The sequence below is a fragment of the Balearica regulorum genome, chromosome 4, assembly GCF_011004875.1.
Source record: "Balearica regulorum gibbericeps isolate bBalReg1 chromosome 4, bBalReg1.pri, whole genome shotgun sequence".
Taxonomy (NCBI): domain Eukaryota; kingdom Metazoa; phylum Chordata; class Aves; order Gruiformes; family Gruidae; genus Balearica; species Balearica regulorum.
Window position 1 is genome coordinate 81,928,341 of NC_046187.1, and position 67,557 is coordinate 81,995,897.

Below are 67,557 nucleotides of genomic sequence, written 5' to 3' on the forward strand. Positions count from 1 at the left end.
AAACCTTTTCATAAAATCATTTATTTTAAATATTTCCCTGCAAAATCCCGGGAGCATGCAGGCGGGCGGCTGTGTCCCCCTGAGGGACTGGTCCCTAGAGAGCAGCAGCCTGGGCGGGGGGCTGCAGCCCACGCAGCGATGCTCAGCCCGGGCCAGGCTGGGGGGTTGCTCAGTGGTCGTTATTGTTATTATACACCAAAGCACAGCGGGGGGGTGCGGGGGGTGCGGGGGACGAGCCCCAGGGTAGCTCCTGGGTGCTGGGAGGGGGCTGGGGGCATCACCCCGCTCCTGCCACAGCCGTGTCCCTGCAGCGGCTGTGTCACCAGAGCGTCCTGCCACGGCGATGCCGCCGCAGCGTCCCCTGCCACGGCGATGCTCGCACCACAGAAGGGCCAGACTCTGCCCAGCGTAGCCCCCCCCTCAGCAGATGCCGGGGGGCCGTGCTGTCCCCCTCACGCAATTCCCCTCTCGTTTTTTGCCACCGGCAGGGCTCCGAGCCCACCATCAACCCTACGGAGCTCATTGCCCCCCCCCAACATCCCCAAGCCATGCCCTGCCTGAGAACAGCCCCCAGCACCGCACACCTGAGGCCGAATCCTGCCCCGCGGGAAGCCATCGGCACCCTCTGGGATCGGGGTGTCAAGGGCGGGGGCAGCAGCTGAGGCTGCCCCAGAGTCAGGGCAGAGCCCCTGCCTTCGCAGGCAGTGGGGGCTCAGCACCCCCCAGGGCTAGACCAGGCGCTGGGAGCAAGGCAGGGGGTGCTCAGGATGGGGCTCACTGCAGGACAGGGCTGGGGGTGCTTTGGGGTACCACAAAGAGCCGCCGCGGCCTGACCCGACCCAGAGGGGCAGACCCCAGTGTCACGACTGCCCACGTGTCCGCATCCCCCTCGGAGGGGTTTCCGTGCCGGGGGCAGGACAGTGGCCTGGCTGCATCCCACCACAGCCCCCCCAGGGCGGTCGGAGGCTCCTCCAGCAGCCCCGGGGGTGCGTCGGGGTGGGACAGCACCAAAACAGGCTCTGGGGCGGTGGTTTGGCTCTACACGAGCAGGCACGGAGGAGCCTGGCGATGTCCCGTGAGTCAGGGCAGCCGCTTGCTCCTGCGCGCAGGGACCACTGGTGTGGGGGGGCTGGAGACATCGCCGGCACCATCGGTCCCCCCAGAGTTCCCCCCTCCCCGGCCCCGGGCGGGGGCTCCGGCAGGACAAACATCCCATGGGGGCAGTGCTCCCCACCGGCGGAGGGGACCTGGACCCCACAGCCACCGGGATGCAGCGAGACCACCTCAGCCAGAACACAAAGCTCTTGGCAGGTGGGGAAACTGAGGCCCGACGCTTGCCCAAGGACACCACGGCCGGGCAGAGACCGAGCCCGGCGCTGTCCTGCGCTCTCCCTTTCGGGGTGCCCTCCCAACTCCCCGAGGCCTCGGCGGTGACCCCAGTGCCACGGGCCCCAGGGTGACAGTCCCGAGGGACCGGTGCTCTGCGGTTTCACCCACCAAAGGTGGTAAAAGACCAGGGGGCATCAGCAACCCCCCCAGAGCCGCTCCTCTCCCAATCCACCCAGCACAGACCACAGCATCGTCTTCCAAACCCTGAACGGGCGATACCTGGGGGGGGGACCCGGCCCCGGGCAGATCCAGCGGCATCAGCGAGGGACAGGACAGCGCCGGTGACACGGGACCCCCAGGGACCCCCTCCAAGGTGTGACCGGGTTCAGCGTCAGCCCTGGGGTGAGGATCTGCGGGGTGTCATCCACGGCTGTGTCGGTGTGTCTGGGGCGGGGGCCAGGCGTGCACGCTCACACACGTGTGCACACACTCGCACACACACCCGGGTGGGTGGTAAACGGTTTTCCACATCCCACCTGCCAAATCAAACCCCGGTGCGGGGCATGGAGGGCGTGGGGGCCGCGGGGATGGGGCGGGGGGAGACCTTTTGACACTCATTTTGATTTAAGGGCTTGGTTTCTTGCTGGGTATAGAATTGTCTTTCCTTTCCAGGCGCGTGTAAGGCTCAAAAGCAGAAGTGCCCAGTCCGTAAGTGCCCGGGAGGTCGTGCAGGCTGCCCAGGAGCGGCCCCCCAAAGCACAGCGGGGCGGCCGGCAGCCTGGGCGAGGAGGAGGAAGAGGAGGAGGCGAGAGAAGGGACCTGCAGGCTGAAGGCTCCCGGCCCCGGGGGGCTGCTCCCGCCGCCGATCCCGGGGGACGTGGTTCCCGGGGTGGCCAAGCTGGATCCGTTGCCCGTCGGACTGCTGATGGGGTTGGAGGTGGGAGAGAGGAGGCTGGGGGGGGCCGGGACGGAGAGGAGCCGGCCTTGCTCCAGCAGCCGGAGGATGTTGCAGGTGGCGAAGGACTCGGAGGTGGCGGTGGAGCGTTTCTCAGAGTCCCTGCTCTGGTCCTTCTTCTGCTTCGTGCGTCGGTTCTGGAACCAGACCTTGACCTGGGGGGGGGGGACGGGGGGGACGGGGCAGGGGGACAGAAAGGCACAGACGGAAAGAGAGCGCGGGGGGGGCCGGGGAAAGAGAGGCGAGAACCAGGAGAGAGTGAGAGATACGAGAGAGAGAGAGAGACGTATTAAAATAAACGCCCAAGTGAGATCCATCCCCCGCCACAGGGACTGCGGAGAAGTTGCTCCTGCCTGCCGCTGCCAGGGAAATGGCAGGTTCTGCAGGTGCCAGGAGGGAGCGGGACGGGAGCCCGGGATGGGAGCCCTGGGACAGGAGCCCTGGGACGGGAGCCCGGGCATGGGAGCCCTGGGATGGGAGCCCTGGGATGGGAGCCCTGGGATGGGAGCCCTGGGACGGAGCCCTGGCATGGGAGCCCTGGGATGGGAGCCCTGGGATGGGAGCCTGGGCATGGGAGCCCTGGGATGGAGCCCTGGGATGGAGCCCAGAGCCAGAAGCCCGGGGCTGAGCCACCCTGCCGCTGTGCTGGCTCTCCCGGGGGAGCTGAGCTACGGGGTGTGCTGGGTTCTCCTCTGCAATGGTCATCAAACCCAAGTTTGTGTCCCCACCTGCAAACCCTTCCCTCGCCGACCAAGACGCGAGGCAGTGCGGAGGGTCCCTGGCTTGGCTGCAGTGCAGGGGAACGCGTTAGGGGACAGGATGGCTTCTGGTGGCCGTGGATCTCTGGGCACAGACCCGCTTCTGTGCCCAAACCCAGCAGGGGACATCCCCATCCTCTGGCCAAAGTCAGGAGTGGGTCAGGCTGAGGCCCCATGGGACCCCCCTGCCCCGGACTTGCCCGGTGGGACGTGGTCCCCGGTCCCCAGCCCGCAGCTGCCGTCCCCCTGCGGCCGCCCCCGCACCCCCTAACCTCTCCCCTGGGAGGGCAGCCCCCTGTTTCCGTCCCTCCCTGGCAGAGCAGAGGGGTAGGAGAGGCAGAGAGAGAGACAGAGAGAGGCGTGAGGGACAGACAGATGGATGGAGATGGAGGTGAGGGAAGGAGACGGATGGGAAGACACTCGGATTAGAGCGTGGCGGACGGGAGTGGACGAGTCGGGCGCTGGCCAGGACCCCGGGGATAAACCCCCGCACATCAGCACAGGCTTCGTCCCGGTCCGCTCTGGGGCCAGCGGGTCTCAAACTCATCCGAGTCATCGGAAACTCATCGGGGCAGGACAGTCGCTCACTGACACGGCCCTCCCGGCACAATAGACCCACAGTACAGAGCTAATGGAGCGTGGGGGTGGAGGACGTCTCAGCCCCCCCGGCCCCTTTCCGGGGACATAATAGCGGAGACGACGTCTGGGCGAAGCTGGCCGGAGGCTGGGGATGCTCAGGGAGGAGCGGTGGGAGGACACCAGGACCATGGGGCCGAGCTAAGATCCCACAGCCAAAACCTCCTGGGACCACGGGCCGCTGCCAGCCCACGTCCTGCCCCCCCTTACCCGCGGGGTCCCATGTGGAAGTTCTCGAGGACGTTCCCTGCCCGTGCACACCTCGGTCTCGCACAGGGACCCTCATGGCCACCGGGACCGCTGGGCCCAGGTCACAGCCCAGCCGCGTGCTCTGGGCTGACGTCCCCTCCCCTTGTCCCCATCGGTCCCTCCGTGCCAGCGAGCAGGACGGGTTTGGGCAGGGCTGCGTGCTCCCACAGTCCTGCGTCCCGGGGTACGGCAACCTGACGCAGAATTAGCAGCCCACCAGCTTTTCTGGTGGGGACCTCCCAGAGCTGCAAACTCTGGGGAGCACCGAGCCCCCCGGCACAGGCGGCGGGGCCCAGTGGGACTCCTGCAGCCCCCCAGTCCCGCGTCATTACTGACACCTTAACGAAGGTCTGCTGTAAGTCCATACAGAAACACAGACCCCCAGCGCTCTCCGCTCGAAGTATCCCCCAGCCAGCCAACTCTGCGGGAGCAAGAGCTCCAGAACCCCCGTCAGCAGGATTACATCCCTGAGGATGGGCACCAAGTGCGCAGGAGCTGCCCGCGTTTTCCCAGCCCAGCCGGGTGCGCAGCGGGAGGCGGCAGCGGGCTGCTCGTCTCCTGGGCAGGGAGGGCGCACCAGCACCCACCAGCACCCACCAGCACCCACCAGCACCCACCCAGCACCCGACACCACCGCCCGCAGACCGTGCTCAGCATCTCCTGACCTGCTGTGCCACAGAGGATGGAGACCGAGGGATGTGCCGGAGCTCATCCTCTCGGCTGAGGACCATCCTCCATCCCTGAGCCCCAAACCTGGGTGCTCCAGAGCCCCGCAGCCGCAAGCCCAACCCGAACCCTGATTCCTTCAGCCCAGCGTCCACCTGAGCCCGCTGCGGAGGCTCCAGGGCTGGGAACCCACCAGCAGCTGCCCCCCCCCGCACCCTCCTGGTTTGAGTGCATCCCCTCCAGGCACCCCGAGGTGCTGATGGGTCTCAGAGACCCTCCCCAGCTGCACACGGATTGCAGTGCAAAGGGAAACTGAGGCACGGACAGCCCCTGCAAAGCGCTCTGCACTGCAAAGCACTCTGAATCGGGGCTCCTAACATGGCAGGAAGAGGCTGCAGGACACAGAATCACAGAATCACAGAATCACAGAATAGTTTGGGTTGGAAGGGACCTTTAAAGGTCATCTAGTCCACCCCCCTGCCATGGGCAGGGACACCCTCCACTAGCCCAGGTTGCCCAAAGCCCCATCCAACCTGGCCTTGACCACTGCCAGGGAGCCAGGGGCAGCCACAGCTTCTCTGGGCACCCTGGGCCAGGGCCTCAGCACCCTCACAGGGAAGGATTGCTGCCTCAGATCTACTCCGATATCAGGCTGAGCAGCCCAGGCAGGGTGTCGCTCCGTCGGTTACCATTCCTACTGACTTTGGAGCAAGCGACCTGAGCAGAGCACAGGCTCATCACCGCACGTCAGAGGAGGACAAGCACAGGCACGGGAGCAAGGACCGAGCCCCCGGGGATGAGGCAGGTGCAGCAGGCTCCCGCTCCGCAGCGTGGCAGCTGGTGCAGCCAAGGGGACCGGCCATCGGGAGTCAGGGCTTCTCCTAACACAAGGAGCAGGAGGTATCAGGTGCCGTCACCCGGTAGCGGCTGGAAACCTGAGCAGACGGTGTTAGTCCCTGCCACAGGGCGCCCTGGATGCCAAAACGCAAGTGGGCTGACAAGGAGACTCAAAGAAACTGTGGGGGAACAGAGCCATCGAGATTTAACATGACCATCTGGGTACCTCCTCGTGATGAGCGCTTCCTATGATGCTGGAAAGACATGGCAAGGACGGGACCACTTTTCACCCCACATACTGCCTTCTCTACTCTTCCACCCCTGGCCACCAGTAGAGACAGGCTCCGCAGGCCTGCTGTCCCCTCAGGCCAGCTCTTATCTTCTGGCTGTGGTCTACAGGTTGTGAAAAACAAGCACAGCTCAGCAACAGCAAAGGGCCCTTGGCCCTTCCAGGGAAGCTCCTTTCTCCTGGGCGTTTTGGCTTTTGGTCTGTGCTGGGTCTGCGCTGCTGCTTCTCCTGGGAGCTCCTGGTCAGCCGGGAAGGAACTCTCCAGGGGCAGCAGTCATCTGTTCGGGTACGCAATTAATAGCAATCTGGATGGGCAAGTCCAATAAAGAGATGGATATAAAGTGATGGGCATGAATTTCTGGTGCTGACCCCCAGTTCCACACCCCTGGGGACGTGAGGGGAAATGCTGAAGGACAGGAGGGAGAAAGGGTAGAGGTGACACCGGTCTCAAATGTCCTGACACGGGGTTCAGCTGGGGAAGGGTGACAATATGATCCTCAAACCCCATTGGGTACCTCCTCCCCAGCGCTGCTCCCCACCGAGCCCCTTCCCAGCCGGAATATCCTCCGCTCTCGCTCCTCCTTTGCTAGGGCAGGCTGATGCCATCAGTGATGATTGCACCTCCATTACAGCTATAGAGAGAAACTTTCTGTAGCCCGCCCTGCCTTCATCCTAGGTCGGATCCTCCTGCAGAACGTTCTCCCATCCTCGACCCACCTCTGTGGTTCCTCTCTGCACCCATCACCCTTGAACACCGTGACCCAAGCTGAACGTGCTATGCTAAATACGGTTTCCTCGTGCCTCGTAGACTGACACGAGCTCTTCCCCATCTGCACTGGTGACATATCAGATGAGCAGGATCACATTTGCCTTTGTGGCTAAAGCTCATACACAGCTTGTCATTAATTAGTAGATCCATGTCCTTTTCATCCTCCATTATGATCAAGCCCTGAGTTCCTATCACTGGAGATGTAAATAAGCTCAGCCAGACACAGTCCTTGACAAGTCCATGAGTAATTTCCCTCCAGCCTTGATCCTTCGTCTTTCCGCAGCATCCTCCACCATCTCCCCTCGATTACAGTTTCTCCTCCGCACTGCAAGTTCTCCAGTCAGCTTTTGCTCCGGCTCCATTCATCGCTCCCCATCAGCCACCACAGTGCTTAGCCAAAGTCCGCTTTGATGAGATCGGCTTCGTTTCCTTCTCTAAAAGAGCAGCTTTCTTCCTCATCCAAGTGACTGGGTGAACTGGTGCGTGCTTGTGATGTGGCGATGGCACCCCTCCTGGTCTGGCCTGGAGGAAGGGCAGGGAGGACCAGGCTGGCACATCCCTGGTGGGCACCACATCTCCAGCACCTATGGAGGAGGCAACGTAGCCCCGTCTGCAACGGTTTGTTCCTCGGTCACCGACCAGCGAGCTACGGTACTAACTGAAGGGCTGTGGGAGGAAACTCGTCACCTCCAGCTCTCCTGCCAGGCTGGGGGGGCGAAGAAAGTGAGACCAAGGACACCCTTTCCCTAGGAATGGAGAGAGCGGCCAGTCTGCAGGTGTGCCACTCCGGGGGACGGCCAGGACAGCCGGCTGGGGAGGGCACGGGAAGGGGGGAGAAGCCCCAGGAAGAGCCCACGGCTCCTGCGGCTGGCAGTGCCCTGCCTGGGGCTGCGGGGTCCAGGACCACACGTGGTGGGCTGGTCAGGTCAAGCCTGGATGCAGACAAATAGATGACAGCAGGCACTGGGATGGGACTGAAGAGCAGGACGTGAGAGGTCACACGTGCACCAGGAAAGGAAGGTGACTCTCAGACGACGGGGAGGAGGGAGGCCGCGGAGAGGAGATGGCTCTGAAAGCCCTAGGAGACACGGCAGGCAAGAAACCTGGCAAGAGCTCGCAGTACGGTGCTGAAGGTATGATGATAAGCATGATCTGCAGATCTATCAGTCTATACGAGTGTTTGGAGGAGTCCTGGTGCTGGATATTCAATTCCTGTGACCAGGTCTAGTGTCCATGTTTCCATGAGGGCAGTGACTGGCTGGAGGGATCTCAGGATAAAGCCCCTCGTGTTTCTGGATGTGGAAATTCTGCTTTGCTCAGTCTCTGCAGCAGGAGAGAGACTGGTAAGAGCAGGGAACATCTTGTCAGAGTGGGCAGAGGTAGGATGTGATCCCTGGGCTGAAGCAAAGCAGAGATACTACGGGTGGACCCTGCGGAGAACTGCCCACGGAGCACCGTTCCCGGGGGAACGTGCCTGAGCTGTCCGGTTAGCGCAGGAGGTTTTCCTAACAGAGATGTCCTGGATTGACTAGAGTGAGGAGGAAAATCCTACGAGCTGATCAGAAAGGACCATCTGCCTTTCGAGTCCATTTGAGCTTGGAAGCTTATGACTTCTCCAGGTCCTGCAGCAGGAAAATCTGTTCTGTCCTGGGCTGGATGTTTCCATCAAAAATTCAGGGCAGAGATCTCAGTCTATCCACCAGAACAGCCACACGTGCGCTCACCAGGGAGGGACAAGGGCCCCGTAGCTCTCTCACCAGCATCACGTTGACTCGCAGGCTTTGGGTCACGCGTGACAGACGTGGTCACGCCGTCATGCATTCCCCGCTCTGATAACACCACGAACGTATCGAGCCCTGGCCAGCACGGGATGGCTTGATGCTAACACAGCAACGTGGTGGTTCTGGAGGAGCAGAGACCCTAACCAGAGGGGAAAAAAGCATGTTCCTTCCTAGCAGACTTATCCAGGTCTAAGCCTGCCATGTTGTAGATACAAGACAAGGTCCGAAGGTACCCAGCTGGGGCACGGGCAGGTCGTTCCCACCACTGACATCAACCAGATGGGACGCTGGCACCTCTCAGCCCTCTGTTTTCTGCCCAGCCCTGCATGGAAACGTGCTGCCTAGGGATGTTTCGGTGTCTGAGTACTGAGGATGATGGGTCCCCACCTCCCCTGAGTTCTGTACGTGCTACCAGAGCACGAACTGCAAAACAACCAGCAGAAGGGGAAGGAGACCACCCCAGTACCCTAAGAGGTCTGTCCCAGACTGCCAGAGCCACCCAAAGCCTTCAGGACGCCCTACAACAGTCCTCAGCACACCATAAACCACCACCACCATCTCGCTGGTGGTCCCAGGTACACTTTTCCTGCCCCCTACGCAAGATTTTCTTTTCTCCACATCAGAGGCTGAAACTACCTACTCCTCGGAGCAAGGTCAATCCTTTTCTTGCCGGCGGAGAGGTTGGACGTGGTGTCCAACTCCCAGTGACGAGGAGTATGAAGGCTCAGTTGCATATTGGGTGGAAAAGCAGTTTGGAAGGTCTGCTGCCTGATCATTTCAGGAGATGCTTCCTAGGGCGCGGTGTGAAAACCGGCTTGGTAGCCCTCCCCACGGCACCTCGGAGACTCTCACCCCGTCGCCCTCTCCCCGTCTCTTGCGAGTCCTGCTGTCACCCAGCAGCACAGGAGAGGGCTCGACCCCCCGAGGACCTCGGGTTGCGAGTTCATCCATCACAGGCTACGTGACTCCCATCACGTTCCCACTTACAGGGAGTAAGACGAAAAGAAATCGCAACAGACAAACCCCAAACTGCCGGGAGAAGGGTCTCGGGGGGGCTGGCAGCACACTGCAGCAGCTCTGGGGCAGGGACGCAAAGGCTGAATATTTTTTTTTTTCCCTTCTTTCCCCCCAAAAAAGCTCCCCCCTGCTCACACCAAAGCTTATGCTGCCCAAACACCGAGCGAGCCCTCCAAGGAGAAAGGCAAGAAAAGTGCAGGATCGCCGCCGGGAAAGCAATATTGCAATTCCCTCCGCTCCCGAACAGCTTTCACTGCAGTGAGAGTGTCCGCGGGGCCACCGGCCGGCTCGGAAACTGCACGCCTGGGAGCGGGAAGCGGAGCCCTCAGCGAGCCTGGCAGGAGGTCCCCGCATCCCCCTGGCTGCGCTGCCTCCGGGTCCTGAGTCTGTCTGAGCCACGTTTGGTTTGGTTTGGTTTGGTTTGGTTTGGTTTGGTTTATTCTATTCTATTCTATTCTATTCTATTCTATTCTATTCTATTCTATTCTATTCTATTCTATTCTATTCTATTCTATTCTATTCTGCTTTGATTGATTTCATTTTATTTTGCTTTGTTTTGGTTTATTCTATTACTTTTTTTTTTTATTTTATATTGTCTTATTTCATTTTAAATGCACACAGCCTCCTAGTGCCTGCTCCGCAACTCAATGAGCTGCCGAGGGTCACAGAGACGTACCCACAGACATCTCCACCCGACGGGTTTTTCTCTGCATGTGGTTTCCCTCCCACGAGGAAGGATCCATCCCCCAGGAACTGGCCCCAGGAGCCCCCCGGACCCCCCGTGCTGCAGCGCGGCCTCTCCCCATCCCTCCCCAGGGGCAGGAGAGCTGCGTCTTCAGTGTCACCTGCTGTCCTCGCAAAGGGGAAGCAATTCAAAATGTCACCGAGCATCTGAACTTCTCGGGGCGCCGCTGCGGGGGCGTTCTGCAAAGGCACCGTCTGTCCATCCGTCCGTCTGTCCGCAGCGCGACGGACACGCAGGCGGCTGAGCCGCCCTCTCCCTCCGCTCCAGACCCCCGCCAGCGCGCCCCGTCCTGCGCCCAGGGGTCTACGCCGTTTAGTGCAAAGGCCGCACGCCTGCGTGCACACGCACACCCCGCTCCACGCGCACTCCTGCACACACGCGTGTGCTCACACACGCGTGCCCGTACATGCACACAGACCCCCCAAAATCGGAATATCTGCACAGGGTCACGTCTCCCTGCAGCTCCCCGGGCGCCCCGTTCCCTGGGCAGGGGCAGGGTGAGGGCAGCAGCGCAGGCAGAGCTCCGGGGAAGGGAATAAACCCGGGCAGCGGGGATGCGGCATCTCCCTGCCCGCCGGAGCACGGCGCAGCCGGTGGCATACGGCACCCGTGCCATGGCACGGTGGGAGCAGGCAGCTCCGCTCCTGGCCCCGGCAGCAGCAGGAGCAGCCGTGGGGCACCGTGTGCCGTGAGCACGGCTTTCCACGGCTACCGGCAGCGCGGTGGCACTGGGATTGAGCACACGAGGGGTTTGGTCCCTGCTGTCCTGTGCCACAAACTTTGCCTCCACCAGCCCCTTCTCGGGTGGCTGTGCCTGCCCTGCCGATGCTGGGATGCTGCTCCGATCCCTGCCCTCCATCCACCACCTCCGAGCTCCAAAACAAATTATTTCCAAGCGGTTAATCCCGACGGAGACCCCCTGCCGGCAGGCCGAGCTCCCCGTGCGCTCCGGGGCTGGAGAGGCGCAGGGTGGGAGCCCGTCACCCCACGGTGATCCAGGGATCTGCCGAGGGTTTCAGTCCCGGGCCTGCCCCGCACTGCCCCTGCTCCGCTCGTCCATCCCAGCACGCTCCCCTCCCTGCTCCGGTCCCTGCAGAGCAGGATGCGGCCACGCTGGTCAGCCCGGGACCAGACAGTGCCCTCTCCTCTCTTCGGCTCGTTTTTTATATCATCCGGCACCTAACCAATGCCGGCTTGTGGCTGAGTAGCGGTGAGACGTGGCTCCTGAGCGATCCCGGTTTGCCGGTGGGAGCCCCAAGCCCCCGCCGGTCCCAGGCAGCAGGCACGTCACGCCTGCTCATTAAACCCTGCTCACACCAGCGCACACGCACACCAGCATCCCCCACCGCCCCCGAGCCCCTGAGCCCCTCGGCCTCCCCGTGCTCAGCAGCCAAGCGGGACGGGACGGTCCTCGTTCTGCCCCGGGACACCCCTGAGCGTCGCCCCGGGCCCCGGCAGCCACGCGGGCAGGGCTGGGCGAGATATTACTGGGGTTTAGTGGGGTTTATTATTTGGCAGCCCTGCCCCGGGGCTGACCCCGGCGCCGTCACGCGTCCCACGCCGTGCGCACCTCCGGCACACCGGCCACCCGGGACTATTCATGGCCGCCGGATGAGGCCATTTTCCTCACCGGGATTAGCTCCCCGCCGCCATCAGCTGACGCCCGCCACGGTACGGGGGAAGGTGGGACCCAGCCTGCCGCACCGCCATCTCCCCACGGCACCCCGGCCGCCCTTCCTCCTACTCTTCCTCCTCCTCCCTCGGTCCCGAGCAGGACCATGGGCTCGCGGAGCCATCGAGGCCGTGGCAGGCGGAGGCTCGGAGCAGGCTCGGGCCCCCGGCGTTGCGTAAGCCGGTGGGCTCGCTGCCCAAAGCCGCCTCGGCCAGAGGTTTCATAACAGCACGGCGGCTGCACGACCCATCTGCCTCGCCACAGCCACGGCGGGAACAGGGAGCCGGCACCGAGCAGGGATGGATTCATCCCACAGCTTCCCTCTGTGCCCTGACAGCGCCTGGGGCCACCCCGGCTGCGCCACACACCCCGAACCCGCTGCCACGGCCCAGGGCAGACGTGCCTGGGGCCATGCCTCCAGCCGCACCGAGCCCCAGCCCGCGGCCAGGCAGCGTGCCGGGGATGGCCAAGGTGGGAACCGTCCCCGACCCGCTGGGACCTGGCTGTGCCCTCAGCCGCAGAGCAGCCCGGTGCTTCACCCCTGATCCCAAACTCCAGCCAGACGCACGCCCTCGGCCTGCTTTTGCTCCGTAACTCAGGGTGGTTCCTGCTCTGCAGCAGCGGAACCTCCCCGGTGCTCCCGCGCCCTTTGCGGATGGAACGGGATGAAGGAAAGAGGGGCTGGGCTCTGCGGGCAGGTCTGCCGGGGGCGAAGGGTCCCACCACCCATCCTGCTGGCCCCAGGGCGAGGTGTCCCGGGGGGAGCATCCTCCAACACCCCAAAATCGGGCAGAGACAGCCCCCATCTCCTCGGAGGTGCCGGCGAAGGCTGACGGCTGTTTTCCTCCGTTCAGCGGGGATTCAAAAAGTGCAGCCTGGGACGGATGGGACACATTGCCCGGCACCAGCCGTGTCTGTCCCGTCCCCCCCGGCAGGGACATTCCCCCTATAGCCCCGGGGCTCTGGCACCCAGTGGGATTTGCCCAGGACGGGCTGCGGCGTGGGTGTGCGGGGCGGTGTCACCCAGGGCAGAGCCTCCCCGGCCTCCCGGCCACTGGCACCCCGTTTGGGTGCTGCTCCCTCCCATTTTCCAGGCACTGGGCAAACCGGTGTGGTTTTCTCCCAGTGGAAAACAAACTGTAACTGGGGAGGTGGGAGCACCCGGCCGGAGGGTGCGGGCGGGCGGTGGGGCCGGGGTTCTGGCTCTCGTGTTCGGGGCTCCTGCCCCAGTATGGAAGCCAGATCCAAAACCATCACGGAAACCGATTTCCATCAGGAACTGTCATTCTTAGGAAACAATCTCCCTTAAGGAGGGTGCTGAGAGAGCCTTGGAGGTCGCTCTGGAAACGCCCAGCCCTCTCGTGACATTTAGGACTGAAACTTTCAATCACAAATTTCGAAATTTTTTTTTTTTTTTTTAAACCATGCAGGCATTTTCAATTGAAAATGCTTAATGATAAAAATCGCAATTAATTATTGCACATTTACTTACATTAGCCATTTTGCCTCATGCCAGCTGAGCCTGGGGAACTCTAGAGGTACCGGGATATTTGGGGTTACCTAATTTATCACAGGAGAAGGTGTCCTGCAGAAGAGGGTCCCCTTGTTCCCCTTGAGGAGAGCTCCCTGATGTGCTCTGGGAAACAAAATGCCAAAAAGGTGACATTTTGAGGAACTCGAGGGGCCGGCGGGGCTGGGGCCGGGCAGGCGGAGGGAGGCAGCGGGCTGTGCCAGCCCGGTCCTGCCGCTACGTGGTACCTGGTTATGACACAGATTTAATGCCACCAGCCCAGGACCTTGCGGGCTGCAGGGTAAACCCCACCACGTGCCCCCGTCGCGAGGAGGGGACGGGATTAGCTCATCCACGTGAGCAGGTTTACTCCACAAGCGTGTTCTGACACGGGCTGGCGTGTGGAAAGGGGACCCAGAAGCTACTGGAGATGCCCAGCTCCTTCCAGGCTGACCCTGGGCATCTCCGGCGGCCGCCTCCTGCAACGGGACCCAGGACCCCCGTCCCTTCCAGGTCAGTGGGAGCCAGATGCCCTCAGCATCGGGATCCGACCTGGGGAGCATTCAACAGAGGGTCACTCGGGCTGGCATCCCCCATGGCCACCCAGAACAGACTCGGTACCCGAGTTTTTCGGGGCAGGAACTGGCTGCAGGCTACTGCGGTTGGATGTGATGCTTTCCCCGGCTACCTCCCCCGCTGTCCCCACGTCCCCTGGGCCAGCCCTGAGCACCTCGAGGAGGTGGGACAGACCCCGTCTGGCAGAGCACACAGCACCCTTCTGCTGGGTCGGTTAGTTCAGCTCGTCCAGAAGAAAGCTCCAGGCCCAGGGGGACGGACGGGAGCACCCAGCTGGGAACGGCACTTGGGGGGTGGGAGCAGCACCCCTCAAACCGGGCTGCATTAGGATGGGGGACCCCGACCCGCAGCACAGCGCAGCTTCCCCAAGCAGAGGGGAGAAACCATTCCCCGCTGGGCAGTTACCCACGGGAGAGCGGGGAGCCTAACACCCACGGCGCGAAACAGCGACGCTACAAAAGCAGCTGGGGGGAGGCGAGACGAACCGCGGAAGATGTTAGAGACTATTTTCTGTGCACGGCGGAGTGTGAGGAGGGAGGGAGGGACGGAGGGGCAGATGGATGGATGTCTCCTCAGAAAAGAACGCACTTGGCTATGACACGTATATTTTCTCATGGTCTAGAAAAGGGATTTCCAACAAAGCTTTGGAAATTCAGCTTCCCCGTACCCCGAGGACTGCAGAGACTCCAAGGCTGAGGAGCGCGGCGGCAAGCAGACCAGCGTCACGGTCCCACCTGCCTCTCGTGCCTTGGGGAAGCCCCAGCCCACAGCTCCCATCGCCAGGCTCTGGGTGACCCTCACCCCTCCAGCCCCCAGCTCTCCTGCAGTTCTCCCCAGGAGAAGACCACTTGTGCTGGCACCGACCGTTGTTTCATTGTTCTCTCGCTGCAGGGACCGATAGTTGTTAATGACTTGAGGTGCGATTAATTTTTAACGGCATCATCTTAATTGCCAGGCTATAAATAGACCTGCCCACCCCTTCTCTGGCTCAGCTGCTTTCTCACATGTTCTGCTCCACGTCGGGGGGATCGCAGGCCCGAAAGCCCTGTGCTGCGAGCACCCTCCCCGTGCTGCGCCGGGGGATCGGGGGGATCAGGCCACCGGCGGTGACGGAGCTGTAGGACCCTCCTCTGCCAAGGCGGCCCAGGGGTTTGTCCCAAGGAAGATCTGCCAGACTGGCTGTGATGGAGCCCGTCGCAGCGAGGGGAACACCAAGGGGTCCATGGGGGTCCCACGGACCTTCCACCAGCCAGGCAGGCAAGAAGCGCAATGCTCTCCACTCTGTGCCCCACCATCCCTTTTCAAAGGGTCTTCAGATGCTACAAGGAGCCCAAGAGCTCACCAGTGCCTTCCAGGAGGTGCGTGGGTCCAAGAGCTGGCAGCAGCGCTCCTGGGCATGGCCTCCTCGACTGAGGACATCCCTGTCCCCAAAGCTCCGGCCGTTGGGAGGGGATGAGCTACCTCTCGGCAGAGGGACAAGGCTCGGAGCTGGGTGCTGCATGAACATCCCATACACCCAGCCCTGTCCTGACCTCCTGGGTGCCCGGAGGGAACCCTTGTTCGAGCGATGCCACTCCTCCGTCCTCGCTCTAACGAGGGCAGGAAGAGCCGGCAAATACGCCGGGTCACTTGAACCTGAGCCTGGCATTGAACTCCTGACCCAGAAAGCAAATCCCCCCGGCCAGCACATCCCGCCTCTCCTCCCGCCGGGGGATTTGTGGGAATTATCCTCCCGCCGCCGTCCCCCCGTGGTCCTTCTGCCTCACAGCCTCCTCTCCGCCTTGCATTTTCTATCCCTTAACGACACTAAGAAGGGGCACTTTTCCCCTAATGCCTTGGGATGTGCTGCCTGGAGAAAGCCCAACGCACGGATACCAGCTACTCTCCACTCGGAGCATGGCGACGGATTCTGGATGGGTCGTGCCGGGGTGGGCTCGGGCAGCCCCTTCACAGCTCCCCGCACCAGGGATGTGGGAGCTCGCCTGGGACGCACGTCCGCACCTCCAGGCTGCTGCTTGACAAGTTAATGAAAATATTCTACTGGCTAATTAAACTTGTTTAACACTGACTATGTCCCCGGGTTAATTAGAAAAAGCATAAATGGCATTGGGCTGGAGCCCAAGCTGCTCCCGGCGAGGCAGAACAGATACACGGCTCCCTGGAGGGAGGAGGGCAATTCCCTGGGCTGGGGAGAGCTGGGGTAGATGGAAGCACCCTCCTCATCCTCACCTGAGCGCGGGTGGCTCCAAAACTGCCCCCCCCCCCTTCCGCCGTATCCTTCGGCTTGGCTGAGCCCCTGCAGCGGGCGGGCACGGGGACAAGGTGCGGGGCAAGGCGGCGGGCAGCTCTGCGAGGAGAGGACAGGCTCATCCATGGGCACCGGCCTCTGCGGCTGCGGCTGCTCCGGGCCGGGCAGCACCGGTGGGGGCATGCGTGGCTCTGAGCATCCCCCGGCACTGCTGCTGCTGCTGCCTGCCTCGGCCTGGGCGAGCCCCCCCTGCCCTGGGTGAGCCCCCCCCTGCCCTGGGTCGGGGGCCAGAGACAAGAAAGCAGGGAGATCCCTGCTCCCCAACACGGAGGTGAGCCGTTCTGGCTGCCCTGCAAGGGACAGCGATAGCCTGCTGCCTCAAAATCTGCCAAAAAGCAGAACCAGATGCCAGGAAAGTAAAATAAGACCCTAAAAGAGGCTTTTTTTTTTTTTTTTTTTCTCCGGCAGGATTTCTCAGGGGCGCAGCCTGATCAGCGGACCCACTTACAGGGACGCTTGGCTGCAGCTCTCCAGCTGCGATGACATCGTGTCTCTTCCTATCTCATCACGCTGTTTGCACCACTCTCTCTTCGCAGAGGAGCGGAGCTGAATCATTCTTCCTCCCCCGAACATTCGCAGGCACAAAAACCCCTCCTCGGCGGCCCCTTCCCTCGTGCCCCCCGCTTTGCTCTCCCCTCCCGTGGTGCGACGCGGTGGGTTCCCATCGCACCCAGGGGTCCCTGCAGAGAGCAAAGTCCTCATCCTGAAACCAGGATATCATTCAACGAGAGGATGGAAAGGATCTGTCCCAACGTCCCAACCACCAGCACAACACAAACGGCAACCAAGAGCGAGCCACAAGATGCTGCTGGTTGGGAATCCCCCAGCAAAACTTTAGATGGAGCAATTAGACCATGAATTGCCCTAAATCCTGGGAGCTGCTCCCGGGTAACGCTGGGAGGAAAATCACCAAAAGTTCCCAAAATACCCTGGTTGTTGCAAATGCTGGATTTGTCCCTGTCTGGGCTGAGGGCCACAGAGGAGCCCCGTGGGACGGGAGTGGTGCTGGTGGCTATCCCGTCTCCAGGTCGCATCCGGAGCGGACCGGCACGCTGCGTGGAGCCGTGCAATACCCCCCAGATCCAAGGGGTCCTGTAAAACCCTGCCGTCACCCAGCTCTTGCGGCGACCCAGGAAACCTCCCAGCCATGAACGGCCAGGGACCGGGGCGAGGGGCGATGCCTGAGTGTGCAGAGAGCCTGAAACCATGACCCAAGGGGACCTGCACCCCGATAACGAGAGGAGGAAGCCGGGCACCGAGCCTGGCACTGCCATTCCCGGGCACAGCGGTGCCTGCGGAGGAAAGGGCGGCAGGGGGGAAGCCGGGAAGGTCCAAGTGGGAGTTTGCTGCAGGGAAGGAAACGCTGTGAAAAGCACAGAAAGGGATTAAAAAAGACAGAGATGAAGGAGAGAGATGGGAAAAAGAGGATGTGGGAAGGAGAAGAGAAGAGGAGAAGAGACAGCCGTGGCCTACAGGGTGTGAATTTTCTCGCTGGGCGATGAAGGCAGCAATGACGCACCAAGCAAGCACTACACAAGTGGACATTAGTCCCTACGGAGAGGCTGCGCCCTCCCGGCCCCGGGCTGCGGCAGCCGGCACCCCGCTCGGCACAGCCCTCTGCCCTGCACTGCTGCCGGCCGCACCGGCTGCCCGTCCCTTCCCGCGCCTCCCGGGGAGCCGCAGCTCTTCCCCCAGCACGGCCAAGCCCGGCCGGGTCCCTCCAGGCTCCGTGGAGGTGACGCTGGGACCGGGGCTTCAGCTGGGACCCTGGGAAGAGGGACCCCCCCGCACAGTGCCCAGCTCAGCGGGGTGCTTCGCTCCTAACCACGGCACAGCCGCACCAGCCGCCAGCGCCTCCTGGTACGTATCCCACAGACAGAAACCTCCTCCTTACCAAAAAGACCCGCTCTGCCACCAAAAGAGGCAAGAGCTGCTAATTTTAACGTGCCGAGGCTCTGCTCCCCCTGGCAGGACCGTGCAGCAGCCACAAAGCAAGTGCCAAAGCACCTTGTTCCTCAAGGGGTTTGAAAAAACTGAAATTATTTCCTGAAATTATTATTATTATTTTACAGAAACCATGTAGCTGTCTCCAAACACACCTTCCTGGCCAGAGAAGGGGCGGACTGGGCTGACGGGGTTTCTCTGTACCTCCCAGCTGTGCTGTTTTGCACTGCGATCTTCATTAATTTTATTATTATTGCTATTTCCATATAAATTTTCAAGCCGAAACCATCGCAACCCCAGCAGATGCACTTTTTGCTTAGCAGACATCCACACCAACTCCCGAGCGACGCGCAGCCTCTCCTGCCTCTGCTCGCCCAGGCTGCCCCAGCTCTCTCCGCACCGGGCAAACCTCGGCGGAGGAGAACCGGGAAAATCCCTCCCCGCCAACAAAGCTCCGGGGTGATGAGGAAGAGATGCCCAGGCCATGCCGCAGCTCGGGGGACGGTCCCCAGCGGCATCCCCACCCTGCTGGGAGCGGGACAGCAAAGCCCCGGAGGCAGCAGAGGGGGGAGCGGTGGGCTGCAGGATCCACGCAGGATCCGTCCAGCTCGTACACAGCCAAATGCCTGATCCCGACTGCACCCACGACGGCACCCGCCCCTGCTCGCCCGCCCTGCGCTGTGGGTGCTGCCGGAAGGACCTCGGGTCCCCACTGATGCCCTCCTGCTCTTCTCCCCGCTTTGCCAGACCCCCCCAGGGAAGCCGGGGGATGCTGCCCACGGGGGAGTAGCAGGGCGGCCTGGGGGGGTCCCTGCGGACCCCGCTCAGGGCTGCCCCTCGCCCCCCCCTTACCCTAAACCAACCGCTCCTTCGGCTGAAGAGGGGGGATGGAGAGCCACTGCCCGCAGCACCACGCACGCTCCCCCCCGGCTGCGCGCAGCCCAGCTCCCAACCGAAACACCGGCCAGCGCCCCTCCACCCCGGCAAGCACCGGGCCCCTCCACCCGGGTTTGGGACCCCGGGCTCGGCTCAGCCCCGGCTCCCCCAGGGTGGCTCTCGCCCACCCCAGCCCCACTTGCTGCCCGCTCTGCCTGCTCCTGCCTCCCCCCACCACCCTCGCCACGCTGTGGCCGGCACGCCTGTCCCCGAGGGGCCGCACGTGGCCACGCCACGGGGCCGCCGGGATGTCCCCGCCACGGAGGAGCCGCCACGACCCTTACCTGGGTCTCGGAGAGGTTGAGCTGCCGCGCTAGCTCCGTCCTCTCCCTGCCCACCACGTACTGGCAGCGCTGGAACTCCAGCTCCAGGCGATAGAGCTGCTCCGCCGTGAAGGACGTCCGCGTCCGCTTGGGCCGGTCCAGGTCCAGACCCTTGGGGAGCACGATCTCCCGGATCGTCCCTTTGGCATCTGGGAGGGAAGCAGGGGAGAAGGGCCATCAGGAAAAGGTCTCCAGGGAGGAGAAAAACCGGACCGGGGAGGAAAGGGATTGGGGGAACTGGTGCAAAACAGCCATTACGGGAGGGGAGGAAAAGCTGAATTAAACACCGGCCGCACCGTCAGGGCTGGTGCCCACCGGGGGGGGGGGGGGGGCGAGTGACTGGGCTCACCGGAGGAGGAACGGTGAAAATCCCCCAAACTGCGGCCGAAAGCGGCGACACCCCACAGCTGGGTTGTCCCCTCTGCCCCCAGCGCTGCCAGTTTCTAAACCTCCAGGGAACCGTAACAAGCCTTTGTGAATGGGGGGGGGTTAAAGAGATAAATAGAAACCAAAAAGTCTTCAAGGAAAACAGAGCGTTAAATCACAGAAATAATAGTTTCTGAAAGCCAGAAACAGAAAAAAGTTCTATTCCAAGAAAGAGTTCAAATTAAAGATTTTTTAATTACAGTTATATTTTGTTTTTTTATTTCTGTCCTTCCTTGGGAATACTGGGAAAAATTTATCTCTATTACAATTCCCTTCTTTCCAGAATTATTCTCCCCGAAGGAATATTTTCTTGAAAAGCAGTAGCTCCTACTTTGGCTCAATTCTCCACTAAAGGACAAGTTTTGGAAGTGCTTCACTCCCTGAGCCACTCACGGCAGCAGATTTTACCAGACTGGGACTATCGCTGCCCACGGCTGGCCGTGGGGAAACAAAAGCCCCCCCGTGGGTTTAGCTCCCACGCTAGCCCCGCACGGCCCCTTCCACGCCGTGGGATGCCGCTTGCAGCCCCTCCAAAGGAGCCACGGCTTTTACTTTCCGCTGAGAAAGGCCGAGCTCTCCCAGAAAAATCCACGGAGCCCCAAGGTGCCAGGAAGCCTGTCCCACCTCCGTGGGCTGGGACGTGCCCCGACGGGCTCCGTGTGCCAGATGCGGCACCGGGTATTAAAAACAAGCCTTGGAAATTGCCCGCCGGGTTCCCGCCAGACCCCAAACCCTTCGTGCTCCTTGTCCCTTGCTGCCAGTTCTCCTCAAGCACCAGCAACACCAGTGAAGAGCCCGGTTTGGGTGAGCCCCGGCCGCAGAGCTCCCCGTTTCTGCCCAGTGGCTTTCCCGCAGGTTACAAACCGGCCACAGAAGCCACGCTGGGCAAGCGGCCCCGGTTCCAGGCCCTGCTAGCAGGGCTGCTCGCTCCGTGCCCGGAGGGACCCGAGGTCCCCGGCAGCCCTGGCTGGAGGTAAGTTGCTTTTTCTCTTTCTGGCTGACTCAGGCATGAAAGGATTATAAAATTGCTGGGGTAGGAAGGGGGGAAATAGTGAGGAGCAGCCCGGGAGGGGGTGATGGAGCGGGCACGGGGACAGTGGAGCTGGCACGGGGAAGGCAGGAGTGGGGAGCTAGCACAGACCCGGGAGAGGGACCCCAATCCTGAAGCTGGTTTCCCACCACTACGTTGTGGTACGTGGCAGAGGCGCCATCCCGGCAGGGCCACGCTGGAGCAGGGCATGGCACCGCAGAGGGCTTGGGGTGGGCCAGGGCGGGAGAGGGTCCGGCGGGACCAGGAACGCGGGCTCTGATCGGCATCCCCAAGTCCCATGGGTGGGCACGGGGCTGTCGGAAAAGAAAGGGGCTGGAGGTGGATTGGAGGTATCTTTAGCAGGGTATCCCTGGTGGGATCGGGACGCCAGCCTGGGAATCATTTCATGAGGGAAAGAGCGTTTGCAGAGATGATGCCCAGACCACGTCCGCACTCCCGCGTCCACGCCACGGTCCCCCGACACAACAACAGCGGAGGCTGCCAGCAAGGAGCAGCTAACAGAGACGCTCATGCTTTCCAGCCGCAGCTGCAATATCTGCCCCTCCACCCTCGCCGCTCCGTACGGCGCTGCCGGCATTATTACGGGTATTATTTATTGTTGTTTCCCCCTGGCAGCTGGGGAGCGGGGCGGGGGGAGCGGGCTGGGCGCAGCACCGGAGGGAAAGGGGCACAGCCCGTGGTGCCAGCTCGGCAGGGGAGAGGAAAAACCCCTCGCCCCAGCGCCTCGCCCCAGCCGCCATGGTGCAGGCAGGTCGCAGCCCTATTCCATGCCGCAGACCTTCCCCGCCGCCCCTCTCTGTGGGTTTTGGGGGGTCTACAGCCATCCCCCCATGCCAGGAAGGGCACACCACCATCCTGCACCAGGAACCCGCTCCTGAGAGCCTTCCCCCAGCTGGATCCCAGACCCCCAACCCCCGCCAGGTCCTGCCGCAGCTTCCCCAGGGTTTGTCAACAGCCCTTGGCCTCCCCGGTGGGGCCGGTGACAGGTTCTGCTCTTGGGGACCGGGCTACACCCGATGGCAGCACATCCAGGACAAGGTCTGGGACTGAAATCCGCGGAAAGAGGTCTGGTGCCAAGAGGATCAATCTCTCCTCTGCCTTAGCAGCTCAATATGAGGAGGCAGGACAGGCAGACCCGGCCGGGGGGGGGGCAAGAGGGAAGGAGAGCAGGCAGCAGCTTTGGGGCACCGACCCCCGAGCTGGTAAACAGCGATTTTACAGCCCGTGCGCGCTGCGGCGCAGCACAGCAGGCCAGCAGGGACACATCCTGCACACCAACACACGCAGCAGAGCAAGGCACGCACCGATGGCCCCGTACGCCCAGGGACACACCGCGCACACCCGTGTGCATGAGGGACCCCTCTCCCCTGCACAGGGACACACCGCGCACACCCCTGTATATGGGGTCTCTGCACCGACGTGGCTGCCAGGACGTTTCTGGGGCGCACACCCGCCTGCCAGCCCCAAACACGTACACCCATCCCTCCCCACGCCGGAGGCTGCTGTGGCCACGGTGGCACACACCCCCCGGGGCACACTTGGGGGGCACAGGGGTCCGCAGCCCTTCTCAGCACACCCCGAACAGCACCGCCGTCCCTCAGAGCTCCCTGCATCCACGTTCTCCCCCGGGCACGGCGCCGGGGCAGCCCCGGGAGGTGACCCCCGGGGATCTGCCCCCCCCCTTTTTCCAGCCGCCCCTGCAGCCCCCACGGTGCAGCGGGTCCGGCCCCGCGCAGCCCGGCTCCTCTGCCCGCCGCCGGCGAGTCCTTGTGCCGTTAAGCCCCGCTAAGGACCGGCCCGCCGCCGGCCTGCAACCCCGCCGGTCCTGCCGCCTCGACGGGACGGGGACGGCCGGGCGGGCAGGGCCGCCCCCGTGGGCACAGCCGTCCCGTCGCGGCGGCTGGAGGCTCCGTCCCGCACGGGCCTGTCCCCGGTACCGTGCCGTACCGGCCTCCCGGCCGTCCCAGGGCGCGGAGGACCCCGCCGCTTCCCGACCGACGGCGGAGACACCCCCGAGAGCCCCGGCCCCGCCAAGCGCACCGCGGGCGGGCACCGGGGGTGCGCCGGAGGGGGGGGGAGGCGGCCCCGGGGCAGCGGCTCCGCACCGGGCAGCGCTGCGGAGGGGCCGTGGGCAGGACGGGCCGCGGGGGGCGGATGCGGCCCCTGGCCCCGGGTGGGGGGGGGGGGGGGAGAGCGGCTCCTGCGGCACCCGGCTGGTCCCGCGCCTGGGGGGGCATTACAAATATTTTAAACTATCTATATTTTTAAAATAAAAATTTAACACCCCCCCACACACACCCCTTGTGGAAAAATCAACCTGGAGGCGCTTCCCCGGCACCGGCCGGTGCTTGGCACCGACCCCTACCCCGGGAGCGGGACCCCGGCCGGGGAGGGCTGGGAGCCGGCGGGCCCGTGGCCCCGCGGACCGGGTCTCCCCACCACATCCCCCCGCTTTATGGCGGCTCCGTTCCCGTTTATTTGCGGCGTTTCTCCCCGCCACCATTTTGTCCGCGCCGTGGCGGCTGCAGCAAGATGGTGAGACCGGCGGCTCCCGGGCGAGTGTCCCCGGGGCCGGGAGATGGGGGGACCCTGCCCCGGGGGAGCGGACAGACCCCCCGCCCCGCTCCCAGCCCCGGGCCCGTCGGGGCGGCCCCGGTCGGGCCCAGAACGGGCGGAGGGGAGGCCTGACCCCCGCCTGACCCCGGCCGGGGCTGTGGCGGCCGGGCCCGGCCTCGGCGGCCACCGGGGGACCCGGGGATACCCCGGGCGAGACCCCGGGACCGGCTCCGAGCGCTGCCCGCTACCCCGCCGAGGTGCCCGGGAGGACTCGGGCTGCGACAGCCGGGCTGTCGGCGACAGGCGCCTATCGCGACAACCGGGAAAGAGGCTTCGGTGGGCGGCGGGGCCGTTTGCAAGCCGGCTGCCAACCGCGCCGCAGCCTCCGGGCGGGCCGGGACGCCCGAGCCGTGCCGTGCCAGGCCCCGCTGCTGGCGAACGGGCAGGCCCCGGCCCAGGCCCCGCAGCAAGGCAGGGAGGGCACGGCCGAGCCGGGGCCGCGGCTCCGCTCCCCGCCGCGCTGCCCGAGCGCTGGGCTAAAGCCGGGGCGAAGACCGGGCGGCCTCGGCCCTGCTCACCGAGCGGCCGCGGAGCTTCTCCGGGCTCGGGGAGCGGCGGAGTGTAGGGGGACACACGCCGAGCACCCCCGGCGCGGCCCCGGGGAGGGCCCGGGATGGAGCCGCGCTGCCGCCCCGGGAGTCCCGAGCCGGGGAGCGCTCGGCACCTGCCCGCCTGCCCCGCCGAGGCACCCCAAACTTTTGGGGTTCGCTACAACCCAGGCCGAGCTGATCCCGGCCAGCCCCGGGCCGGCGGTGGGCAGAGCGCGGGCGGCGGGGCGGGATACACCGACTCCGGGTCCCGCCGTGCCCCGAGCCCGGGCCGAGCCCGCCGCGTCCCCCCATCCCCGGGCGAGCGAGTGATATTATAAAGAGAAAAAGAAAAAAAAAAAAAAATAGCCCCCTAACTCGCCGCCGCTCCGTGACGCTTTTCTCCTGCGACAACGCTTTAAAAGCGGAGCTGATGCTCTCGCCCCTCTCCCGCTGCCCGCCCGACCCCCGGCGGGGCTCAGCCGGCCCGGGGGGTCCGTGACCCCACGGCTGCTTCCCCGGACCCCCGCTCGGCCCGCTGAGCCCGGCCCCTCGGCCGCAAACCGGGGCGGGCGCGCACGGCAAGCCCGGCTGCGCTCCCGGGAGCCGCACGGCGGAGCGGGCTGGGGGACCGGGCCCGGGCCCCGCCGGCCGGAGCGGAGCCGGGGGAAGCGGCCGCGGGGCCGGGAGGCCGGAGCTCGCAGCCGGCCAGCGCCCGGGAGCGGCCAGGGATGCGCTGGAAGCGGAGCCGGGAGGGGCGGGAGAGGGGGGGGGAAGCATCCCCCAGCCCGCTGCCACCCGGCCCCGGGGCGAGGAGCGGGGACCCGGCCGGCGGGGGCGAGCGCGGCCGGGAAGTGCCCCGGTGGGGGAAGCGGAGAGCGGGGGCCGGGCCCCGGGGCCCCTGCCCGTACCTCGCACCAGGATGCGGCGGCAGTAGTCCGCCTCGCCGGCTCCCGACGGGCTCTCGCTGTCCGGGGCGCACTCCTTGGAGGAGCCGGGGCTGACCGCCGACGTTCCCGGGATGTCCTTGAAGCCGCTGCCGCCGCCTCCGCCGCGCAGGGCGCTCTCCAGCTCCGCCCGGGTCGGCGCTTTCTCCCGGGCCCGCCCGGTGGCTGCGGGCTCGGCCAGCAGCACGGGGCTCCTGCCAGGCTCGGCCCCTCCATCGCTCATCCCTGCGGGCGCCGCGGCGGGATCAAACATCAGGAGGGAGAGAGAGAGAGACACAGAGAGGGAGAGAGGAGGCAAGAGTAGGCGGGGGGGGGGGGGGGGGGAGGGGAGCCCCCCCCACCCTCCCCAGACCCCTTCCCCTCCCCGCCCCTGCCGGCCCCCCCGCACCCCCCCGGGGCTCAGCGCCCCAGCTCACCCCCATGGCCGGGGACCGCCGGGGGCCGTCGCCCTTCCGCCTCTCCGCGGCGGAGCCGGCCCTCTCCCACCCGGGGGGCTGGCATTTAAAGCGCACCCCCCTCCTCGCTCCACCGGCCGGGGGTGGTGCCGGGGTCGGGGGCGGTGGTGAGGCGGCGGGACCCGTCGGGGCGTCCCGAGAGGGTGCGAGGGGGGGAAAAAGGACTCCGAAACTTTGACAGGAGGCTGAGCCCCCCCCTCCGCCCCAACCCTCCGCGCCCTCCCCAGCTCCACCTCCCGCGGCACCTCGCTCCGGGCAAACTTCAGGCGCTCCGGCCGCGGCCGCTGCCCTTCCATGGAGCGCCGGTCCCGGCGGGGAGGCGAGCGGCGGGGAGGCGGCGAGAGCGGGCGAGGGAACCGCCGGTGCCCGGGCTCGCCGCGCTGCGCTGGGATTCGCGTGCGGAGAAATCAATACCGGGAGATTGGGGGGGGGGGGGGGGTAGTGATGATTTTGGGGGGGGGGGGCGGAGGGGAAGGGGAGGCCGAGGGGAGGGAGATGCGGAGGAAGCAGGCGGGGGTGGGACCGGGGAAGAAGACGGGGCCCTTATTCCTCCGGCCCGGCCCTCCCCCGCGTCGCCGCCGCCGCCGCGCTCCTCTGCGCATCCCCCGGCCGCCGCCGGAGCCGGGAGCGGGCGGCCGAGCCCCCGCCGCGGCGGGGAGCGGCTCGGGGGGGGGGGGGGCGGGAGGAGGAAAGGAGCGTTTTTAAATTAACGGCCCGGCACAGACGCAATTTCCTGCTCTCCCGGTCCGTGATACCGATTGGTAAACAAAGAGCCCCTCGGCGGCCGCTGCCTGGCCCCGGGAGTGCGGGCAGCGCGGCGGCAGGGCCGGGCAGGGCCGGGGGCGGCGGTTCTGCCTCCTGCTCCCGCGGCGTGGGTGCCTTCTTCTCGGGGGGCTCACCGCGGGGACCCCCGCCTCGGCGGAGAAGGGTCCGCCGAGACGGAAACGAATAAAGAAATACCCCGGCCCGGTTCTGCCCCCCTCCCGGGCTGCCCGCGCCCCTCCGCGCCGGCCGGGGGGGGTCCGGCCCCTCTGCCCGGCAGTCCGAGGGTCCCCGCTGCTACCGGAGTTACCCCACCGCCTCCCCGGGATCGGGCAGGGATGGAGCCCCCAAACCCCCGCCCCCCCCCCCCCCCCCGTGCTGACCCCCGGATCGAGCACCGGGACCGGGACCGGGGCGAGCGGCTCCCCGTGCCCAGCCGGGGGTCCCGGGCCGCCTTCCCAGGCCGGGGGTCCCGGGCAGCTCCCCCACCTCGGGGGGCTCCGTTCCGCCGCTCTCTGCAACGGGGCAAAACCGGACAGAAAAGCGGCGGCGGCGGTGATGCTTCACCCCGGGGAGCGGGCGGGGGCGGGCGGCACCCCACTTCGTCTCGCCCTGAATCCCCTCAAATCGAAGCGGTTGTAATGACGGTGGATTAAAAAGAAATAAATTAGCTGTTAATCCAATTGCCGAGAGCCCAGCATCCCCGGGAGCTCAATCCCCAGCGACCGGGACCCGACGAAGGACACACCGGCGCTCCAGACCCCCCGACACCCACCCGCGTTCACGCCGCTCCCGCAGCCCGGGGCTGCGGCGGGTTCGGCCGGAGCTGGAGTGTCCCGGAGGGGTCTCGGTCCGGCCCGGTCGAGGCGGGAGCCGCCGGGCTCGGGCCCAGGGAGTTCAAGGCCTCCGATGTGCCCTTGGGCTGGGGTGGGCCCCGAGTGGCCGGGTCTGCGGCAGCCTGTGCCCGTCCCTGGGAGAACCGAAACGGCGCGGAGCAAATGGGAACAGTTTAAAGAAAGAAAAAAAAAAAAAAATTCAAATAAAAGGAGAAAAATAAAATTTAAAAAAAAAAAAATCAAAAGAAAGAAAAGACAATAAAGCAAACGAATAAGGCGGAGCAGGGGGAGAGCGGGCAGCCGGGACGCGGCCGGGCGGGCGCGGTGCAAGGGCCGAGCCGGCTCCGCGGAGGGCCGGTGGTCCCGGGCCGGCCCCTCGGCTCTGCGGGGCCCGGAGGGGCGAGCGGGGCGCGGCGGCGGGACGGAGCCCCGGTTCGGGGCGGGCGCTGACGGCGCCAACCGGCTCCCCGCTCCCCGCTCCCTCCGTCCCGGAGCTGCCGCAAGGCCAGGCCGGGCTGGGGCCGGGCAACCCGGCTCCGCTCTCCCCCGCCGCCGGGCCCGGCCGGAGGGTGGTTCATGTCGTGACATTGGCAAACGATTCCTAACGAAAACCAGGAAAAAATAACCGCGACCCAAACCCACCCTCCGCCCTGCAGAGGCGATGCCCGGCGGCCACGCGTGGGGAAGGGCTCCGGGCCGGTCTCCGGCGGGGAAGGCGGCTGCCCTAACGAAATATCCTCCCTCCGCCCAGCCCCGGCACCGGGCGGCAGCGATACAACCGGGCGAGAAGCGGCCCCGGAGCCCGGTCAGCCCCCAGCCCCCGCCGCGCCCCGCGTCGCCCACCCCCCGGCTCCTGCTGCTATTCTTCTCGCTATGGCTATTGCTAACATTAATAACGATAATAATAATACTGCTATTAATAAGAGATTTGCTCCGGGTGGGTCTGCGCTTGCGGGGGAGCAGAGGAAGGGAAATACCCGGTGCCAGCCCGCTCCGCCGCTGCCGAGGAGCGGGAAAGGATCCGCGTCCCTCCGCGGGCTGCGCAGGCTGGAGCGGAGCCGCGGCAGCTTCTGCCGCCCCGTCCCCTCCCGGCAAACCAGAACAGTCGTCAGAATAATACAAATTATGCTGGTTGTTATCATTTGTTATTATTATTACATCATTATCCCCGCTGTTGGTTTCGTGTTGTCGTTTCTATTACCGTTATCCTTGTCGTTACTTCTATTTTTCTCGCTATTTTCTCGCTATTTTCTCTCTCGCTCGGGCCCTGCGGAGCAGACCCCAGCCCAGGGAAGCGGGGCCGGGGGGGGCCGGGCCGTGCTCGCCGGGAGCAGCCCCGTGTCCAGCGGCCCCTCGCTGGCTCCCGCCACCGCCGCCGGCCCCGCCGAGCCCGGCTGCTCGGTGCCGCGGCCCCGGGGCCCTCCTCAGCCGCCGCCCCGCTCCCCCGTTCCCGGGGCCGTGACCCCCCCCCCAATATTCCGCCATCTTCCCGTTTTACACCCTGGCGAAGGGGCCCGATCTGCCGCCCGGAGCTCCCCGGGCCCGGCACCCCCGGCGCGCTGGAGACGAAGGTAACGGCGGGGCCGGCCCGGTGCCCGCCCGGTTCGGCACGGTGCAGCTCGGCTCGGCTGGGCTGCGCTCGGTTAGGCGCGGCTCAGTGCGGTCGCGTTTCCCCGGGCCCACGGCCCACGCCGGCGGCCTGCGGGTCCCGGTGCCGGGCTGCGGGAGGGGATGTCCGCCGGGAGCGGAGCCGGGGCTTCCCCGGACACCAAACCCGCCGTCCCCTCACGCCGAGCGCGGCTTTACCGGCCCGGGGCACACCGGGGCCGCCCGGGGACCCTCCTCCACCTTTCCCTCCCCGCAGACGGACGGTCTTCCCCGGGAAGAACCCCGGCCCCACCCGCGGGTCCCGGCCGGGGGCTGCGCGGCGCCCCGGGCCCCGCCGAACGTGCCCCGGTACCGGAGCAGCGAGGCCGCGGCGGGAGAGAGCCGGGAGCGGGGCCCAGGCCAGGGCAGCTGCTGAGGGGCCGACACGGGCAAAGCGTGCGAACCCACGGGGGGACTGTGCACGGACACGGGTAAGTGTGCACGGACACGGGGGGAACGTGCACGGACACGGGGGGAACGTGGATGGACACGGGTAAGTGTGCACGGACACGGGGGGAACGTGCACGGACACGGGGGGAACGTGCACGGACACGGGTAAGTGTGCACGGACACGGGTAAGTGTGCACGGACACGGGTAAACGTGCACGGACACGGGGGGAACGTGGATGGACACGGGGGGAACGTGGATGGACACGGGGTAAACGTGGACGGACACGGGAGAACCTGCACGGACACGGGAGAACCTGCACGGACACGGGGTAAACGTGGATGGACGCGGGGGAGCCGTGTACGGACACGAGGGAACTGTGCACAGACACGGGGGACGTGCACGGACACGGGGGGAACGTGCAAGGACACAGGTAAATGTGCAAGGACACGAAGTAAACGTGCACGCACACGGGGGAACGGGCACAGGCACGGGTAAACGTGGATACACACGCGGGAGATGTGCACGGACACGGGGTAAACGTGCACGGATACGGAGGAACTGTGCACGGACACGAGGGAACTGTGCACGGACACGGGGAACGTGCACGGACACGGGGTAAGTATGTGCGGACACGGGGTAAATGTGCAAGCACACGGGAGAAATGTGCACGAATGCAGTGTAATCGTGCACGGACACGGCGCGAAAGTGCTGGGCTTCACAGGGACACGGGGCACCCGCGCGTGGGGCCCGTGTAACCGTGCACCGCTCCCTTCTCGTGGGGTGGCTGGTTTGGGGGGAGCGGGTGGGTGGCTGGGTGGTTGTTTTTAAAGCAATCGCGGTGGCCGCGCCCGATCCAGCGGATCCAATTATTCGATATCGCCGTGCCCAGACACGGGTGAGCCTGCGTGGACACACCGGGACGGCTCACAGCCACGAGTGGGTGTACACGGGCTCGTTGTCCCCGTGCCCAGACTGATTTATCCATCGCTGGGGCGTGTGCGCACGGGCACGGTGCAGCCGTGCACAGCCGTGGGCAGGGCCGCAGCGTAACCGTGCGCGGACACGGGTGGGCGTGCACGGACGCAATGTCACCGTGCACGGACTGCAGTGTGAGTGTGCACGGACACGCTATAACCACGCACGCTGCACGTGTGGATCGATACGAAGTAGCCGTGCGTGGCCACGGGTGAATATGCGCGGGCAGAGTGTCACCGTGCACGGACACGCGTGGGTGTGCACGGACAGAGCGTACCCGCCGGCAGATAATGGTGTGGGTGTGCAGGGTGCCCTGGCAGGGTGCACAGCTCGCAGGGTCCCCGCGGGGCTGCGGACGAGGGTACCCCCTGGAGCGCTGCCGTGCATTTTGCCACGGCCGGGCGTGGGTGCCTGCCCCGGGGCCACTCCCGGGGCCACCCCCGGGGCCACCCCCGCCCACCCGCGCCGGGCCCCGGGGCTGTTCGCCGGGACAGGCGGGGACCGGGCGGCCTCGGCGGCTTCGCCCGCCCCGGGCTCCGGCGGCTGCTCCGGGGACCCCGCCGAGCACTGGGGGTCCCGGGGGCACCCCCTCGTCCCGGGGCCCTCCCGGGGGTGCCCGGACACGACGTGGCCCCCCACCCCGGGCCCCCGGTAGCGCTGATTTCGTTAGCGGAGCCGCCTGTCCGGGGAGCCCGGGGCGGCCCCGGGAGCGGGCGGGCGGGGGGACACCCTTCCCCGGGGGGGGGGTCACCGCTCCCCGGGACAAAGCCTTCCCCACGCTCCGCCAGGTTCCCCCGCGGGTGGGTGCGCTTGCCCCGGCCCGGCCCGCCCGGCCCCGCCGCACCCGCTCTGATAAAAGGAAATCAAAAGAAATCAAACGAAATCAAACGAAATCGGGGCGAGCCGGTCCCACGGCCCCCCCGGCACGGCTGCCCCGACACCCCGCCAGCGGCCGAGCCTGCCGGCACCGGGGGTCCCCGGCCAGCACCCCGGCCCGGCCAGCAGCACCTCCCTCCCCGGGGCTCCCCACCCCAAACGAGTCCACGGCGGCGGGGCCACCTCCACGCGGGGAGTGGCGGGGTCCGGGGACCCCAGATCCTTCCCCCCTCCTGGGACCCCGCTCCTGGCATCCTCTCCCCCAGCACCCTGGTGGTTGGGATCCCCTCTCCCACCTCAGCTCTGCAATCCCAGCTCCCGGGGTGCCCACTTCAGGGATTCCCGCTCCGGGGACCCTGCTCATGGCATCCCTGCTCGGGTGGTCCCGCTCCACGCGGGGCGGTGGTCCCGGCAGAGGCCTGGCCCCGGAGACCCCCGCAGCCTGGCGCTGGCCCGGCCCCAGCCCCCAGCATCCTGCCAGCTCCGCATAACAGGAGAAAAAGCATCACTGGGGGGGGGAGCGAAGAGCTCAGAGGGACACAGGGCAGAGTGCGGAGCTGAACAGAATGGTGCTGGCACCCACACACATCCCCGGGTCCCCGCGGTCCCCAGGCCCCCATGGGGCAGGGTGGGACCCCCAGACCGTGGCTTGGGGGAGGGAGGTGCGATGGCTCGGCTGTGTCCCCCAGCTGCACCGCACACAGAGGCTGTGTTACCGGTGCCTCAGTTTACCTCTCCAGACGCGCACAGGACCCATGGGGAAGGTGGTGCAGCCGCAGCCCCCCGCCCCCGGCTCCGGTTGGGGAGCCTGGCACGGCCGGTGCCATCCCCGCAGCGAAGGCTGGAGGCACACGGGTGTCCGCAGACCAGCGCCGTCACTGGAAACCTCCGCAGCAGAGCCCAGACCAACAAGGGACGTGGAGTCACGAGCTGCGAGGAACCAGGCGGGCACTGGGATGGCACCCGAAAGGGCAGGCGAGGAGAAGGACAGACCTCGGGGCTCGGCTTCTCCAAAGGGCAGTCACAGGTCACTTTGCACCAGAAGACGCTGCTCAGCGTTTCGTTGCGGTTCCTGGTTCACACGCCGCCCTGCGCGTCGCTCCCTGCCCTTCAGCCGCTCCCGGCCCCGGGGTCTCGCCCGGCCGAGGCGGACGCGCAGCGAGGGCGAGTGGGGCTGCGGGGACACGCGGGTGACAGAGCGTCAGCGCTGTTGGCACACCGGGTGCCACCAGCTGCACGGAGGAGGGTGTGATCACAGCCCTGGGGAGCTGCTGCCACGTTTTGATAACCTTGACCTTTCAGGTTTCCCCAGCTCCTGTTCTGCTGGAAACAACCCCCCCCCCCCAGCCCCCAGGGTCCCCCAGGACACTCGCCATGAGTCCCCAAGGACGCTTGCCGTGGGTCCCCCAGGATGCTTGCTGTGGGTCCCCAAGGACACTCGCCGTGGGTCCCCCAGGACGCTCGCCGTGGGTCCCCCAGGACACTCGCCGTGGGTCCCCAAGGACACTCACTGTGGGTCCCCCCAGGACACTCGCCGTGGGTCCCCAAGGACACTCGCCATGGGTCCCCCAGGACGCTCGCCGTGGGTCCCCCAGGACACTCGCCGTGGGTCCCCAAGGACGCTCGCCGTGGGTCCCCCAGGACACTCGCCGTGGGTCCCCAAGGACACTCGCCGTGGGTCCCCCAGGACGCTCGCCGTGGGTCCCAGTGCCCAGCGGGGCCCCACAGCCCTCCTGCACACAGCACTGTCTCAGCTCCCACAGCCACCGGGCCCCCCCCGGGCCCCAAGGACGGAACGGGCTCCAAACCAGGTTTCATCCCCCAGCACCCATCACCGCCGCACACAGGCGATTCCAGTTAATGAGCATCAAATTAACGTAGTTGGGGGCCTTGACGCGCCTCGTCCGTGGAGCCTCGGGGTGCTCCTGGGGGTGTGGGTTCCTGCAGTGGCCCCGACTGAGCTGATGACCCCAGCAGTCAAGGGGGGCCCCGAGGGACCCCAATAAACCTCTGCTGCTGTCAGGGGGAGCTGTGGGGTCCCCACGGCGCGCAGGCGGCGCTGAGGCTCTGCGCTGGGGCTGGGGATGCTCCTGCAGCCCCGGTGGGACAGACGGTACCAGCCTCCCGCGGGTTTATGGGGTGACGAAACCCCGGGCAGAGAAAGGAGGGGGATCACTGGGGGGCTGGGCAGGACCTGTCCAACCCTCACAGCCACGGGAGGGCAGAGATCAGCCCTTCCTCCTGGTGCCCACGGCACGTGGGTGTTTGGTGTGGGTTAGGGGGACCGCAGAGGGTCTGTGGGGCTTAGTGGGGCTGGGGGTGGTGAGCACCGGCCCCTCTACCCCACCGGTCCCAGCCAGCCCCCCGCATGACCGCAGCCACGAGGTGCAGCCACGTGCCAGGAATCGGGCAGCGTGTGTGACACAGGGACAGGAGTGGGGGGGTGCCCACGTCCATCGCCACTGACTCGGGCCCAAACAGGGGCGTCAGGTGGGGGTGGCCCTGCACGACGTCCCACCGCAGCCGCCGAGCCTTGCCGCCGCCCAGCCCGCAGCGAGCAGCAACCTACAATTAATCGATGACGATGGCGAGGAAGAAGCGGGATGGACTTAGCAGATGTTACGGAGAGCGCTAAACCTCGGGGAGCGAGGACGTGAGAAGCACCAGCGCTGGGATGGAGGAGAGGTGGCCCTGGCCGGGGACACCCTCGGGGTGGGCTGGGGAGGCTGCGGCTCGGAGCGGGGGGTTTGGCTGCCGGGGGGAATCCTGGGACGTGCAGGGACGTCACACAGTGGGCAGCACGGTGTTACCCCACACCTCTTGTCTTGGCACAGCGGCGGCAGCCCCTCATCCCACGCCACTGCCACCCACCCGCCGGGCTGGTGCTGTTCGGAGCCGATCCCACCGCAGAGCCGGCGGGGACTGGGACCCAGGGCAGGGGGGAGGCCACATCCGCACAGGGACATCACGGCTCTGCTCGCACGGAGCGGGTGCGCTCGCTTCCCGCCTCGGAGCCCGGCAGGCTGGCGATCGTCATCGCAAGAGCCCTCCGCGTCGCTGTGGTGCTGAGGCCGTGCAAAGCGAGGGCGGCGAGCCCAGCCCCGCGTCCGCCCCGAGCTCTCCCTCACCACCAGCACCGGGTGCATTTCAGCCGTCCCCAGGATTACCGCAAACAGTAAATCAAAGTGCGCGGTAATTTATCCGAGGAGAAATGCCTAGCACATTTCTGCAAAGTCCTCTGCCGACGGCAAAGCCGTGGCCTCCAGTTCACCTTCTGACCTGCCCTTATTCCCTTGCTCTGCCTTTAAACCATGTGACGGGAGGATTTGGCTTAACGTGTGTCGCTCCAGAAGGAGAGGAGGAGAAGGAGCTCAGAGGGCCCGGAGGTAATCGCTGGCTCCCTGCCCGCGGCGCAGGGGCGTTCCTGCGGCCGTGGGGCTGGATTAGGGCGTGCGCGCACCCCGGTCCTCTCCCAGGCCCTGCTGATTGCTGCTCCCCGCGTCTCCGAGCCCGTCTGCGCAGGTCAGGGCAGGCACCTTGCGGAGGTTCAGCATCACAGGAGCAACCCCTCGGCTCTCCCTCCGGGCTGCCCGGTGCCTGCTCCGGGCTGCCCTTGCTCCACGTTGGATGTAGGTTCCTGTAACTGGTGGGACCTTCCCCTCACCCTCCTCCCTGCGCCCCCAGGACCAGGCTGCACCAGTTGCGCTGCCGGGAAGAGCCGGCATCTGGCACGGCCGGCCGGCAGCGACTCACGAGGCCCGACGTGTGCACGTCAGCCGGCAACATCTGCCCTGGCCCCCCCCAGCAGGCGACTGGCAGGAGGGGCCAGCTGGAGCAGCCCGGCCGCCCGGGGGGGTTTGGGCAGGAATTAATTAACCTCAGGCTGGGGAGATGCGGGAGGCAGGGAAGGGATGCGCACGGGGAACCTTCTCGAAGCCCGGGGACTCGGCTGGGAGGCGGCGAGCAGCGTGGGCGCAGGTGGTGGAGGAGGAGGAGGAGGGTTCGGCGGCGGTGGAGTTGGAGGGCTCTGCCATGGAGATACCTTGAAAAGGTGATTTCCAGCCGGAGGGATGGACCTGCCCGGGTCACCCCAGCTCCATCCGAACTCGTCTGTCTGGCCTTGCGGTTTAGCAGACGACGGAGGTTTAACCTCACCGCTGCCGGATGCTCTGAGGGATCTCAGCAAGGAGGCGGCAGCTGCTGCAGTGGGCTGGGCAGGGGGATGCCTGCCCGCCACCCTGCCCGCCACCCTGCCTGCCACCCTGCCTGCCACCCTGCCTGCCACCCTGCCCGCCACCCTGCCCGCCACCCTGCCCACCGCCCGTGGGCTCAGAGCCGCTCCCATCCCATCCCCAGCCCACCCCAGCCCGTGGCCTCGGCCCCAGTCCTGTCACTGGGCTCCCCAGGGAATGGTTTGGCTCCATCTCCTCCCTAACCCACCGTCCCCCAGGTGCAGGCGGCAGCGAGGTCCCCCCGTTGTCCCCATCGCGGCTCAGCACCCCCCTCGCCCAGTCCCTCCGCTGGCCTCATCCTGCTTTGTGGGCTGTTCTCCGGGGCTCGGAGCCCCAGCGGGACAGGGAGCCGTGGGGCTGGCCCCAGCGCCGGGCAGGAGGAGACATCACGGCCCTGCCCTCCCCTGGGGCACACCAGCCTTGTCCCTGCTCCCTGAACGGCCCCAAGGAGCACCCCCGGGTGTGGGCTGCTGCAGGGGGCTCCCGGACCCCCTCCCCGCTGCGCCGTGTCCCGCTGCCACCAGCACTGGTCCTGTCACCCCGCCTGGGGACCGTGGGAGGGATGGGGCCAGGGATGGGGCCAGGGACAGCATCCCCACGCACAGCCCTCCCGTGAGCTGAGGGGATCCTGCTCTCGCTCGGGGAATATCTGCCGGTAAATCTCCTCCCCGGGAGCGCTGCTGTGCCACCAGCCCCGCACCCGTGGGACCGTCCTGCCCCGCTCACGCAGGGGAAGAGGCTGCGCTGCCGGTGAGACGGCAGCACTGGGAGGATGTGTCCGAGGAGGATGAGGGTCTGTGCCATCCTGAGAGCTGAGCGAGAGGGAGCGTAGCCAGAAATACGGCTGGCAGCTCAGTAAGTTTGAGCGCGGGGAGCGGCAGGGGTGGGGGGGCGGCTGGCGGGCGTGGGTGGGTGCTGGCTGTCTCTCCCACGGCCCACGGGAACCTCAGCACGCTGCTTCGGTGCATGAACAGGAGCAGCAGCACAGGCGGATGAGGGGGGGTTAACCTCCCAGGTGAGCGGAGCATCGCCCCCCCCCGAGCCCCCCAGCCACGCTCAGGCAGCTCCAGCTCCGCGCTCCGAAGCACCGGCCAGCTGCACGCCCCTGGCCGAGGCCCTGGCCGGCGGTGTCCGGCAGCGAGGCGGCCGCAGAGTGACATCTAACGGCAGCGGGCCGGGAGGGGACACGGTCCAGCAGCCACCTTCCTCGCTGGGGGATGCGACTTCTGGGAGCGAAGCCCTCCCGTGGCCCCCAGCCCCAGCTCCCCCCCGGCAGCACGGAGCTGACAGCACAGGGCTCCTCGTCATCCCTCGCCTCTTCCCAGGCGCCGAGGGGACACGTTGGGCCTGGGGACACCTCTGCCCTCTGCCGAACAGGCTGACAAGACAGATGCCAGGAAAATGGGGTGCTGTGACCGTGGGCTGTCTCCGAGCATCACGTCCCTGATCTGCCCCGCGGACCGAGCCGTTGCCCCGCAGTCACCGCAGACGGGCTTCGGGGGAGAACGCGGAGACGGGAGCAGGGAAGCAATCGCACCCCAACACGAGGTGTCCCCGGGCGAACCAGCCCTGCCCAGCCCCGCGGCTGCCTGGCTCCCTCCGGCTCTCACCCTTCCCGAAGCAGGGCAATACAACTCTCCCCAGCTCATCCCAACAGACACCGGGCTGCACACTGCGCCGGGTTTTATTCCCAGAGGAACAGCACACAGGGAGACCCTGGCACGCGGGGGTCTCGGTGGGCAGCACCCTGGGGTGGTGGCTTTGGTAGGGCGACAGGACAGTGGTGATGGAGCGGCTGCCCCCAGGCTTGCACCGCCACCGGGAGATTTTTTTTCTTTTTTTTTTTTTTCTGGGGTTTTGCTGCTAAAGAGCTTGCCGGTGCCTGGCACACACGGCACACCACACGCGGTGGCAAGCACAGGCCGTGCCCGGTGTGAGAACAACATCCAGAGCAGGGAGGAGAGGAGTGGAGGGGTCTGGGAGGGGATGGAGACAGCACAGTTATCCCCAGGGTGGTGGCTGCCAGCTCGGCTCTGCCCCCCGGGCATGGGGAGGGATGGCGTGGGCTGCCTGCGTCCTGCCAGGCCGGGGCTGTGCGCTTCCAGCTGCTACAGTTGCTCCTGGGCTAAAGAGCCACCGGCTTAAGAAGCTCCATCCGCCTGGAAAAGGTTGGGGCCGGTTGGGGAAACCCTGCCCAGGGTGCCAGGGGAGCACCCAGAGCATCGCCCAGAGGGGTCCGCACCCGCCTGCGCTGTGAAGCCCCTCAGGGATGAACCTGCAAGGGGTAATTCTGGTCCTGCCAAGGCTCTGCTGCTCCTCCTGCCCCGTCCCCGGCTCCGGCAATGATGGCCAAGGCACCCACGTCCCCCAGCCCTGTGCTGGGGCAGCACGGAGACGATCTCCAGCGCGATGCACCCCACGGACCCCCCACGGGGTTCCCCGGGAGCTCAGGGTGGGGGGAGGGTCCTTAAAGCTGGCCCCACCGAGGGCATCTACCTGCTCCTGCTCCTGCTTGCTCCTCAGCTCCAAGGTGTCCTCAGCACCGGACCAGCCCCAAAACTTCCTCATCCTGGAAGGGAGGAGAAGGAGCTGCCAGCCCTGCTCCCCACCACGGGCCGGCTCAGCCCGGGGTCCCTGTCCCCCCCTTCCCATCGCGGCCGGAGACTTTACCTGGGCCACAGCTTCACAGCCAGGAGGGCCAGGATGGCCACGCAGACCATGGCCGCCAGCAGCCCGGCCACAACGGTGAAGGCCAGGAGGTGGGTGAGAGCTGCGGGCAGAGGGGAGCCAGGGCAGACCCCCACCGGCCCCGGGGGCTGCCGGCTCGGCGAGACCGGCAGGGGTTTGGGGAGCCCTGCAAGGGGGGGTGGGCTCCCCCTGGCCCTTTCCCCTGTGGCTTCAGCCACAGCATGGCCCTGGGGTGAGGTCAGTGTACGTGGGACCCCCCAGGACTTGGGGTGAAGGGGACCCCGGGGAGGTGGCTGTGACAGCTGGCTGCAGGCAAGGGACACCCCCCCGGCACCACTGCCAGGTCCCCAGGGCTGGGGACAGCCGGTTGGCGGGTCGAGGACACACCGCGGGGGGGTCGCAGGGTGGCACGGCACCACGCTGGGACCCCACGGGGACACTCGCTGCTCCTGGCTGCCCCTGCCCATGTCACCGTCCCCTGTACCTGCATCCCACCCCGGGCTGGATGGTGTCCCGGCCCCCGCCAGCACGTGGGGACGGGCAGGGAGCGGGCAGGGCAGGGGGGGGTCACCCCGCGCAGCCACAAGCACCATCACCCCGCTTTTGTCTTTTGTCAAGCCCAAGCCAATTCCCCCTCGGTTTTTTTTTTATCACTCTGCAGCATTTGACTCAATTTGCTGCTTCCGTGGGCTTTTTTATCCCTCTCCTAACCCCAGCCCGCAGCCCCAGCCTGGGAGGCTTCAGGAGAAAAGCTCCTCGAAACCCAGTTCTCGCAGTAAACCCCCCCCCCGCCTTTTCCTCCCCACCTACAGGCTCGTGGCCGATTCAACCCGCTTCTGCCGGTCACCCCCACTGCTCTGCAATCGTCTTCCCAGCGCAATTCCCCGCCGAGCCCCCAGCACCCCCTGCACAGCACCCCACCCCAGGGTGGGGGGGCAGCCCCACTCACTGCGCACGTCGAAGTAGGCACCGGCCGTGGCGTTGCCCAGGGGGTTGTCGGCCACGCAGGTGTATTCCCCGGACTCCTCCGGCCCCACGGCCCCGAGCTCCACCCGGAGGGTGTTGTGGGAGGGGGAGGCGCGGACCCCCGGTGCTGTGGCTGGGGCCAGGCTGGAGGCCAGGAGCCGGCCGCGGCGGTACAGGGCGATGGTGGAAGCCGGGTGGCTGTCGGCCGTGCACAACACGATGCCCACCCGCCCGTTGCGGTTCTCCAGGAAGGTGCTGACGGACACGTCCCGGGGGGGGTCTGCGTAGGGGAGATGGGGCTGGCAGCGGGCCACGGTGTGGGCCCCCCCTCCCACGCTGGCCAAGGGCTGCTTAGTGCATCCCTCCTCCCGTCTGGATCAGCTCCAACCACCCAGCCGGTGCTTCCCACCCCCGGCTGGAGAGTCCCCCCCGGCTAGGAGCACATTGGCTTCCAATCCGATTTTGGAGAGGTATCTGCAGCTAGGCAAACCCCCGACATCCTCTTCCTCTGGCCCGAAGGGAGAGGAGCAGGGCAGGGAGAGGAGGAAGAAGAGGAAACGGGCCCCCTGGCCGCAACAGGAGCACACGGACGGGACGCCTGTGGTGCTGGGCTGGATGCACCCCGTGTGTCAGGGACTCTGCACCCCATCCTGCCCGGTGGCCGGTCCCCACGGGGCCGGGGAACACTCACAGAGCACGCTGAGGCTGAGCGGGGCCGAGGCGGCGCTGCCCCGCATCCCGCTCACCCGGCAGTGGTAGAAGCCGGTGTCGGCGCTGGAGACGCGGGCGAGGACGAGGGAGCCGGCCGGTCCCTCCTGCAGCCACCGGCTGTTCTTGTACCAGGTGTAGTTGGCCTCTTCCCCCACCCAGGGGACGCCGGAGCAGGTCATGGTGGCTGCGGTGCCTTCGAGGACTTCTGGCGACGGCTCAACCGTGACTGTGACCCCTGAGGAAGAGGAGGAGGGAGGCCGGGGAGTCAGGGGGTGCCCAGGGCTTGCACAGGACCATCCCCACAGCCCCCCAAAAGGCTCTCAAGTGCCACGCTCCCACAGGAGCACCCATCGTGACCCCGACACGGGGCTCGCCGTGGCCGTGGCTCCGTGCCGCCCTCACCTCCCACGTCCAGGCGCAAAGATGAGGACGCGGTGCCGCGGCTGTTGTTGGCTGAGCAGACGTAGAGCCCCACGTCCCGCGGCTCCAGCCCCTCCATCCCCACCCGCAGGGAGTTGGGGCCCGCCTGGACGGCGAAGCGTGGGTCAGCCGAGCCCCGCGTGGAGGCCAGGGGCGCCCGGCCGGGCCCCCGGTGCAGGGCGATGTCGGAGGGTGGGAAGCTGTCCACGGTGCAGAGCAGGACGGCCTGCCGCCCCCCCCGGGGCTCCACCAAGGCCGTGAAGGATGGCTCCTGGGGTGCGTCTGCGAGGACAGGGACAGCGCGTGTGTGTCCCCCCCCCAGCCAGCCCCGCCGCAGGGGACCAGCCGGTGGGCTCCGGGGGTGGCAGCTTTGCTGCTGGCTGAGGCGGGGGGACCAAGGGGCCCGGGAGCACCTGGGGGACCCCCCCCACCCCCCGGTCCAGGGGCTGGGCTGCCCGGCCGGCCACGGGCTGTCGCGGGATGTCACCAGGTGGCGACATAGACCGTCCTCCCAACCGCGCCGCTGCGACAGCGACATCCCCCCGGGGGGCTGCCCCGGGCCCCTCGGCCGGCAGGACCCGGCGTGTCCGTGCCGTGTGCGTGTCCCCCCCATCCCGTGTGTCCCGTCCCGTCCCCGTCCCCGTCCCCCCCGCCCCGACTCACAGAGCACCCGCAGGGCGGTGGGGGGGGCCCGGCGGCCCCGCTGCCCCCCCCCCGCCTGGCAGGAGTAGACCCCCGCGTCCGTGGGCCGGGCCGCGGGCAGGGGCAGGGCTGCGTGGGGCCGCTCCGCCAGCCACCGCCCGTCCTTGTACCAGGTGTAGGCCGAGCCCGGGCGGGCACCCGCGGCCCGGCAGGTCAGGGTCACGTCGGTCCCCTCGGGCACCTCGGCGGAGGGTCGCACCAGCACCCTGACGGCTGCGGGGAGCCGAGCGGAGCCGGTAAGCCGCCGTCCCCCTTCCACGGGGTGTGTCCGTGGGGTGGGCGCCCACCCGAGCGGGCAGCAGCATCTCCCTGCCCTTCCTCCAGCCCCGCAGCGCCCGTGCTGCCCCGCTGCCCCATGGCGATTCCCACCGGGGCACCCCCTCGGTGCCCACACCAACCCGCCCCCAGGCAGAAGCCCCTCGTCCCCCCCACCCGCGGCAAAGCCGGACTCACCCTGCACACGGAGGGGCAGGGATGCGCGGGCGCTGCCGAGGGGGCTGCGTGCCCGGCACTCGTACTCGCCCTCGTCCTCCTCGGAGGCCTCGCGGAGCTCCAGCCTCAGCGCGTTGGGAGCGGGGGAGATGCGGCCGCTCTGCCCAGGGCGGTCACCTCCCGGGGGGGGGCTGGAGGCCACCGGCCGCCCCCCCTTCAGCAGGGTGAGCTCGGACAGGGGGTTGCTCTCCACAGCGCAGAAGAGGATGACTGCCGTCCCCTCGCCGCTCTCCGTGAAGGCCTTCATCTGCAGGTTCCTGGGGGGGTCTGCGGGAAGGAAACGAGACGGAGCGGGGAGAGGTGGGCTGTAGGATAAGCAGCGTCTGGGCGAGTTGGAGCATCCCCAGCCTGCGATGCTCAGGTCGGGCGGCTGCTCTCACGCTCTCGGCCGGGCGGTGAGCTGGAGCAGTGATGTTCTGCTGCCAGGCTCCGCTGCCTGCAACGCAGCACCCGCTCGGGCAGCGCTGCCTCTTTCCTCAGCATCCACGGTCTCCTTGAATCAAGCCGACACTCCAGACAGAGCGCAGCGTCAATGGCTGAGCTCATTTCTAACCTGCAGCTCGTTTAGGAGTTGGCTGTAGCAGCTCCAGCCGCGCCGGCCAGGCGTGGGAGCGTGGCACGGCACGTGGCCCGGCCCAGCTCGGTGCTCCGCTCGCACCCCGGCCTCAGTAAAAGCCACCCTTTGTAGATGGGTGCATGGCAAACCTCAACAGCGAGGCTTGCGCACAGGCAGCACGACTGCGGGCGCAGCTCGGGCACGTAATGCCAAGGTACTGTTAGCAGCATCCATCCGGCATTCCCCATCCAAAATCAGGAGGAGGGAGAGAAGCAACGGATTTGTTCCTGGGTCTGAGGCTCTGCAGAGGACCTTTCCAGGAACGCTCCTCCACACTCACCCCTCACAGCAGATTTATGAGTTAAAAAGCTGCCTTTTTCTAATAAAAGGGAAAAAAAAAAAAATCTCTTACATTCTGACTTGTAAGTACATTTTTTTGCATGTCTTTTTTTTAAACAAAGTCTGGTTTTCATTTTCCAAATCAGGAAAAAAATAAATAAATCCTGCAATGTTTCTTGAAAGCCAAAGATTTTTCTGTTTCAGTTTGGTACAAAGCATGGGGACAAACTTGGGGCGCTCGGAGAAGCTTCGCTGACATCTCCTGCAGACGCCGCGGGGCTGTCTGGCCAGGTCTGCTTGCGGGGGTCGGACACAGGACTAGGGTAGAAAGCTCAGCTTGGTTAAGACCTGGGACAAAAGCCAATCTTTTTTTGACACCCCAAAACTACAACAGGCCCTGCTAACCCCCCATCTCTCCGGAACATGCCCCCAGGAGGGTTCCCAGCCAAGGGGACCGACCAAGTGACACCTGAGGGACCTCCCTGCAGCACAGCTGGGTCCCTGCCCCGGGTGGGACCTCCCCCCGCGGCGTGAAGCCCCCTGCCCGCGGGAACTCACAGAGCACGTTGAGGGTGGTGGGGGCAGAGCTGCGGGTCCACGCCGGGGTCTGCACCGTGCAGTGGTAGGAGGCGGCGTCGGCAGCAGCGACGCTGGGGAAGGCGAGGGACGGGGCCGAGCCGCTGCTGAACCAGACCTTGTTCTTGTACCAGGTGTAGCTCAGCGCTTCACCGCCGCCGGTCGCGACCGCACAGGTCAGGTTGACGGCGTCACCTTCCCGGACGTCCGAGGAGGGGGAGATCCAGACCCTGGCAGCTGCGATGGAAGGGGAAAGAGGTGATGCCTGGGGAGAGCTGGTCTCCTCCAGGCCTTTAGCTTGGGGCTTTTTGCCCGTCGTTCCAGACAAGAAGCGATGAAGATGCTGCAGCCTCCTCCCTGCCACCCCTCCCGCCGCTGCGGCAGCCGTAGGACAGCCCAGGGTGACGCCGGCTCCGCGAGCACAGCCAGGAGCGTGTCACGGGTGGATACGGCAAAGCCAGCGCTTTGCACCACCTCCAAGAGGAGCCGCAGTTCCTTCGCCGTGTGCGGGGGGATACATCCTGATACTCCAGGAACACCTCCGGCACGGCCCTCCGTCCCCACAAACACGCATCTTCCTCCGCTTCCTCTCTGTGTCTGCGCCGTCCGCCCCGTTCCAGCTTTTCTCCCCTCCCTTCCCCACGAGCATCCTCCAGCAGCGCTCGCCCTCACCTCGTCACCATACCCCCCTGCCTCCCCCACTGCCCGCACCGCTCGCACAGCTCCGTCCCGTCCCCGTCCCCTGCCCGCACCCTGCCCGGCACTCACTGCCCGCCGTGAAGTTGGCCGCGGTGCTGGCGTTGCCGTAGGCGTTGCTGGCGGAGCACACGTACTGGCCCTCGTCCTCCAGCAGCACGGGGCGGACGCTGACCCGCAGCGTGTTGAAGGCCGAGGCGACGCTGAGCCGCGGCGGGGCGACGGGCTGGGGCAGCGTCGTGGAGGCCACCAGCGCCCCGTCCTTGAAGAGAGCCAGCTCTGCCCGCGGGCTGCTGTCCACCGTGCACTGCAGGACCCCCCGCTGCCCCTCGGGGGTCTCCAGGAAGGACGTCAGCACCGGCGCCCGCGGAGGATCTGCCCAGGCCAGACGTTACACGGTGGGTGAAAAAACCCTGCCCCCCAGAGCACCCCCCAGCCGGGCTGCTTGGTCCCGGCCCCGGCCCGGCAGGGGTCCCGTCCCCCCCAGGGCCCGGGGGGCATCCCCTTCCTCGGACCCCCGAGGCGTCTGCGGCGGCTCCTGGCAGCGCTCAGCCCGCGCCGGGGCGGCAGCAGCACGCACGTGCAGCAAAGCCGAAGCCAGACTTCCTCTTTCCCGGATTTTCCCCTCCACCCCAGACAGATAGCATTTCTCCTCACTGAAGTGGTGAAAAATGTGGGTAATTTCAGGTCGATTGAAACATGTTTTAGAAGAACCAAAATATCTGTTATTGCAATTTTTTCCCCTTTCTACGTGACCCAGCAGGCAGGTGAGAGCTGGGGCGGCCGCACCGCTGCTCATCGGAAAGTTCTGCTTGGCAGGGGACGTGACCGACCAGGCTGGGTTTTATTCAGACCAGGGCTTTATCGAGGAGATACGCCCCCATAAACTTTCCACTTTTAACACTCTGGCATTTTCTAAGGGCGGAGGATGTTTTGTTACAAAGCGTGCAGAGCTCTCGTTCAGTCCTGGGCGTGGGACACGCAGCCTTTGGGGACGGTGCCAGCGGCGAGGGCCAGGCAAGGCGCCCACAACATGCCAGCCATAGCCCTGCGCGGCCTTGCTCAGCATCCCACCCCAGCACCATCCCATCACCGGCAGCATCCCACCCCAGCACCATCCCACCCCAGCACCATCCCATCCCAGCACCATCCCATCACCGGCAGCATCCCATCACTGGCACCATCCCACTCCAGCACCATCCCAATCCCAGCACAATCCCACCCCTAGCACCATTTCGTTCCCAGCACCATCTGACCCTGGCACCATCCCAATCCCTGGCACCATCCCGCTCCTCCCACCATCCCACCCCCGGAACCATCCCAAACCCAGCACCATCCCAAACCCAGCACCATCCCACCCAGCACCATCCCACGCCCAGCACCCCGCTCCCCGCCGCCTCGATCCCCAGCAGGGTCCCACTCACAGGAGACGTGCAGGGCGACGGCCGGGGAGATGCTGGTCCGCGAGGGGCTGCGGGCTCGGCAGTGGTAGGAGCCGGCGGCGGCACTGGCGATGTGGGGCAGCGCGAGGAGGTTGTCGGGGCCCTCCTGGAGCCGTTCGCTGTTCTTGTACCAGGTGTAGACGGTGTCGTCCTGCGGCTCTCCCCCCGCTTGGCACGTCAGGGAGACGTCGTCTCCTTCCCGCACCTCCGTGGACGGCGAGACGAGGACTCGGGCAGCTGGAGCACGGACAGACGATGCCTCCAGCTCAGAGCGTGTCACAGCAGCCCCGACCCAGCACGGGACGGAAACAACCCTCATCACTTCCAGAGCGTGCACCACCGCGCTGCGCATTTAGTCTGATCAGGGAGGCCGCGGACCCTCGCAGCCCTGGGGCTGGCACTAAACATTTATCTTAAAGAAAACATGCTGCTCCCCGTCCCCGTTAGCTGACACCCCCCAAATCCATCACTTCAGGTGCCCAGGGCCGAGGTGTTTGAATGTGGGGGGGGTGAGCTGGAGCCTGGGTGGGATCCGGCGCAGACACCAGCTCCCGTGTGGACACCTCCGTGGAGACACATTTGGATCTATCGGTCTGAGGGCTGGATGAATTTCAGGTCAGGATTCCTGCTAACCCCCCGGTTAACTCGCAGGAACCACGCAGGAAAGGTCACGTTTCGTGCCAGCTCCCGCCTGGCCCCCACCCGACGCCCACCCCGTCGGCGCGGCCTGAGCACGACGCCGCGCGGCACGGGCACGAACCGGCCGGCGGTACTCACTCTGCACGCGGAAGTACAGGCGGCGGGACGCGGTGCCGTGCGCGTTGGTGGCGGTGCAGCGGTAGCTGCCTTCGTCTGCCGGCGTCACCTCCCGGATCTCCACCCTGAGGGCGTTGGGGGCGGCCAAGACGCCCACCCGCGGGCTGAGGCTGCCCCCCGCATCGTCGGCAGCCACCAGCTCCTCGCCCCGGTGCAGGGCCAGCCGGGCAGGAGGGTTGCTCGCCACCGAGCACTGGAAGATGGCCAGGCTGCCCCTCTCCGTCTCTAGGAACGCCGTCAGCTGGGGGTCCCGCGGGGGGTCTGTGTGGGGCAGAGAACGGGGGCTGAGCAGCTCTGGGTGCCAAGGGAAGGGAAGGGAAGGGAAGGGAAGGAAGGGAAGGGAAGGGAAGGGAAGGGAAGGGAAGGGAAGGGAAGGGAAGGGAAGGGAAGGGAAGGGAAGGGAAGGGAAGGGAAGGGAAGGGAAGGGAAGGGAAGGGAAGGGAAGGGAAGGGAAGGGAAGGGAAGGGAAGGGAAGGGAAGGGAAGGGAAGGGAAGGGAAGGGAAGGGAAGGGAAGGGAAGGGAAGGGAAGGGAAGGGAAGGGAAGGGAAGGGAAGGGAAGGGAAGGGAAGGGAAGGGAAGGGAAGGGAAGGGAAGGGAAGGGAAGGGAAGGGAAAGGAAGGGGCTGTCTGTGAGCCAGGGCCCTCCCAGCCCCAGGGGGGACCACAGCAGCCACCCTCATGGGCTTTTCTGAGGTGTGCTACACCACACAGCAGCCCTCACACGTATGCAAGCTTTACACCTGCAGATCACACACACACACGCCCATGCGCGTGTTAAGTGCATGTTCACTCGAGGAAAGCAAAGGAAGGACAGACGCCCGCAGAGGAAGCACCGGGACATGTAAATGTACTTAAAGATCTGCACGTGCACCCGCCTCAGCTCTGCCCAGAGCCCAGGCACAGCCGCACGAGTGTGAGCAGAGCTGGGGACACTTGCTTGGACTCCAGCTACAGCTCCCGATAAGACAATAAACTGCACATCGCCCAGCAGCCCGTACGTACACAGCACGTCCAGGGAGACAGCGGGGGAGCTCCGGCTGCTGCCGTCGGCGGTGGCTCTGCAGCGGTAGAGACCAGCGTCCGTGCTGGCCACTTGCCGAAACACCAGGGAGGCGGCCGAGCCCTCGGCGAGCTGCTGCCCGTTTCGGTACCAGGTGAAGTTGGGCAGAGCCGGGGAGTCGCTGCTCAGGTGGCAGGTCAGGTTGGCGGCGTCACCTTCCAGCACGTGGGAGGACGGAGCCACTGCGATGCTGGCAGCTGCGGGCAGGGGCACAGGCAGGAGGCAAACAGGCTCCGGCATGAACTCAGCCGGCACGGCCAGCGTCAGGGTGAACAACCCCTCCCGAGGCTGGCCAGCTAGCAAGTAACTTTGCGGCTATTCCAGGAGAAGGTAAACGCCCGCTAATCCTGCAACGCCGTGACGGGGACAGCACCCTGCGGGAGCCCAGCAACGGGGTACGGGCCAGCCGGGGCCCCCCCAGCCCAGGGCTGCTGTGTCAGCAGGAGGGGGCCCGCGGGAACCCCCTCAGCAGCGTTTTGCTCAGCGTCCCCGGTCCTGCACGGGCAGGGGTCAGCAGTGAATACCCACCAGGAGCTGGAGCCCTCGCTGTGGCCATGGGGAACCCTCCAAACCCACCCCGGAGGGGCTGGTGGGGCCAGCACCGCCCCCCCGCCCCCCCCCCCGTAGCAGCCCCCACTTTAACCCCACTCGTGCCCCACCCCAGCACCAGGCGACTTGTGCACGGCAGCTCTTTCGAGACAGATGCTGTCCGACACCCCAGATTTCACGGGCATTGCCCTATTTCCGCTCATCCCATCCTTCTGCCACCAGCACCCTTGATCTCCTGAGCTTGTCTCCTTCCCCGGCATTCCCTTCCCACCCTCCGCTCTCCCCGGATTTTCCCAGACGCTCCAGGGATGCATGGCATCTACCCTTCCCACCGCCCCTTGGCCACACTCACTCTCAGCCCTGAAGTCCACAGTCGCGTTGGCGCTGCCCTGCGTGTTGTCAGCCCGGCACACGTAGGTGCCCTCGTCCTCCAGCACCACCTCCCGCATCTCCACCTTCAGGCTGTTGTACGACAAGGTGGTGCGGAGCCTGGGGCTGGGGGCTGGGGGGCAGCCCCACGTGCAGGCTATTACTTCTTCTCCTCTCCATAGGGTCAGGTTGGCCTCTGGGTCACTCTCAACGGCGCATTGGATGATGCCCAGGCGCCCGTCCTGGGTCTCCAGGAAGGAGCTCATCACCGGTTGCCTCGGTGGGACTGCGGGGTTGAAACACCTCTGGTGAGAATGTTACAGATTCCTGAGGCTGGGAGAACTCCAAGAACCCCAGGGCTTGCTGCTTTCCAGCGCTACCTAAGCAGCTCCTGGGCATCCCACCCTCCCTCCAGCCACCAGACCGCAGGGTCCCACATCTGCCGGCTCTCTGCAAGGGACCCCCATGCCCCTGGCACCTCTGATGGCCCCTCTGTTGTCACCTAGCCTGAGCTCAGGGTCTGAGTGCAGGCGCCCAGCCCTCCCCCGGGGCAGAGCTGCAGAGACCCCAGTGGTCTGGGCATCGTTGTGATGCACGTTTCCTACCGTGACTACAGAAAAATGCCAGTTTGTCAGGACTGAAGCTTCCTAATGGTATTTTTCCTGGTTTGGTATCAAAGAAAATTTTTTATTTTACAGCACAGGAAAAATTTGGAAGGCAAAAATCCAACCGAATATATTTTTCACAGGGATCACTTATTGTTCTGAGAAATTGAATTTAATTTCACGGGACATTTTAAAACTCTTTGGTTCTTGGGAATTTTGGGATTCTCTGAATTTCTCCTCCCCCAAATTCACAGATTTACCTGCAAGAGGGCATTTTCCACCCTCTCCACATTTCTGCCCAAGAATGCCCTTGGCCGTGCTCGGCGGCGATGGGGGAAACCTCAGGGTGGGAGCAGAGAGGGGCTTCCCAGCAGGACCACCCAGCCCAGAGCCCGGCCCCCCCCCCTCGCTGGCCCGGGCGTTAGCGGGGTGAGACCCCCGGCAGCACTTACAGAGCACGCGGAGCGGGACGGCCGCCGAAGTGTCGCTGCCGTTGCTGCTCCGGACCCTGCACTGGAAAGCGCCTGCGTCCTCGCCGCGGACGGAGGGGAAGCGCAGGGTGGGCACCGAGCTCTCCCGCAGCCGCTTGCTGTTCCTGTACCAGGTGTAGAGGGTCTCCTCCGCCGCGCCCTGAGCCCCCAGGCAGGTCAGGGTGACAGCCGCCCCTTCCTGCACCTCCGCCGAGGGCTGGATCAGGAGCTCTGTACCTGTAGGAGCGATGGGAGAGGGATGTCAAGGAGGGAGGGGAAACCTCTGCCGCAAACCTTCGCCCTTCCCCTGGCCCCGGCCAGCCGAAGCCCCGCGCTCGGCTTCCCTCTGAGGCAGGATCTGAGCAGCCCGCTCCCTCGCAGGAGCCCGTGCCCTCGGTGGCTGCGTCTTTGGTGGGTGACGATCCCTGGGGACGCCGGACATCAGCTGGGATGTCACCACCCGAGCCGTTCGGCCCAGACCTCTGCCACCGGCAGGGACAAACGGGACCTTTCCTGAGCCTTCACCGGCTCCCTCCGAGCGCCCGCGATCGGCCCCGGGACAGGGTCCCCTCTGCCCGCGGTGGGGGACGTGGGCCGGAGGCACCCTGAAATGGACCCCAACCAACCAACGTGGCACCCAGGCTCGGGTTTGTTTTCTCTGGAATTGAACCCTGAGGTCCATTTTGGTTTCTTTGGACACCCTAAGGGAGGTTCCTCCGGGACATGGGTTTGGGGGTCCTTCCCCTCCTCCTTTGCCATGGTGGCTGCCTCTGTCACCCCAAACCATCAGGGCTGGGGACCCGCCGGGTGCAGGGGGTCAGGGGACGGAGCAGGAGGAGCCGGTCCCCGCCGTGTGACACCACGGGCTGCTGGGGGCTTGCAGAGATGGGGAAGAAACAGTTTGGACAAATTTTGCTACAGATTTTGCGTCGTTTTGAAAAACAAAACTCAGGAGCTGCCACCAGCCCTGCAAGTAGCTTGGACCCCCCAAGGTGGGGCAGGGCTGCAGGGAGGCCACCGCCACCGCACGGTCCCCGAGGCACCAATGTCACCGGTGTCACGCCGGTCCCTCCAGCTCTCGGGCCTGCGCGGCCCCCCCAGCCCCACAGAAACAGCCCCAACAGCCCCGGGGGTCCATCGGAGCCGGGCAGCCCCTCGCACCGGGAGCGGCAGGACTCACTGCGGGCGACAAAGACCTTGGCGGCGCTGGCGTTGCCGTAGGCGTTGCTGGCGGTGCAGCGGTACTCCCCGCTGTCCTGCGGCCCCACGCCGCGGATCTCCAGCCGCAGGGCGTTGCGGGAGGTGGTGACGCTGAACCGTTGGCGCGGGGCCGCCTGCAACCCGCTGGCCGCCAGCAAGGTGCCGTCGCGGTAAAGGGCCATGGAGGCCGGGGGGTGGCTGTCCACGGCGCAGCGGATGATGGCCAGCCTGCCGCCCTGTGTCTCCTGGAAGAGCGTGACGGTGGGGGTCCGGGGGGGGTCTGCGGGAGGGGAGAGGATGCTGCAGCTCGGGAGGTGCCGCCGGTGCCACCTGCACGCGGGGCACGTCCCCCCCGACCCGCAGAGCTGCTCCTCCGAGCTGCTTTCCCCCTTACGTAAGCGGGTTGTATTTACTGACAGAAATGTCAAAGCCAAACCCAGGGCTATTTTATTTTTCCCCTGACTTGCAAAAGCTCCTGAGCTGTTATTATCATAGCTGGCGTCTCGGTTAGTAACTCCCAGCAGTTTATGGCGTGTTACAGATTAGTGGAGCAGTGGGAGATGCTGTGATGAACGGACTGGTGCAAATACCACTTACCGGTACCTTCAAATGCGGCTCATGACCAGAAATGGTTGGATTTACAGCAACTTCTGCCCGGGAGGACTGAACCCCCCCCTTTCAGCTGGACCCAAGGCGTTCGGGGCAGAGACTTTGTTTTGACCCAGTGGGTTTGCGCAGCCCCTGGCACAAAGGGACCCCTCGTCCGGCAGGGACCCCCCCGTCCCGTCCCCTGGCAGAGCCGCGGGCACTCACATGTCACGCTCAGGCTGATGGCCGGGGAGGTGTCACTGCCCCGCTCGTTCATCACCTTGCAGGAGTAATAGCCGGCGTCGCTGGCGGCCACGTGGTGGAAGAGCAGGATGTGGGCCGTGCCGTCCTTGAGCCAGATGCTGTTCTTGTACCAGGTGTAGTTGAGGTCCTGACCCTCCCTGCCAGGGACGTCGCAGGACAAGCTGGTGGCCGTCCCCTCCTGCACCTCGGCCGCGGGGCTTGCCGAGATCTCGGCAGCTGACGGAGATGGGAGTGCGTTCAGGATGAGACAGGAGGCAGGAGAGCAGCCCCCGGCCCAGAGCCCCCCACCCCTGCGCTGCAGGGAGCCCCTCTGCCCCCCAGGGATGACGATGGAGGCGGGAGGCGTCTGGGTTTGTTCCCTGCCACCAACGCCTCGCCAGCTGGCGTTCAAGTCCTGGCTTTAATGCAAAGCCCCGGGGAGAAAACTCATGGCGGGTGCAGCAGCATCCTTCGCCTCTCACGGTCTGCACGGGGGGCTCTGGGGGGAGCAGCGCGGCCCCTCCTGCTCTGGGGGGGGGAATGCTCCTCCCCATGGGACCCTGACACAGGCAGGCTCCTGGGGTGATGTGGTGGTCCGGGGCTTGTCTCTGCTGCAGGATCTGATGGAGGACCCTGGCTCCCCCTCCCCGCAGACCACCCTGGCCCCGAAGCCCCGTGAGCTCCGACAACGTCCTGCCCAGCAGCCGCCGGCTCCGCTCCCCGGCTGGGCTGGAAATCCCTCCCTGCCCTGTCTTTGGGGCTCGCCACAGCCCTGCGCCACGAAGGATGAAGGATGCAGGTGTGGCACGATAGAGGCATCACGGTCCTCCACCACGGACCCCCCAGCTCCTGGAGCTCCAGCCGGTACCAGCCACCCCAGTGCCAGCCCCTGCCCACCCCAGTCCAGACACCCCTGGCACTTACAGAAGATGTAGAGCGTCACGGCAGGTGCCGCGCCAGTTCCGAGGGTGTTCTCGGCTTCGCAGCGGTACTGCCCGTAGTCCTCGCGGCGAACGCCCCGGAGGGTCAGGATCTGCTCGCTGCCCACGGCCAACCCGTCCTTGTACCAGCGGTACGCCGAGATGGGGGGGTAGCTGCTGCTCACCTCGCAGGTGAGGGAGACCGTGTCGCCCACGCGGATGTTCTGCGCGGCGGGGCTGATCGACACCTGGGTGTCCTTAGGGACGTCTGCGGGAGGACAGGCAGACACGGCGGGCAGCGGTGAGGCTGGGCAGGACCTGCGGGACTCCGCCGTAGCCTGTCCTGCTGCTTATACGTGAGGCTCTGGTGCGGGAAAAGGGGAGCTGGAAATGGGGGCAAAGCTGCAGAGAGCGGTGGGTGCAGCGGTGGGTGCCAGGACATGCCACGGAGCAGGAGCTGGCACTTCGGCAGCGTTTATGGGACCGATGCTGGCTCTGGCCACGGAGAGCCCTGGGGGAACAGGAGAGGGAGGGAGAAGCGGGAGGAAACTCTGCTCTGCCTTTCTGCAAGGAGCCCTGGGAAGGGGGGAGGCACGGTGGGTGGCAGGAGGGGGACCTGGGTGGCGTGGCCGTGCCAGCGGTGCCTCTGTCCCCCCACCCCGCTCAGCCAGCCCCCGCGCAGAGCTGCCCCACGTACGTCTCACCCGCAGGACGACCTCCCCGGCCGCCTTCCTGGAGCCGTAAGAAACTTGGCAGATCAGCTTTTTGGAGTGGTCCTTCCAGGAGAAGGAGGTGGTGAGGGTCATGTGGTGGTTGACCCCGCTCGTGTCCAGCTGGACCCATTCGGACACTGTCGAGACCTGGGGGTCGTAGCCCCCCCAGCGCAGGGCGATGTCGCCCGGCGGGCAGACGTAGGGTGTGGAGCACTCAAAGGTGGACGTTTGCCCCTCGGTTTGCTCCTCGCTGGTGGAAATGCTCGGGCGCTCGAGGTCATCTGGGGACAGAGAGCAGAGGTGGGATGCTCGTGTGGGGCGGGCAGGCAAGGGGCTGGGGGCGGGGGGGGGGTGTCTCGCCGCCGTACCCACCCGAAACTCTCAGCATCACGTCCCGCGCTGCCGACCACCGGTCGCCGTTGACGATCTCAAAGCGGAACCTGTATGGCCCGCTGTCCTCCGGCGTCAGCCCCCGCAGCAGCAGGGTGCAGTTACGAGCGGCGGGGTCCCCCAGGAGCTGAGTGCGGCCCCTGAAGCGAGCATCCACCTCCTGGGCTGTCGTGTGGTACACCAGCATCTTCGTGTTCTCATAATCCTTGTACCAGATGGCTACGATGCCGTCGCCGGCCGTCACGTCGGCGGGGTAGCTCAGGGTGCAGGGAACCACCACGCAGGAGCCCCTGACACCCTGCAGGGACTCGGGGTAGGTGACCCCCCACGAGCCGAGGGCTGTGTCAGAGGGGAGGCAGCAGGAAGGGGGGGGTCAGGAGGTGAGCTGTGCCCGGGGCCGCCGCGGTCTGCAGCCCCCTGCTCCCCTCCGGGCACCCACCGGGGCTGCATCACATCTCCTGAGCTGCCTGAACAGGCAGGGGCCGTGGCAAGCAGGGGGGGGCTCGGGGGGGAGAGGGGGGAGAGGAGAACGGGGCTGTGAGATAAAACCCCCCAGGAGAAAATTTCCAGGTGGAGAAGGGAAAAAGCTGGATCTGTGGGCGGTGCTTTTGGGCAGCACAAGGCACCAGCCAGATTTGAAAAGCAAAGGCCTAAATTACTAGTAAAAAGGGAAAAATTGCCCTCCTGGTCCTCCAAAACCTTATTACCACCCCCCCCCCCCAGCTCCTTGTCCTTTCTCCCATGGCCTGGCTGTCCCCCCGCCACCCCATGCTCCCCCCTGCTCCCGGATCCCAGCCCCATCGCTGCCCGTCAGGAGCTCTGCCCCGGGGGAGCACGGCACGACGCGGCACGTGCCGGCAAATCTCCCCAGAGCACCCGCTGTGCCACGGCCCGCGGGAGAGCCAGGACCACCCTGGGGGTCCCCAGAGCCTGTCCTCCTGTCCCTCGGGCACCGCGCAGGGCTGCGGGCAGGACCAGGGCACCCGCGCTCCCACTCCCGCCCCTCCTGGTGCAAATCCAGGCAGCCAGCCCCTGCAGGGGACCGGACCGTGCCGGCGGCGCTGGTGGCAGCGGGTCTCTCGGTGGCACCGTACCTGGCGGGACGAGGCTGGCCAGGAGGACGAGGCACCGGGGCAGGGGCATGGCAGCACCCCGGGCACGGCCGGGGGTCCCTGGGGGCAGAGGCAGGGTGGGCTCACGCCGTGAGGGTGGGAGACGGCCGGTCTTTGGGGTCGGCGTTCGGTGTTCGGGGACCCTGACAAGAAGAAAAGGTGACCAAAGGCCTCGACACACGTCGTACATCAGCGCAGTCCAGCTTTTCCCACCGTGTGCCCCCACGCCATGCTGCCAGAGCCCGCCCCGGTGCCGGCCAAAGGCAATTCCTTCTGCACCGAAGGGGAAAACCTGGATCCCAGCTCGTTCGCATCAGTTACCCACCAACAAAACACATTATTGCTCCACACGGGACGAATCCTGCTTACAGCGAGACTGGATGCACGGCGCTGCCGGGACGGTGTCCCACGGGCGTGGGGGGGTGCGGGGGAGCCCTGGCCTTGCTGAACTCTCGTGGGAGTTTAAGGAGCTGGTCGGGGTTTTGCAGGGAGGTGACAAGGGTTACGGAGCTTATTCACGTGCTCGCTGCATCCGTGCAAATGAAGAGTAATAGAATACACGGAAAGCGTGCGTACGGCGCGGGGTGGGGTCGCGCAAATGTCCGTTATGGGACTCTGGGTTGAAAATTAAAATGAGGGCAAAGGAAAGCGAGCGGATACCTGAAATTAAGAGGGGAGATCCTTCTAAAGAAGCACTCTCGGGGAAAGCCCCGTGAAGGCAGAAATCCCAGCCACCTCGCTCAGCCGAGCTCCAGAGGCTCTGAGGGTCTGCGGGGGGCACAGACGTGGGCACGGCGGACAGAGGGACATGGTCGGGCTGGTGTTAAAGCTGTCCCGATATCCCCGCTCCGCTGGGCGCACGGCGTTTCGGCTGCCCCAACGCCGGAGACATAAAGGTGCCGGTGCCGGCGGGGTTGGGGCTGCTCCCGGCCGCGAGGGCTGCGGATCAGGTCCCGGGAGGCTTTAGACTCCGCAGGTTTGATTCCAGTAACACCAGCTGCGGTGAGACGGAGCGCGGCCGCGGCCCCGAGCCCGGCACAGCCGGTGCCCGCTCCGGGGTCTGCCTCGGCTTTTCGGTGGTGTGCGTTCAGGTGGGATGGTTTTAACGAGGCATTTATCAATTTTTAATGGGTTTAATGGCTCTTTGCGGCTCTAGACCTAACCAAACTGATGAAATAATTTCTAAATTAAAAAAAATTATTCCATGATAAACCAGATTTTTTTCTGATTTTTTTTTCATTATCATGAAAATGAGTTAATGGATTGATTTCAATTTAGATCTTTACCAAACAATTTAGCCACGTTTCCATATTGAACGAGGCAGCCCTTTACTCCCTGAGCCAACCTTTTCCTCCTCCAAAGATTTGCTCCTTTGTTAACACCTTTTTTTTCCACCATATGTTTTGAATTTCCTCACGGCTAATTGGCTTTAGGGAGCTATTTTAGACTCCGCAACACTCGTGAAAGGTTTTAGTTTTGCCTAGGATTTTTTTTCTGGCCGACCCGGAGCACCAAAAGCAAATGAAACGGTCCCTGGGTGTCTGCGCACACGGGGGGGGGGGTCCCACCGCCCCGGCCCCCCCCCCCAGCACCGTGGGCTGCCCGGGGGAGCCAGGCAGCGCGCGGGGGCCAGAAATAGCTGTGGGATCGGTGGGGGCCGCTGGGCTCGGGGCGAAGGAGGAAGGAAGCGCCGGCTCAGCACCGGGGTCCACTCCCCAACTCCCCGCTCGCTCCGACACCGAGTTTCGTTTCTTCTGCTGCTCTTCTCCGGGTTTCGGTTTCTGGGCGGCGCAGCCTGGAGGGGACCCTCGGCGCAGTACGGGCACCCCAGCTCCCCCCGCGGTGGGCTCCTGCTGCTTCTTAGCTCAACAAAACCTTTCGCAAATTTTTTCTGGCCAAAAGCGTTTGTAACGGCCTGTGTGTGTGCGCGCGCGCACGCGCACGTGCACAGAGCGGCGGCGGGCTGGGCCAGGCACGTTGCACACGCCAGAGCCGAGCATGGTCTGCGTTATCACCTAATACCGACCGGGCAAGGCTATTTAAATGCCACGCACTGGAAAACGGGGAGGGGGGAAGGCTGTTAGCTAGGGGTTACCTAGTGTCCTCTGCACCCGCAGTCACGCTCAGCCTGAGCTGCCACCGGCCCGTCCGCGGGACGGCCAGCAAAATCCCCGCCGGGGCTCCTGTGCGTGCGGGAAGCGCAAGGGAGATCTCTAACTCCTTCAGGCTTCGGTGAAAATCACCCTCTGGCACAGAAACGCAGCAAGGAGGGGCTGAGCGTGGAGAGAGGAAATTTTTGGTGTTGGTCCCTTCAGTCTCCACCACGTCCCAACGCAGAGATGGGGACCGCGGGACGGTCAGGCAGCGTCCCCCCGGGACGAGGGGTGGAGGTCAACTCCCCATGTCTGTCCCCCAGGGCTCCCACCCACCACGCGGCTCCTCGGGGCCGGGGCACCCACCTCCCCGCTGCCTGTCCTGTCCCTCCGCCTGCAAGACCCAGCGCGGGCAGCGCGGGCAGCAGGGAGGGAAGGGGGGGTGCCCCATACCCCAGTTCTGCTCTGCCACTGCCTGCTCTGTACCCACCCTGGCACTGATCCTGCCTGGTCCCAGGGGCAGGGAGAGCACCCTCTGTACGGACCGGGACCCGCACCACCCTCTCGCTGCCGCCGTCGTGGCGTTGCAAAGCTCTGTCACCCAGGGACAAGGGGCTCCAAACCCAGCCGCGAGCCTGGACCCGGGTCCTGGAGGTATCTGGGCAACTTCCCTGGCCCCAGCAGAAGACAGACCGGGCTCAGCCCCGCAGAGATGCTCCCACCGCCGGCTGCCTTCACCTCCGCAGTCACCCGCGCCACGGCGAGGTGCCCAGGAGCAGCCCGTGCCACCCTGCCAGCCCCGCAGAGCATCACGTGGGCGCCTCGTCCCAGCCCAGCGGGGTGAACCCCAGGGCCAGTCGCTGCCGGGGTGTCCCCGTCCCAGCACCTCCCCGGGGCGCAGCGGCATTACCTGGGGGTGCCTTTGCCTGGGGGGGTCCTGAGCTGCGGTGTTCGCAGACGGCGCCTGCCCCTCGCCGCTCGGACAGAGCTATTTATCTGGTGCAGGGGGCCAGGAGCCCAAAACCGCATCACTTCCCCGTTTGGGGGTTTGTCCCTGCTGCTGCTTTTGGGAAGTGGCTGACATCGTCAGCTATTTCTTGCCTTTTACTGGTTTGGGGCTTTTTTGGGGCAGGGGCTGTGGTGTCCCCACAGGAGGTTTTTGCAGCATCCCAGCACCCCGAATCATTGGGAACCTGCATTTTGTTTGCACCTCTGAAGCCCAACCAGCACCGCTCTCCTGGCACCCCCAGAGCCTCTCGGGGCATCCCCGGCCCTGCGCTGTGCCAGAGCCAGAGCAGGGCGATACCCCAGCCCCGGGGGCACCCACCCACCCACCCAGCACCCCCAGAGACGCTCTGGGTTTAGAGACTCGGGCTGCTGAGCGGGGAGAGCCCATGGCGATGCCGCTGCAGCCAGCGTGCCATCTGCCCAAGTCCTCCCTGGGGCAACCGCTCACCCGGAGACATTATTTTTTGCCGTTAATTTGTGGGTTTTCACTGCAGCACGCCCAAAGCGTGGAGAGGATTCTGCCAGCCCCCCCCCAGGCAGGGTCCCAGCTCAGCACCGAGGCCGTGCCGAGACAGGGCGATTCAGAGGCTGCTGCGCCCGCCTGGCCAAGCCCAGGGGGTTTGCACCGAGGCCGGGGTACCATCCGCTTGGGTTTTGGGCAGGAGGCTCTGGGGGAACCTGCCCGAGGAGCAACCGGGAGCAAACCATCCCGGCCGGGCGCTGCAGTGTGAGGTTCAAGCAGGGGCTGAGCTGATCTTGGGCTGGTTTGGGGACAGGGTCCAGATCCAGCTTCTGCCGCGGGCGCCTGTATCTAAAGTAAAGGGACGCGGCGCTTGGCACGGCCCGTCTGTGCACCGGGTAGAGCTGGCACTCAAATCTGATGGCTCGGGGTCAACGCTCGACCTTGTGTAAGCAGACCAGGAGTGTGGGAAACTGCCGTGTCCCCGCCAGGCACTCCGTGCCGGTGTCAGCCTTGACTCAGCTGGGTCGGGTGCTGAGCCAGCAGGGACGGAGCGGCAGATGCCCGCAGCCCCAGAGAGCCCCTCGGGCTGTGCCGCCCGCCGCCAAGCAGCGCCGATGCAAAACCAGTCCCAGACCCCGCCGGGGCGCGGGGAGCCGGGCTGCCGGTGCAGGGACACTGTGCCAAGCCTGCGGTGGGGGCACCGCGTGCTACCGGCTGGGTTCGGGAGGGAGCTGAGCTGCGTGTCCTGACACAGCACCGGGACAAGAAACCCTGACTGAGGCAAACGCGGCCATATGGCATCTGGGCTCAGACCGGCTGGTGCCAGGGCTTCTGCAAAGGGCCAGAACGGCCATCTGGCCCCGCGGCAGGAAAGCCTGAGGCAGCTCGACGCAGCTCCAGCCCTTGTTCTGCACCAGCTTCCTGGGCCTCCGCTTCCCTTTCGGTCCCTTCGCACCGCTTTCACCAGAGCAGCCGCCTCTCCGCCGCGCCCTTGCACGGCACGGCTTTGGGTGCTGCCGTCCCCACCCGAGGTTCGGGCGCTGCGGGGCCCGCGCGTGGCCCGTCGCTCTCCGGGGACTCTCCCTGCAGCCCTGGTGCCAACGCGTCCCCGTGGCGGGCAGCAGCGTGCCCCAGAAGGTGCGAGGGCTGGAGCAGCCGGCCCAGCTCCACAGCACGGCGAGCTCTGCCCGAGCGGGGCCTGCTCCTCACAGGACCGAGTGGGTCCCCCGCCCCGGCTCTCGGGAAGGATGGCGTCGGGTTGGGCCGGGGAGCAGAGCTGGGGAGCTCTCCTTGAACTTGGGGACAGACCCAGCCCAGCTCCGCTACCCGGGAGGAGTGGAGCCCCTCTCAAAGACCCATTGGAAACCGCGTCCATCTCCACAACAGCCAGGCTGGGTCAGCCCCCACGGACCCTCACGTCCCCCCCAGCCGCGGCCACGGCCTCAGGGCCAACAGCCTGCCTTGCCCCAGCTCCCCAAGCCCCGCAGGAGCCGAGGAGCCCGGCAGATGCGTCCGAAGCGAGGTGTTGGCCACGGGCTCGGCATCCCCATGCGCTCGCAGCTCGCACCCCGCGTGCCCCCGGCCAGGCGTGACGCAGGGACCCCGCTTCCCCAAAGCCGCTCGCAGGGTGCCGGGCACGCGGGGGCTGCCTGTCTCCGGAGCCCTCTGCCCCGGCCCTCGCGTGGGCAGCGGGCAGCGTCCAGGGCAGAGCCCCATCCAGTTCCTCTTTCCAGGTCCTGAGACACAATCCCCCCGGGGTGGTGGCCATCTGCAAAGGGGAACCTTCTGGGCAAGCCAAAATAAATGAAGAAAACCAGGGAAATCAGTGAAAGTGTGCAATGTGCCGACGAAAGCCATGCGCTGTGCCCAGGGAGGGAGGGACGGCCGTCGCTGCAGCCTGGGACGAGCATCCTCCCAGGGGCAAAGCCCTCCCCACCTGGTCCGTGGGGTTCCCCCCCCACCCCGTGACGTCTGCTGGTGTGTTCGGCTCTGCTTCGCAGGGTGGTGGAGGCACAGGGGCCAGGACTCGGCGAAAAACCCAGGGGGAGATGTGGGAGGCGGCTGGCTCCTTCGCCAGGAGGAATGCGGGCTGGCCGCCATAGCGGAGCGATAAGGGGCTGCCTGGGGGCAGCTCAGGAATTCGAGGTGTGGGCTGTCAGGGGAGGAAAACACCCATGGGAAGAGCGAGCATAAATCAGCCGTCCTGTCCTGGCTGGCGGGGATGTGCCAAGCGCCCGCCCCAGGGACCCCCCCAGGGACCCCCTCGCTCGCCGCAGTCCCCGCGGGCTGGGGGCACCCCAAAGGCAGCGCCGGGAGGGGGGCAAAGCCCTGCTTTCCCCTGCAAAATTAGCTTTTTGGCTTTCTGTCGGTGGGAGGAAGCAGGAGGGAGAGGCGGCAGCTCTGGAGGATGGGGCCGAATCTCCCTGCAGCCCCCCCCCGAAGCCTTAACCTTCCTGGGGTGAAAGGCTGAAAGAAAAGCACAAATAAAATAAATAGCTGCTCCAGTGGGAGACAGGCCATAAAACTGCAGCCAAGCCCCGGCGTCGCCACGCTCGGCGCTGGCACCTGAGTCAACAGAGACTATTTTTCTTTGGGAGGGGAGGCTGGGAAGCGCGGGGGGCCGACGCAGCGCTGTGCCGGCCGGGGCGGGGGGCTGCTCTGGGGGTGGCGGGGCAGCCCCTGGGGGGGTCCCCCTGCCTGGAGTCAGACAGATGTTGGGGACCCCCTGCACACCCCAGGCGCACACCCCGCACCTCTTCTGCCCCCCCATTGCACCGAGCACAGATCCCCCCCCCGGAGCGGCCCAGCGGCAGAGCCAGGCACATATGGATCCCCTCTCTCTGGAATGTGCTGGGGGATGCCGAGGGGGTGGCAGGTATTTAACTCTTCCCCTCCAGCCCCAGGGAGCGGGTTCAGGCGTGCAGGGAGAGCCGGCTTCCCACCGGGCCCCCCCCCAGTCCCCAGCCAAGGGTCACCTAGCCCTAGGAACCCGGCCCAGCTCGTTTCGGCGCTGGGTAAATATTTTCTTTGGCAGCGGGGTAGGTGCGAGGCCCCCGGGCTCCCCCCCGGGCTCTGGCCGCGGGCCGGGCTCTGCAGAGCGGGGGGTAGGGGGGCTGCAGCGGGGGGATGTGTGAGCCCGTAAGGGGGTCTGCGGCATGGCAGCCTGTCCCAGGGGCTGCCCCAGCCCTGCTGGTGTCCCCCCCATATCTGAGGTGGTTTGTCCTCACCCCAACAGTGTGGGGGGAGAGGAGGGAGCACAGGGGGGTGATGAGCCCCTCACCCAGGGGGGGCTGGTTTTGGGGCCCCTGGGATGGCATGGCATGGGATGGCATGGCATGGGATGGCATGCGATGAAAAGGGATGGCATGGCATGGGACAAAATGGGATGGCATGGCATGGCATGGCACAGGATGAAATGAGATGGCATGGAATGACATGGGATGGGATGGGATGGGATGGGATGGCATGGCATGGCATGGCATGGCATGGCATGGGATGAAAAGGGATGGCGTGGCATGGCATGGGACAAAATGGGATGGCATGGCACGGCATGGCATGGCATGAAAAGGGATGGCATGGCATGGCATGGCATGGCATGGCATGGCATGGCATGGGACAAAATGGGATGGCATGGCATGGCATGAAAAGGGATGGCATGGCATGGCATGGCATGGCATGGCACGGGACGAAACGGGATGGCATGGAATGACGTAGGATGGGATGGGATGGGATGGGATGGGATGGGATGGATGGCATGGCATGGCATGGCACGGGATGAAATGGGATGGCATGGAATGACGTAGGATGGGATGGGATGGGATGGGATGGATGGCATGGCATGGCATGGCATGGCATAGCACAAAAAGGGATGGCATGGCATGGCAGCTGCTGGTGGGGTGCAGAGCTGGGGACGAGGGGCCGCAGGGCTCAGGCAGCAGCTGGGGGGGGCAGCAGCCGGGGGGCAGCACAGGAAGGGCAGGAGAGACCTGCGGGGCGAGGGGATGCTGCGGGGCTGAGGAGCGGGCCTGCACGGCAGGGCCAAACCTTTCCTCGTGCCCAAAGGCACAGCATCGCCTGCCGGCCCCTGTCACATCCGGGTGTGCGCAAGCACCCAGCTAAAATAAAAAGCCCTGGCTTGGGGTGGTGCTGGGAGGTTCTGCTGGTTGCTGTGCTTCTGAGAGCAGGAGTTTCAGGCTGAGCTGTTGCTTGACTTGAAGGAAATGTTTGGGGTTGGCTTCAACATCTCCGGGAGACTTTAATATTCACATATGTAGAAGCAAAGTAAGCTTTCAAGTGAAAAATCAATTCAAATGCACAAATCTGACTTTTAAATTTAGGAAATGCTGGACTGAAGTGTTTAAAGCATTTCGAGTCACTGATCCCAGACGCTTCATTAGTTCAAGAGCCAGACAGGGTTTTCTGCAGTCCCAGATGAGAAAAGCGACTTAAATTATTCCTGTGACACAATGAGCAATAAAGTACAAGGTAATGTGATATGACACGGCGATGCTCGTGCTGCGCTGCCAGGGAGCCGTGGCCACAGCCATCGCTCGTCCCCGCTGCTGCCCGCAGCGCCGCAGCCAGCCCAGGCTGTGCCAGCGGGACGGGCCACGAGCCACCGCAGCCCTGAGGCCAGGTGAGGGACGCCCTGGGGACTGCAGGTTACCTGGGGCACCGCTCAGCCTAAACCCGAGGGTTTGCTCTTCCTGAACGCAGCGCCTATGTGCTCCCCTCTCCAAAGACCCCCAGGTCTGAAGCCATGACAGCCCCAGCCCGACTCGGGGCGATGCTCTGTCCCTGCCGACAGCGGCGTGGGCAGCGACCGGCTCGGCAGCACTGTCCCGCAGGCAGCGGGATGCTCTGAGGCCATCCTGGTCCAAGCACGGCTCCCGGGGACACGCTGGGTCCCCCAGCCCCAGGCTGTGCAGCAGCAGTCGAGGAGCTTCTGAACACCCCACAGGGTCCCGTGCTGTGCGGCAAAGGGACGTGGGAGCTGAGGGCAGGCTGCGGAGCTCCTCCATAGAGGCAGAAGCTGCCTTGCAAGCCCCTGGGATGCTCCCAGGGACCGTCAGCTCCATGGGGAGGAAAGCAGACGGTGCCGAGCCTCCCACAGCCAAGGTCCAGCTCAGCCCTCACCTCCCTTCCCTCTTCCAGACCGCTCGAGCATCCCCCGGGCCACAGCGGATCCTCCAGCACGATGAGATGAGAGCACACAGATGCTCGAGCATCCCCCGGACAGTGCAAAGCCACGGAGGTGCCCGGCCACGCTCGCCCCATCCCGGCCAGGAGCCTGAGGTTGCTTTTCCCTTCCCGGACGCGGGGCCAGACCAGCTCCATGTCTTTGGCTGGCAGCTCCCCAAAAGCCCCGGGGACAAGCACCGGGCAGAGCCAGCCATGAGGACGGGGCTGAAGAGGGACCTGTCTCCCCCGGGGCTGTGGCAGTGTCCCTCCCTCCCGTCCCCTCAGTGCCCATCCGGACCCCCGGGAGCTGTGCGGGCTCTGCGGGATGAGCCCCATGGCACCAGGAGATCCTGCTGCTGGTGACGCCGGCAGCCGAGGGACGGCACGGTGCCTGCCAAGAGAGCTGCCACGGGGCGAGAAACGCCTTTCCCATTCACAAGAGGTTTTGTAAAGAACAACAGCAGCAGCTTTGGACAGAAATACTCTGATTTGGGCTTTCTCTTCCGTTTTCTGGCAGGGGAAAAAGTGGTTTCTGCCAAAAGTGCTGGCAGTAAAACATCGGCTTGAAAATCTGAATGCTTGCAGGGGGAGTCAAGAGAAAGCAGCTTCACGGGAAATTTTTCAGGCATCCTCCCACGACACGGTTTTCCCATGAAGGGTGCCCTCGCCCCAGTGCTGCCCATCCCCAGGGCAGCCAGGAGCCGACCCGGGACACCCCAGGGCTGTCACCACCTGGGAGACGGGGACCCCCCATCTGGGCACCCCAAAAGCCCCTCCAGCTTGAAGCCGAACCGGTGGGGCCACACTCAGCTGCTGGGGGGGTACCAGACATTCCCGACCCGCTCCCAGCCATCCCTCCCGCTGCGCACGAGGCAGGATGCTGAGCACGAAGCGAAGGACGTATTTAAAAGCGCTCAGGGACGGCCGCTGTCAAGACGATGTCCCCGACATGGCTCTCGCCTGCATCGCGTTACTAACACCGGCCGAGATTGCGGGGAAGAGGCTAAAGATCCTTCCTACGCCACTCAGCTCCCTTGTTCCTGACTGCGGCCACTTTGCTACATCATTTTGCATTTTGCTCATCCTTTTTCCACCTCTCACGGTTATCAGGACCTGAAACATCAATCTCGGGAGCTGGAGCCAGAGGGCTGCGGGAGCCCCCCCTTCCCACCGCGCTGCCAGGGCTGCCGGGTCCGTGCTGAGCAGGGCAGGGTCGTGGGGTCCCCCAGGACGCGGGAGGGTAGAAAGATCCATTTTGGTTGCAAATCCTCCGGTTGCCTTCCCAGGGGGTGGCTGGGGCCGGCCAGCGGCGATGCCCCAGACGGCCGACGATGCCCCAGATGGCCGAGGGTGCTCGGGGGGGGGAGCAGCTTTGCAGGGGTCTGCAGGGAGCTGGCAGCGAGGTCCTGGGGGAATTCAGAGCAGCCCAAATCCCTCTGGTCTCACCCAGCAGCGCTGCTTAAATGGAGCCATGAGTGCAGGGTGCCCTTGCTCTGCAGAGCCTGGGAGAGGCAGGCGACCACCCAGGGCATCCTCGGCAGCACCCGTGGGTGCTCCAGGGAGAGGCCAGGGCTGGGCTGAGTGGCAGTGGTAGGAGCAGACCCTCCTGATGCCGATCTGCCGGGCCTGGCACCGGCCGACAGCTCTGCCGGGTTTCCAGCCCTGCCGCAGGGCACAGCAGGGCACCCACCTGCGGGGTGGGTTAGGGGAGGACGGGGTCCCCCCAGGACATCGGAGGGCTGGGAAACCCGGGCAGCAGCCAGGCGGGCTCGCTGCGGGCGATGGCGTGGTGGGGCGATGCCGTGGTGGGGCGATGCCGTGGTGGGGTGGTGTTGCAGTGGGGTGATGCCGTGGTGGGGTGATGCCGTGGTGGGGTGATGGCGTGGTGGGGTGATGCCATGGTGGGGTGATGCCGTGGTGGGGCGATGCCATGGTGGGGTGATGGCGTGGTGGGGTGATGGCGTGGTGGGGTGATGGCGTGGTGGGGTGATGCCGTGGTGGGGTGGTGTTGCAGTGGGGTGATGCCGTGGTGGGGTGATGCCGTGGTGGGGCGATGCCGTGGTGGGGTGATGGCGTGGTGGGGTGATGCCGTGGTGGGGTGATGCCGTGGTGGGGTGATGCCATGGTGGGGCGATGCCGTGGTGGGGTGATGCTGTGGTGGGGTGATGCCGTGGTGGGGTGATGCCGTGGTGGGGCGATGCCGTGGTGGGGCGATGCCGTGGTGGGGTGATGCCGTGGTGGGGTGATGCCGTGGTGGGGCGATGCCGTGGTGGGGTGATGCCGTGGTGGGGTGATGCCGTGGTGGGGCGATGCCGTGGTGGGGTGATGCTGTGGTGGGGTGATGCCGTGGTGGGGTGATGCCGTGGTGGGGCGATGCCGTGGTGGGGCGATGCCGTGGTGGGGTGATGCCGTGGTGGGGCGATGCCGTGGTGGGGTGATGCCGTGGTGGGGTGATGCCGTGGTGGGGCGATGCCGTGGTAGGGTGATGCCATGGTGGGGTGATGCCGTGGTGGGGTGGTGTTGCGGTGGGGTGATGCCGTGGCAGGGGATGCTGCGGCAGGGCGATGCCATGGTGGGGCTCTGTGCCAGAGACAGAGAGAGGGAAACACTTCCCCCCATGCACACAACTCGGTGTCAGGATTTTTCTGGGTTTAAGCCCCCAGAGCCCCAAGGGTTGGCAAAAACCCCAGGGAAGTAGCAGCTCCCTGCTGCAGCCCCCCTGCCCCGCAGCCATCCTGGCTCCTTCGTGCCCATGTGCCTGTGGCCACCGGCTCCCGGTGCCCATGGAGGAAAGGGGGTCTCGGATGGGGGTCCCTGGGGGCCCAGCAGAGAGACTGGGGACAGGCAGCCCCGAGTGCACAGCCCCACGACGGCTTCACCAGCGAATTAGGGCCACCTCGATGGGGACCGTCACTAGAGAGTGATGGAGGCAGAGGCGAGGGCACAGCTGGGCACAGCTGGGCACCGGGAGGGACCCAGGAGTCCTGACCCCCCCAGCTGGGACGATGCAGATGTCCCCAAGGCAGAACCGCTGCGCTTGTCCTCCCCCAGCCCCGTGCGCCCCGTTCGGGCCCTCTCGCCGGGTTTATTTTCCTTTCCCGGAGAACTCCAGCTGACCCAGTCCAGGAAATATTCGCTGACTGGTGGCAGGAGCCGTGGGGAGGGGGGGAAGCGCAGCGCTGGCTCCTCTCTGCCTGCTCCGCGCCCCGAGCAGCACTCACGTCCTCTCCTCGTTAGTGGCTAACGCGCCATCCCGGCCGGCTAATGCTTTCCAGACAGACACCCGGCCGGCGGTGGCTCGGGGCTGGGACAGGCGGCGTGCGGGTGTAACGCACCACCGCGCACACCCGCGGCAGCCGGCCCCGGTGCTGCCTCCTCATCCTCCTCCTCCTCCATCACGACAGGGACGCTGGTGCTGGGACGAGGACCCGGGCGTCCGGCTGGGTCGGCAGGCGGGACCCCAGCGGGCGTTCGGCCTCGGCCGTGCCGGCGGTCAGGGCCGGGCAGGGGAAGGGGAGAGGCCGGGAAGGAAGCGGGCATGGCCGTGGGCCGGGGACAAAGCCGGCCCGGGGAGATGAAAGGCCCGGCGAGCACCGCGACGGTGCTGTGCACTGCCACGGTTTCCTGGGGAGCTCGAGTGCACGGGTGTGCATGTGTGTGCCGGTTCATGTGTGCGTGTGTGTGTGCGTGTGTGTGTGCACGTGCGTGTGCATGTGTGTGTGCATGCATGTGTGTGTACGTGTGTGTACACATGTGTGCATGTGTGTGCACATGTGTGCATGCGTGTGTATGTGTGTGTGTGCGTGCACGTGCGTGTGTGCGCACGTGCGCGTGTGTGTGTGTGCATGCGTGTGCATGCTTGTGCAGGGCGTGTTCGGCAGGAAAGGGCGGTTGCGCAGGGCTGCGTAGGGCTGTGGTTCGCTTTGCGTGTGGGTCTGTGTGTGGGAGAGCGTGGGGGGGGTGTGTGGGTGTGTGGGTGCAAGAGTGCGCGTGTGGCTGCCCCCCTCCCAGCATCGGCCCCGTGTCGGGGAGCTGGGCGGATCCCGGCTGGGGGGGTCACAGCTGGACTGCGTGGCTCCTGGCCGGGGGTGCACAGCCCCCCACCATTTCCTTGGGACCAAACACCCCGGGGCCTGTGGGCTCCCGGCACCCCGGGGAGGGCGGACGGGACGGGACGGCTTTGGGAGCAGGCTCGCAGGCAGGCACGGCCACGGCACGCTGGCTGGCGGCTGGCTGAGCCCCCCAGGGAAATCCCGGAGCCCCCTGCACCCCCAGCCCTGCTCAGCACCCCCTACGGCCCCCGGCGGGCGGGGAGGGTGTTTTGGGGGGCAGCTGAAGCAGCTTTGTGGGGCTCAGTGGATGAGAGGCAGGGTCTCTGCACCCCCCGCCCAGCACAGCCCTCCCCGACACCTCCGGCACGGGGACCATGGGGAAACTGAGGCACGGGCTGTTTGCTGCCAGCCCGTCCCAAGCCATGTGCAGAACAACCGCAGATGGCCCCTGCGCTCCGGTGCTTTCCAGCTCTCCGTGGTTTCCGTGGGAAGCTGGGGCGGGGGCCGCCAACCCCAAAAGCCCCCCCGGGGCAGCGCTCTGCCACCGCAGCACAGTACAGGATGTGGTGAGATGGGGCACGGCGGGGGGGGGGAACGGGACGCTGGCCAGGGCGGCATCTCAGGGGGACCCAAAACAACCCGAGGGGGCTGCAGCTCTGCAAGCAACTGCGGGGAGGGGTGGGACGGCCAAACAACAGGAAAATTCGTAAATCGGTTGGTACCCACCCCACCCGGCCGTCATCACCGCGCTCTCCGGCGAGCACCGGCTGCTCTGCCCTGGGCCAGAGCCCTTCCCGCCGGCCGCAGGCACGGGCCGTGCTGTGAGAAGGAAGGCAGCTGGCCCTTCCCAGGCTGCGCGTGCTCCTCCCTGCTCCCCTGTGCCAGCGCGGGGACGGGGGGGCCGTGGGCGGCAGCACCCCCTTCCCCACGGGATCCCTTGGCATCGAGGTCGTGCTGACCTTGACTCTGGTTCGTGGCACCTTCCTTCGCCCCCCGTTCGCACCGGCCCTGCCGTCTGCCCCTCCGTCCCGCTCCCCCAGCCCCACGCCGGGATGCCTGGCGATGGGAGACGATGATGGCGATGACGATGAATGAT

At 65.9% G+C, this 67,557-nt stretch overlaps 2 protein-coding genes across 7 annotated transcripts; both read right to left on the bottom strand.

Annotated features, from left to right (window-relative positions):
- Positions 1 to 1,527: 1,527 nt before the first annotated feature.
- VAX2 (ventral anterior homeobox 2) lies at positions 1,528 to 25,994 on the bottom strand. Of its 4 annotated transcripts, none has more exons than XM_075752959.1 (5): positions 25,568 to 25,994; positions 24,832 to 25,092; positions 19,262 to 19,449; positions 3,315 to 3,353; positions 1,528 to 2,439 (listed from the first exon to the last, which is right to left on the bottom strand). In XM_075752959.1, exons 2-5 carry the CDS (start codon positions 25,088 to 25,090, stop codon positions 1,954 to 1,956), a joined length of 972 nt encoding a protein of 323 aa, XP_075609074.1. In that variant the 5' UTR covers positions 25,091 to 25,092; positions 25,568 to 25,994; the 3' UTR covers positions 1,528 to 1,953. The 4 variants fall into 4 exon arrangements, with proteins under 4 accessions (XP_075609074.1, XP_075609072.1, XP_075609075.1 ...); XM_075752957.1 differs by lacking the exon at positions 25,568 to 25,994 and adding an exon at positions 25,284 to 25,514; XM_075752960.1 differs by lacking the exons at positions 3,315 to 3,353; positions 25,568 to 25,994 and adding an exon at positions 25,284 to 25,514 and having other exon boundaries at positions 19,323 to 19,449.
- Positions 25,995 to 36,702: 10,708 nt separating this feature from the next.
- Positions 36,703 to 53,801, bottom strand: SIGLEC1 (sialic acid binding Ig like lectin 1). Of its 3 annotated transcripts, XM_075752879.1 has the most exons (22): positions 53,647 to 53,801; positions 52,535 to 52,891; positions 52,147 to 52,443; positions 51,454 to 51,717; positions 50,512 to 50,766; positions 49,679 to 49,978; positions 48,481 to 48,735; positions 47,407 to 47,709; positions 46,448 to 46,702; positions 45,407 to 45,706; positions 44,612 to 44,866; positions 43,703 to 43,843; positions 43,260 to 43,562; positions 42,474 to 42,728; positions 40,982 to 41,287; positions 40,490 to 40,741; positions 39,809 to 40,108; positions 39,387 to 39,641; positions 38,679 to 38,975; positions 37,712 to 37,811; positions 37,538 to 37,610; positions 36,703 to 37,200 (listed from the first exon to the last, which is right to left on the bottom strand). In XM_075752879.1, the coding sequence occupies exons 1-22, from the start codon at positions 53,693 to 53,695 to the stop codon at positions 37,183 to 37,185; spliced, it is 5,190 nt and encodes a 1,729-aa protein (XP_075608994.1). In that variant the 5' UTR covers positions 53,696 to 53,801; the 3' UTR covers positions 36,703 to 37,182. The 3 variants fall into 3 exon arrangements, with proteins under 3 accessions (XP_075608994.1, XP_075608995.1, XP_075608996.1); XM_075752880.1 differs by lacking the exon at positions 43,703 to 43,843; XM_075752881.1 differs by lacking the exons at positions 52,535 to 52,891; positions 53,647 to 53,801 and having other exon boundaries at positions 52,154 to 52,437.
- Between the last annotated feature and the right edge of the window lie 13,756 nt (positions 53,802 to 67,557).

Bases quoted from the DNA above. Each gene is read 5' to 3' on its own strand.
- VAX2 (XM_075752957.1), bottom strand. From the start codon at position 25,368: ATGCCAGCCCCCCGGGTGGGAGAGGGCCGGCTCCGCCGCGGAGAGGCG. The intron at 25,093-25,283 runs GTGAGCTGGGGC...CGGCGCCCGCAG, and splicing joins GGCGGTCCCCGGCCATGGGG to GGATGAGCGATGGAGGGGCC. The intron at 19,450-24,831 runs GTACGGGCAGGG...CTTCCCTCCCAG, and splicing joins CCGCCGCATCCTGGTGCGAG to ATGCCAAAGGGACGATCCGG.
- SIGLEC1 (XM_075752879.1), bottom strand. From the start codon at position 53,695: ATGCCCCTGCCCCGGTGCCTCGTCCTCCTGGCCAGCCTCGTCCCGCCA. The intron at 52,444-52,534 runs GTGGGTACGGCG...CTCTGTCCCCAG, and splicing joins CGTGATGCTGAGAGTTTCGG to ATGACCTCGAGCGCCCGAGC. The intron at 51,718-52,146 runs GTACGTGGGGCA...GTCCTCCCGCAG, and splicing joins GGTCGTCCTGCGGGTGAGAC to ACGTCCCTAAGGACACCCAG.